The sequence below is a fragment of the Cavia porcellus genome, unplaced genomic scaffold, assembly GCF_034190915.1.
Source record: "Cavia porcellus strain 051 isolate PalLab524CR breed Dunkin Hartley unplaced genomic scaffold, mCavPor4.1 scaffold_32, whole genome shotgun sequence".
NCBI lineage: Eukaryota > Metazoa > Chordata > Mammalia > Rodentia > Caviidae > Cavia > Cavia porcellus.
In genome coordinates this window covers 22,949,349-23,008,284 of record NW_026947515.1, presented here as the reverse complement: position 1 = coordinate 23,008,284, position 58,936 = coordinate 22,949,349, and the positions used below count along the sequence as shown (strand labels likewise).

The 58,936-nt window shown below is 43.5% G+C and overlaps 2 protein-coding genes across 5 annotated transcripts; one reads left to right on the top strand and one right to left on the bottom strand.

Moving 5' to 3' along the window:
- Positions 1–7,129: 7,129 nt before the first annotated feature.
- On the bottom strand, positions 7,130–29,459 carry Acox1 (acyl-CoA oxidase 1; the record flags this gene model as incomplete). Its single annotated transcript, NM_001172906.1, is given in 14 exon segments — positions 7,130–7,342; positions 8,502–8,708; positions 8,818–8,961; positions 9,067–9,172; positions 9,289–9,468; positions 9,685–9,875; positions 10,683–10,845; positions 13,057–13,226; positions 13,617–13,732; positions 13,878–13,997; positions 16,192–16,299; positions 25,593–25,753; positions 28,886–29,045; positions 29,312–29,459. Coding segments are annotated over 14 exon segments (1,986 nt in total). The 5' UTR covers positions 29,421–29,459.
- Positions 29,460–29,561: 102 nt separating this feature from the next.
- Positions 29,562–58,472, top strand: Ten1 (TEN1 subunit of CST complex). Of its 4 annotated transcripts, none has more exons than XM_013152203.3 (5): positions 29,569–29,695; positions 36,827–36,937; positions 37,033–37,166; positions 43,235–43,392; positions 57,921–58,472. In XM_013152203.3, exons 3-5 carry the CDS (start codon positions 37,078–37,080, stop codon positions 58,040–58,042), a joined length of 369 nt encoding a protein of 122 aa, XP_013007657.1. In that variant the 5' UTR covers positions 29,569–29,695; positions 36,827–36,937; positions 37,033–37,077; the 3' UTR covers positions 58,043–58,472. The 4 variants fall into 4 exon arrangements, with proteins under 4 accessions (XP_003461476.1, XP_013007657.1, XP_063098294.1 ...); XM_063242224.1 differs by having other exon boundaries at positions 29,592–29,695; positions 36,855–36,937; XM_003461428.5 differs by lacking the exon at positions 36,827–36,937 and having other exon boundaries at positions 29,562–29,695.
- Positions 58,473–58,936: the final 464 nt, after the last annotated feature.

Below are 58,936 nucleotides of genomic sequence, written 5' to 3'. Positions count from 1 at the left end.
TGAACTTTATTTTAAACCAAGGATGGCAACACTGAGCCCTTAGTTTACTAAGGCGATGGGCTTAGCCTATTTCATCCAGGGGACAGGGATTCAGTTGGTGATATTACAGTTATTGAGTGGAGAGGATGTGAGCTTGGGTACCAGGTGTCCCCAGCATACTTTTTTTTTTTTGTCTTTTTGAGGCAGGGTCTCACTATGCAGTTCAGGCTGGCCTTCAGCTCACTTTGCTGGTCGAACTCACAACGATCCTCCTGCCTCAGCCTCCCAAGTGCTGGGATTACAGGCGTGAGCCACCATGCCCGGCTGCCAGCATACTTTCTGACTTTGCTCCCACCGCTCTGTGTCCTTAAGCAGGTAACTAACACCCCAGGGGCACTGGTGGCTGCAGAATAGGCAGCAAGCGATGCAGTACACACTCAGCAGAGCAAAAGGGAGGGTGGGGCTTTGGGCTGGGTGAGCTGAGCGGTTAGACAACACCAGGCGGGGGCACACGCACCTTTCTGGGACAAGGGGATCCCCGACAGATTCTCGATGCTGTGGGGGAAGAGCTGATCTGGAAGCCCAGGCTGTCTGAGGGCGGGGCCTGGAGGGGTTGGGAAGACTGCTCCCTAACTCTTGGGTGTCCACCCCCAGCAGCAGGACTTGTATGGCCAGTGGGTGCCTGGAGTTCACCCTCTGGGTCAGTGGCTGCCAACCAGGATGGGAGGTGGGATGGGCACAGAGGAGCTCTTTGATGGCCAGGCCCAGGGTGTGACCTTAGATGCAAGCTGAGCTTTACTGACGATGGCAGAGGAGGATGGATGGCTGTTGACCAGGCTGGTGGCACTGAGGTCCGCCCTCCCAGAGGAGAAGCTGTTGGTGAGAAGGAAGAAAGAACTCCCTCTGCGGCATATCCAAGGTATCCCCCCCCCACGAGAATGTCAGAGGATCACCAGGATCAAAAACAGAGGCAAAATGTGGGGAGGGAAGTCAGCTGTGGTAGGCACACAGCAAAAAGGGACCAAAAGGGGTGTGTGGGGTGTAGGGGAGGGGAGGGCAGTGACAGGGTCTTTGCCGGCAAAGTTCTGGATTCATTCAATCCCCAGATCAGAGGGGGTAAGGGGAGGGAGACAGAGAGACAGAGAGAAAGAGAGAAACAGACAGAGAAACAATTCAGCTGGGTGTATAACTTCTAGATCTGTAATCCTAGGATCAATTCCATAGCAAGACTGCTTCAAAAAACAAAATGAAACAAAAGAGAGAGAAAAGCCAAATAGAAAACACTCCCATGGGTACATTGAGAAATTGTACTTTTTTTTTTTTTTTGTCTTTTTCATTTTTATCAGTACCAGGCATCAAACTCACGACTGCCTGCTTGCAAGGCAGGCACTTATGCCGCTGAGCTAAATCCCCAGCCCTGAGAAATTGTACTTCTTTTTAAGGAACTGTAAGACAACACTGGTTTGTCGTCCAGGATCTGAGAAGAGAACGCCACAAATTATAGGAATAAGGAATTCTCCCATTGTCACCATATATGGGAAGAGTGAGTGAGTGATTAATGTGACTTGAGAGCATGAGGGAGATATTTGGTACCTGGAATCCAACTCAGGACCTTGCGCTTGGCGGGCAGGTGCTTGTAGTGCTGACTACCTCCCCAGCCCCAAACTTTTTGTCATATTGTTACAATTCTGTATTGTCAATGTAAAGCAGTAGTTACCACTCAAATTAAAATACTGCTAAAAAAATAAAAAATATAAAATACTGCTAATGCCCAAGGAAAAAAGTGGCCATCAGCTTTGTATCCTGGCAACCGCAACAAGTGAGGTGTCTCAGCCCCCGCTGGGCCATCGCCTGCTTCCCAACACTGGTGCAGGCTGTGCACTCTCGGTCTCCTGGCTGGCTGCTTTCCTCGTGGCTCTCTTTTCAGATCCCTTCTCAGTCTCGCCCCTGCTCCTATGTATCTTCACCTCTCTTCATGGCCGTGCCAACCCATCAGAGTACCTCGCCAGGGGTGGCCGGAGCAAGGGATGGTGATGGTTGGGCCTTGAACTCAGGGATCCCTCTGCTTCAGCTTCCTGAGTGCTAGGATTACTGGTTTGTGCTGCCATGCCTGGCTGAGATGCACACATTTGGCTGACATCTGCTATAGGACAGCTCAGCCAGTTGTTTTGTTGGGAACAGAAAACCCATAATTGGAGCAATGCCACTGGAGATTCAGGGTGGGTTCCTACTCAAGGCTGTAGTCACACTGTTATGGTGGTAGAGGCTGAGCATTAAATCCAGGCCTCTCAGTACTATGATTCAAACTCAGGACTTCATGTTTGCCAGGAATGTACTGTGCCACTGAGCTAAATCCCTGGCCCTGTAAATCACACTATTGTATTAAAAGATACTAACTTGTTTGCTACTGACTGGAGGACAAGAGCTGAAATAACACGGGGAGACCCAGAGTACCCAGTGACTCTGTGGTTGCCTTGGGTAGGGTGGATAAGACGATGTCCGTTAGGATTCCCATGGGTCTAAGAGTGCCGAGTTAAAACTATAGATCAACCAGCTAACCTTTCAGTCTGACACACTCATGGACCAGATCAGTTTTTCACTGGTATGATCATCTGGCTGCCATCTTTATTCCCCATGCCTTCAGCCAGCCTAGCAGCTCTGCCCACGGGTCCATGCCAGCAGTGCCAGGTCCTGGGGCGCAGCAAGGATCCTCTGATGGGCCTCTCAGAGGTGCTGCCTCCCCACACGGCCTGGGAGGATCCCAGTGTTTGAGGCTGAGCTGAGAAGTACGGTGCACAGGAAATGCCTCTGAGGCCAGGATGGCGGTGCTGTCCTGGGGGTGCATGGCCCTGAGATCCTCTGCACACGTGGGTGCGTAGTGTTGGGCTCCATGATTTAAGAACCAGGGTCAGAGCATCCATAGCTTGATAAATGCTAGTGCTGCCACAGAATGGACCTGGCAGCAGCTGCATCCAAATGGGCATGGGTAATGGCAGGGACAGGGCTGTCTTCATGGGACACATAGACAGCACACCCAGAGGACCCTTCTTGGTGGGGGTGGTTCTTTCCATAGAGGTGCAAATGTCAGTGACAAGAGTGGGCAGATGAGGCAGACACTTCTGAGCCAGCTTGGGTGGAGGAAGATGTTATCAGCTGTAGGACGGAGCCAGGAATGGTGGTACACACCTGTAATGCCAGTACTCGGGAGGCTGAGGCAGGAGGATCCCTGCAAGTTGGAGGCCAGGCTGCACTACATAGTAAGTTCTAGACCAGTCTGAATTGTACAGTGTGTATTTGTCTCAAAAAGTTAAAACAATAGCTGGGTATGGTGACACAGGCCTGTAATCCCAGGACTTAGGAGGCCGAGGCAGGAGGATTACTAAGAATTCAAGAGCAACCTGAGCTACACAGAGTTCAAGACCAGCCTTAACTACACAACCAGACCTTGACTCAAGAAGCGAAGCGAAGCGAAACAAAACAAAACAAGGTGCAAGCTTCTGTAAGACTGTGCTGGTGGAAGCCACCAGCAAGGCCGGCTCCTGGTCATCACACCTACAGTTCCCACCAGAGCACCAAGGAGGTTGGCAACTTCCTGGTGCACGCAGACCTGCAGCGGCGCAACTCAAGAGTAACTGGTGGAGAACGTGCGGCATCTACATCTCGTCAACCACACCCTCATCCAGACGCCCGAGTAGATCGGGATAGAAAGACTGGCCTAGGAGGTGCCAACGTCTGGGAAGGATGAGGCATGTGTGCAGGGATGGCTGGGGCTGGAGCTCATGTCAAAGACAAGCTGAATGCAACTTCCTTGGTCCTCGGAGGAGAACCTGTCTGAAGAACTACGGATCTCAGAGAACTCCAGGATAAAGGAGCTGCACATCTCCAGCCAAACTCTACAGTGAAGGAAACCCAAGGAAGACTATGACCTACCATGGTAGTCTGGGGAGCTGTTAAGATGCCTCTAGGAATGTGTTACAAGAAACCATGTGAACAGTTACTGCCGCAATGAAGCGAGCACTCTAAAGACAAGCAAGAACACCAAGGACCCTCTGGTGCTGGAACAAACTGTTTTAAAGTCACTAAGTCCAAACACTCAAATATAGCTGACTACATAACTGGTCGTGCATGAAAGAAGACTAAACTTTTGTCCATTATACACTTGACCTTAGCCAAGGTTCAAAGCTCAAACTCAGAATAGTGTACACTACTCACAGCATGTTTTTGAAAGGGCTCAGTATTATCTTACAGAAAGGTTTCCTTTTTAAAAAAATTTAAACCTAATAAAACATTAAAATTTTTATTAATGAAGTTTACCTACATGTGTATATTTCCTGTGTGGTGTTGCTCCGTGTACCTCACACTTCCTTCCTTCCTTCATCCCATCCCTCCCCTTCTTCCCTGGTCCATCTGGCGGGCATTGGTGGTGCACACCTGTAACCTCAGCACTTGGGAGGATTGCTATGAGTCCAAGTTCAGCCTAGGCTACATAATGAGTTCGAGGCCAGCATGAACTGCACAGCAAGACTCAACAAAACCAAACACAAACCAAACAAGGGCATGCACATATCATTATAAGTATGTCATCTTTCTTTTGGGAAAGATGCGTAAAGAGGAATAGCTTGGTTGAATGGAATTTCTAGTTTTAGGTTTCTGTTGTCTTTTTCCTTTTTATCGGTACCAGGGATGAAACTCACGACTCCCTGCTTGCAAGGCAGGCACTTATGCCACTGAGCTAAATCCCCAGCCCCTAGTTTTAGGTTTTTGAGGAATCTCTATGATTCCCATAGTTAAACCTCTATTTTAAATTCCTTCATGACTTAAATTTATGTTTAATCATGTGACATCTTTTAAAAGTACAAATCAGTATGCTTTATTTTATCTTTATTCTCTGGTTACAATGAACAAAGTTCAAGAGTAAACATTCCACTGTTAATAAAAATACTAGTATCAAATGTCAGATTTAGTTTTTAAATAAATCTCACGGTGCTGGATCGCATGTGGCTCTGTAGTGTCTACAACCTCTTCAAACCTGCTACAACAGATTCCAGACCTCTGTACCTCATCAGGTGACTCAGTTCAGACACCATGAGATTCTGCCCACAAATATTCATCTCTAAGTACAATATCTAAACACTAATTTTGAAATAATTTCACATTTAACAGATCAATCAATATTAAGTCATTGATTTGAATTATTTTTTTCAGACTCTGAACTACTACTATATACAAGCAGTGACAATCTTCAAACTTAATGCCATCAACAGTTCTCCAAGGGGAAAGACTAAGCCTGTCTGAGCACAGAGCACTTCCGTTGTGATCTCAAAGTCTCACGTTACCAACATCCCTGGGATAGATTTTATGTGAGTGCTAAACAGAAACTGTCTTCACTGAATTGTACTACATTTTCAGGGCTGATTCCAGTGCAATGGGCTTCATGATGATGCAGATGTCACAGATACAAGTAGTTAACAGGTCAAAAAAAAAAAAAAAATCAAGTGACAAGTCTGGCATTGATTTTAAGAAAAAAAATTCATGCCAGGGGTTTAGCTCAGTAGCCCAAGCATTTGCACAAGTATGGTTCAATCCCTGGCACAAAAAATAAAAAAAATAAATCATTAAGTGGTACGTGTTTTAGTCCTTTTATTTGGTACTGGGGATTAAACTCACAACCTTACACATGCCATGCATGTGCTTGTGCCACTGAACTAAATCTTCAGCCCTTACTCTTTAAAAATAGAAATGACTGTGTATGTGAGATCTCAACTGAAAGGACAATTTAGCCGTGCTGGTAAAACTCATGGAACCATACAAAGCCAGACATTAAATAAGAAACAATCTATGGAACTTCCATTTATCTTTTAGCTACAGTATTAACAGTACAATTTACAGTATTAAGACTGTATTTTCTGAACCACAAACTAGAACACATACTTCTGTGTGTTAAAGGTGGTTTTTTTTTTTAAGTTTTCAGGTCAAATACTTTGTAACCTCCAAACATTTTAATGGCTTATAACAAACTGATAAAAATATTTGAAATCTGACTTATCCTAGGAAATCTAGCTAATAAAGTTGACAAAACTGCAGCAATGCCACAGCTGAGGGCCCGCCTTTTAATTACTGTATTTATAAGAAGGAATGATTTTTTTCCTCCTCTGTTCATTATTTGTATCAGAAAAAGGCAAAAGAAAAAGGAAATCAAACATCACAACTTGAGGCCCCAGAGAAATAAAGTTGCTACCCAAGTAGAGGACAAAGGAGTTATAGTGTCATTACAGTGACAAACCGGAGATCTCTCAGAGGGATGAGTAATTCTTAAATTTTTTGTTTTTAAGGTAGGGTCTTGAATTTGCTTATGCAGCCCAGGCTGGCCTCAAACTCACAGTGGTCCTCCTGCCTCAGCCTCTCGCCTGAATGAGTAATTCTACTAAACAAAACAATGGTCCTGTGGGCCTGTGCTGCAGAAATTCTCTTGTTGGAAAACTCCACTATGACAGCCAGATAGGAGGGAAGCAGGCTGCAAATGTGGACACACACACACAGAGTTTTCTATTAGTTCTTCCAGTCCCCTGTTCAGTGTTGTTTTAGCTAGGCCCCATGGAATGAGTGGTAGGTTATTTTGTAGGAAATCATAGAAGGGTTCTGCCCTCCTCAAAAAAATCCTTTGTTTGAGCAAGGGATGATGGCCCATAGCTATAATCCCTAAAGCTGAGGCAGGAGAATCCCTGTGAGTTCAAGGCCAGCCTGGACTACACTGGGAGAACATATCTCAATCCCTTTTCCCCAAAATCCTTTACTTAAAAAGGCTTATACAGGCCAGAGATTTAGCTCAGTGCTGTAAGTGCCTGCTTGACAAGCACAAGGTTGTGAGTTTAATCCCCGATACCAACCCCCCACCCCGCAAAAACCCAATAAAACAAAAACACAAATGCTTATACAGCCAGTGATTAGCAATTAAAATGTAAAAATAATTTAAGTACTCAGAAAAAAAAATTAAGCACTGAGTTAGTTAAATTCCACTAATTATCAAAAGTCATGGCCTACCAGGATTGGCAGCCTTAATATGTCACTCTGTTTCCTAAACTTTTTCTGAATGTTTTACAATGGTTCCAGTATTAATTGCACTTAAAACATATCCTTTTTTCAATTAATCTATGAAATCTGCTTTTTTTTTTTTTTAATAAAAGAGAACAAGGTGAATTTATCATTTGCTCTGCGCTATATGAATCTGCTAGCATCCGTGCAGGTTTGCACATCAGGCAGCAGGAGCCACATACGGCTACTCCTTGCAGGTTAGACTTGGCCTTATGGCACTTCAGAGCTTGGACTGCAGGGGCTTCAGGTACTTGTGGTAAGATTCGTGGACCTGCAGGAAGGGAGAGGAAATACTGGTAAGCAGCTGGCCGTGTAAAAGAGCGTACTTGTTTTTTTGGAGACAGGTTCTTGCTGTACAGCCCAGACTGGCCTTGAATTTGCAATCCTTCTGCCTCAACCTCCTGAATGCTGAGGTAGCAGGCTGCAGTTGTTTTTAGTAAGTCTGTTATGTCCCCTAAAAGTCTCATGTGTTTGGAGGGTCACTGGTCCTGGGGTGCCTATGATGCTTATGATCATCAATGGATTCATCGTTGATGAGTTTAGTAGCTGGATGAACTGTCAGGAGACAGGGCTTGGGGAGAAAAGCCAAGTCACTGTAGGTGTGACCTGGAAGCCCCTGGCTCCTTTCTCTGCTTCTTGTCTATGACCTCTGCCATGATGTACTGCCACACAGTGACTAGCCACTAAACACACCCACTAAAACTGAGCCAAAATAAATTCCTGCTCCTTTAAATTGCAGCTGTTGGGTATTTTGCCCCAGTGATGGGAAAGCTGATTAATAGACTTCTTTGCTGAGTACGGTGATAGATGCCTGTAATTTCAGCACTGAGCCCAGTTGTAGTGAGAACCTGTCTCAAAAAAGAGTCTTTTAAAAAAGGGCTGGGGACGTAGTTCAGTGGAAATGCTCTGGGATCAACCCACAGTCAAAAAAAAAAAAAAAAATCAAGGAAATGAAAATCTCGCTTACTGTAGAATGACCCAGCTTCCTTTTTTGAACTGTTGCTTCAATTAAGTGGCCACAGAGCTTCTGGGGCTTTTACAGAAGAACTGCTTTCTGGAGGCCTTTTCTGTCTCACTGAAATGAAGAACTAAGGTGGGCTAGGGGCATGGTCAGTGGTAGACAGCTCCCCTGACGCGTGTGGGGCTCTGGGACTGGATGCCTAGCAGTGCAAGAGTAAATGAAGGCTTGAGAAGGTGAAAGAGGTAGTGGTGGGTGGCCCACACCTGTAACCAGCACTTGGGAGGCTGATCCAGGAAAGTTGCCAAGAATTTGAGGCCAGCTTGGGCTACAGAGTTCAAAAACAGCCTGAACCGTGTAGTGAAGCCCTGACTCAAAAACAAAACAGAACAAAACAAATCAAAAGGAAATGAAATGGAACACTGCCCCCCCACTAAAAAAAAAAAAAGAAAATGGAAAGATTATTATTCACCTCTGTTTTGTTCAGTGGGGATTTCTTGGCCCATTCAAACAAGTTTTCATATACATTCCCATCATAACGGCCAAGAACAGAGCCAAGTGTTATATCCTTATAATCAAATGCATCCACCAAAGCAACAGCATTAGGGCGGATTACAGCAAGCAACTCCAATACACGCTGGTTTACTTGAGTAATCTGCGACCCTGTCATAATGTTTCCCTAAAAAAAGGAACAAAAACAAGTAAATAAAAATACATATGCAGACAGGTATTAATATACATAAGACTATAAAATAATGGCAATTAATTTTCTTTAAAAAAATACTGACCTGTAGAAAATCTCCTGCCTTCTGACTAATTCCATACAAAGAATACAAGAGAAACAAATTCCTTAAGACGGCTTGGATGGTTTTATCTTGAATTTTTAGGAGTTTATCGGCAAAGAGCTTAACTACTACATAGTGGCAATGTGCCTAGATAAAAAAGAACAGCAGTGAGGAGCCCTGGGGACAGATCTGACACGCTGACCAAGAAATAACAAGGGCAAGGGCAGGAATAGGGGAGAGAACCCCACTGACATCAGTTGCTCGAACCAGGCCAACAGAAGTGAGGTTCCATGCTACTTCCTTGCTCTTTCTGTGACTCATTTCACCCTGAAGGCTTTTAGCAGCAATGTCTATTAACCTGTTAAGAAGAGAAGGAAAAGTAAACATGTGACAAAATGATCCACAGTGGCACCCTCCTCATCTACCCAGCCATCCCCCCAAGGCTGCTGCTCCTAGCATCGAGGGCAAACTCGCCTGGCTGCACGAAGCTTGTATATTTCTGTCAGGCTGTCAGGGTTGTTGATGTCCACCACGGTTGGCCAGACCGCCACTTGCTGTGGTTGGATGCGCTGACTGGGCAGGTCATTCAAGTAGGACACCAGGCCATGCACCAGCTTCCCTGATTGCACTTGGTCATAGACTTTCATCAGGAACCTAAAAATCACCAGGTACATGCTTTTTGTAACTCTACTCTGAAATGACTATAGGCCATGTGACAGGTATGTCATACTTGCTAATTTGACAAAATCAAATCAGTGAGTCTTGATGAAAACAGGACCTGATGAACTATGCTTTTCAAGGACAGACAGACATCTATTCAGTAAGGAAGCACGGCAATGGGACTCTGAGAAAGCACAACTTGATTCTCACCTGGCTGTCTGTAGCATCATGACAGTGTTTTCTCCTTCAAAAGTACAAGCTGGTGTGAAAGTGACATAAATGTTTGGAATACCACTGCAGTGAGAGTAGCCGTGCCCACCGCAAGCCAGTCGACACTCTTCAATACCAGCATTTGCAGTCCAGGTGGTGAAAGCCTTAAGACCGGCAGTGAGGGCATGCAGCTGAGGAGACACGCACAGGTTATGAGCACAACTGTGCTGCTTGGGGTCCAAGTCCCTGTGAGAAAGAATACATCTTCTCCCGACAGCACTGGTCCTTCCCACTGGCTGCTGCACATGACACTGCTGCCACAGGCCTGTAACTGCCCTGAATCAGCAACATGCCCACACTCCTTGCAAAGCTGTTTTGCTTGGCAAAGAGTCACCATTTTTTATGTTACCCTGACTGACAAATGAACCATATGTTTCAATACTTTTGTTTTTTTTAAAATCCACAGTTAAAAATCCTGTCTTGCGAGGCTGGGGATTTAGGTCAGCGGCATAAGCGCCTGCCTTGTAAAGTAGGCAGTCGTGAGTTCGATCCCCGGTACGGATAAAAAGGAAAAAGACAAAAAAAAAATCCTGTCTTGCCAGGTATGGTGGTACAAGCACATAATCCCAGCACTCAGGAGGCTGACACCGACGCAAGAGGACTGCCGTAAGTTCAAGCCCAGGTTGAACTACTTAGTGAGACCCTGCCTCAAAAAATGAAACAAAGGGGCTGGGGATTTAGCTCAGCGGCATAAGTGCCTGCCTTGTAAGCGGGCAGTCGTGAGTTCGATCCCTGGTACCGATAAAAAGGAAAAAGACCAAAAAAAAAAAAAAAGAAGAAACAAAACAAATCCAATCTTCACACCTGATCCACTTTCAATCAGGACATTCTAACAATATCTAATTCTTTGAAAGAAATCTTAGCATGCAGTTTCCTCTGGGTGTTGTACATGCATGAAGCAGAAGGACGCCCCCAAGGAAATGAGACTGAACACATACCTCAGGCAGTTCACTCAGGTCCCCCTGGCCAATGCTCTCATTAATCCGGTGGTAGGTATCCTTCATATAACTGCCTACAAATTGGAAGGCGTAGGCGGTAGCCAGGATTGGAAAGAGCTTATACTGCTGTGTTTGAAAATCCAAAACCTGTGGTTCTGGTTCACTAAATCATATAGGAAAAGACACAATAAGTAAACGCTTACACAAAACTTGTTATATGCCAAGTTTTAGTCTAAGCCCTTTGAAATATTAACTTAATTCTCATAGAGATAACTATGTTAGGTAACTATTATTATCCTTGTTTTATAAATGGGGAGACTAAGAGGATAAGAACCTGTCTGAATGGGGTACGGTTGGGCACATCTATAATCCTAGCACTTGGGAAGCTCAGGCAGGTGGATCACAAGTTCAAAACCAGACAGGACTGCACATTAAAACCCTCTTTCTCTCTCTTGTGTATCAGAAATCAAACTCAGAACCTCACACTTGCCAGGCAGGCACTGCGCTGCTGAGCTAAATCCCCTACCCACATAGTTAAACTGAGCTAGGTGACACATGCCTGTAACCCTAGCACTTGGGAGGCTATAGCAGGAGGATCACAGAGAATTCAAAGCCAGCCTGGGCTACACAATAAATTGAAGGCCAGCCTGAATTACATAGTGAGACCCTGTCTAAAAGAAACAAACAAAACAAAACCCAAAAACACATACACACACAAAAAAAACCAAAAAGCCAATTAAAGCTATTTAACCTTAGAAAAATGCTACAGTAAAAAGTAGCACACCACAGGACTGAATAAAATGGACTTTGACCACAAGCTCAGAGAAAACCCAATGTTTAATCTGTGTGTGTAGAAGGGGACTGAGGATTTAACACAGGGCTTCTATATTTAGCTATACCCTGAGGCCTTCATTACTTTGTCTTTTTTTTTTGGTACCAGGGATTGAACTCACAAGACTGCATGCTTGCAAGGCAGGCACTTATGCGGCTGAGCTAAATCCCTGGCCCTGCCTTCATTACTTTAAGAACTCACTAAATCACTAAGTTGCTCAGAGTGGGCCTGAATTTGGGATTCTCTTGTCTCTGCCTTTCAGAGTGCTGGGATTACCAGATGGGTATCACCACACCTGGCTCATTTTTTTTTAAAGAGTCTCACTGTGTAATCCAGGCTGTCCTTGAATTTGCAGCGATCCTCCTGCCTAAATCTCCCAAAACTGGGATTACAAATGGGTGCCACCACACCCAGCTAGTGATAAATATTTTTAGAAATAAGAATTAACAAATATTGGGGCTGGAGATTTAGCTCAACAGCATAAGTGCCTGCTTGGCAAGTGCGAGGTTGTGAGTTTGATCCCTGGTACCAAAAAAAGAAAAAGAAAAAAAGAAATTAACCAGGGGCTGGGGATTTAGCTCAGTGGCATAAGCACCTGCCTTGCAAGCAGGTGGTCGTGAGTTCGATCCCCAGTACCGATAAAAAAAAAAAAAAAAAAAAAAAAAAAAACCAACAGGGATGGGGATTTAGCTCAGTAGTGCAGCCCCTTCCCAGAATGCATAAGGTCCTGAGTTCCATTTCAGGTCCCAAACAAACATACCAAATAATTTACCAAAAAAGAAAAAAAAGAATTAACAGTGTGGTGGTGCATGCCTGTAATCTCAGTAATCTCAGCATTTAGGAGGCTGAGGCAGTATGACTGCTGTGAGTTTAAATCCAGCCTGAATTGTACAGTGAAACTGTCTAAAAAAAAAAAAAAAAGATTTTCAAAAGTTTGCTTTGAACTTTTCCTTTTTTTTTTGCTGTGTTGATCAAACTCCCATGTGTGTTAGGCAAGCACTTAACCACCGCGCTACAACTCTACCTGCATTTTCTTGACTCCTTAAGGGAATCAAGTTTAACATCAATTTCATCATACACTATAGTAGTAGTTATTATTATTATTTTTAGAGGGTTACACTGGAAGATTGAAAGCAGAGCATTCACACCAAGCTACACCTCAATTCTTCCTTTTATGTCTTAATTTTGAGGCAGTGGATCACTATATCATGAAGTTGCCTAGACTGGGTTTAAATTTTTGATCCTTCTGCCTTAGCCTCCCAGAGTGCTGGGGTTACAGTATACACATGAGTCCACATGCCTGGCTCTTTTTCTTAGGTTAAAAATAGGCTAATTGTAGCTCAGTGCTTACCTGGCAGGCCTGAGGAAGAGATCAGGTTATTATTCCCATCTTTTCTCTTAAATAAAGGAAGCCCCTTCAGTAGCACCCAAGCTCACTTTGAACAGCAATGGGTCTTCTCTACCCATGCTTGAGAGTATGGATATGTGAATGAGGTCAACACCAATCTCAGGCACTGAGCCCCCCTCAGGCCCTACGCTCACCCTGGCTTGATTTCAGACTGGTGCCTCACGGCGCTGTATCGGATGGCAATGGTGCATGCCTTGGAGAGAGACTGAGCTGCTGCTCCCACAAGGAAGGACCTCACAAACACCATGGTCCCGTAAGTCAGCTTGTTACTCACAGGTTTCACATATGTGCCATCAGGCTTCACCTGCAAGAACAAGACAGCACTGATGTCTCCTGATGTAAGCATAGTGTCAGTTTAGCAGTTCTCCAAGCGTGGCCCCTGGGATGGCAGCATCAGCATGACACAGCCGACTGTCTTGACATGCTGACTCTCAGTCCCTACTCCGACCTACTGGTCAGAAACCCTGGGTTCTCACTGCCCAGTCCCGAGGCAGTAAAAGCTTGAGAATACAGGTGGATCCAGGTCATGTTTTTTACCCTGACAACTGCTTCTGATTTTAATATGGCAATAAAAGAAGTCCCAGAAGTAAAAACACTGTCACCTAAAAAACACACACTGTTCCAGCCCCATGGCTATTCCAACTACCACAACCCCATTCCAGGTATCCTGCTTCTGTTCCCTGTCTAAATATACCTGGGCATATTTCATGAGCATGTTTTCTCTGGGAATACGATAGTTGTCCATCTTCAGGTAGCCATTATCCATCTCTTCATAGCCAAATTTAGGACCAATGTCTCCCACAGTAATACCTATCAGAGATGACAGAAAAGACATGAGATACTTATGCTCTTGAATTTTGGCCTTCCCTCCTCCTATGCAGTATAACACCTTACACTTTTTGCAGAGAAAATACTTAGTTTAATTTTTAACAAAGTATCAGATGACAATCCTTACCTGGCAAGGGCTTGTGGGTCCCTATTTCACGAATAGGTACAATGAAGGCATGTAACCCATAGCACTTCCCCTGAGTAATGAGCTGGGCAAGAACTATTGCATGATTTGACGTTTTCCCAACTGCAACATCAAACACAACAGGATAAAGAGGTGAGCAGATGTTTCTCCATTTTTAACAGGAAGAAAAAGAAGAGTGGACAAAAGCATGTTGCTATGACCAGAGAGATAGCTCAGTGGCACAGTGCCTACCCGGCAAGCACAAGGTCGTGAGTTTGAGTCCAAAAAAAAAAAAAAAGTAGGCACATTGCTAGAGCAATATAGTATGGGCAAGACTTTTTAAGAAAAAAAAATTTTTTTTGGTCTTTTTTGAGACAGGGTCTTGCTATGCAGTTCAGGCTGGCCTTGAGCTCACTTTGTAGCCCACGTTGGTCTCAAACTCACAGCGATCCTCCCACCTCAGCCTCCCGAGTGCTGCGATTACAGGCGTGAGCCACCATGCCCAGCGGGAAAGACTTTTCTAAGACAAGTCTTTCTCTAGCTCCTAGAAACAAGTCACTTAAGCACATAGTTACTGAAGTTTATTGAATCTTGGCAAAGTGATTTTTAAAAAGCTAGCTGTAGTGTTTGTTCTACCACTTAAAGAAAAATTTTGGGTAATGATAAGAACACTAACTTATGAAGCTGGGCATGGTGGCACAAACTGCTAATCCAAACACTTGGAAGGCTGAGGCAGGGAGACTGCAGTTCAGTCCAGTCTGAACTACATAGTAAGACCAAAGAAACCAATACTGGGGCTGGGCATAAGCACCTGCTTTGCAAGTAGTTATAAGTTCGATCCCCGGCACCAAACAAACAAATAAACAAACAAAAGAAACCAATACTGAAAGCAATGACAAAAAAACTCCACTCATTTAAATTTACTGTCTTTTTGTCCCTTAAGCCAGTGCTGTCCAAAACCACAGCCAATACCCACGTGTGGTGTTTAGATTTAAATTGTGACTAAATACTGTAAAAGGTTCAGTTCTCCAGTCAAGCAGGAATATTTCACCTATTCAACAGCTATACCTGTCTAGTGTCAACCACACAATAAAGCAAAAATAGAAAATACTTCCATCATTGCAGAAAGTTCTACAGTACAGGATAGCTTTTTGGTTAGCATATGCAGTTACTTTTTTTTTTTTTTGGTACTGGAGATCAAACTCACGACCTCATACTTGCCAGGCAGGTACGCCACTGAGCTAAATCCCCAGGCTGCACTTAATCATTTTTTGTATGCTAGTTTTTTTCTTATCAATGTTGCATTTCTTATTAATGTTGCATTAATAAAAATATACAATAGGGGCTGGGGATTTAGCTCAGCGGCATAAGCGCCTGCCTTATAAGCAGGGAGTCATGAGTTCGATCCCCGGTACCGATAAAAAGGAAAAAGACAAAAAAAAAAAAAAAAAAAAAAAAAAAATATATATATATATATATATATATATATATACACAATAAAATCACTTTAATTACTAACTCCATCTGAAATATATATGACAATAACCTGATGAAAGAAGATTTTAAAAATAAATAAATAATTTAAAAAAGGGAAGATTCCAAAAATTTTCATGTCAGAATGATTTTTTTTTATTTTTATTTTTGGTCTTTTTCATTTTTTATTAGTACCGGGGATCGAACTCACGACTGCCTGGTTGCAAGGCAGGTGCTTATGCCGCTGAGCTAAATCACCAGCCCCCAGAATGATTTATAATAAAAAAACTATTCAAATGTTTGGCAACATGAAAATGATGAATAGGAAACTTTTTTTTTTTTTTTTGGCACCAAGAATCAAACTCACAACCTTGCACTTGGCAGGCAGGTGCTGTGCCACTGAGTTAAATCCTTGGCTCAATATTGTTATTGCATTTCATTTTTTTTTTTGTTTTTTGTCTTTTTCCTTTTTATCGGTACCAGGGATCGAACTCAAGACTGCCTGCTTGCAAGGCAGATGCTTATGCCGCTGAGCTAAACCTCCAGCCCCAATACTGTTATTTTAAATGAGGTCTGTGAAAGGAATGGTAATAATGGGAATATCTGATGAAAATTTGAGAAAAGAAGCATAAAATATCCACCATTTCTATGCTATCAGTTAAATAAATAAATAAATAAAAACACACACACATACACATATGTAACATGTACCAGAACAGGTGAAATAGCTTAAAACAGTTTAAGTCTCCAGTATTTCTATTTCAAAATGATGCACTTTACATGTAAATACAATTTCTTACTTGTGAAACATCCAACACCAACAAATGTTACCAAATCTACTTACGCCCACCAGGCCACCACTTAATGGAGGTAACCGTAGGACTGTTGATAATGAATTCTTGGGTTTTGGGATCATATGTGGCAGTGGTTTCCAAGCCTCGAAGATGAGTTCCTAAGGAAATAAATTATATTTTTCTTAGATATAACATGGAGAAAAAAATACATGCAAAGTAAAAATGTCCTGCCCAGTCCCTTAAGCTCTAGTATCTCAGAGAAAAACAGAATCTAACAATACATTTGTATATGAGCTGTGAATGGCTGGCAACAAAGACACTTTTTTTTGTGTGCCAGGGATTGAACTCAAAACCTTGCACTTGCCAGGAAGGCACCTATGCCACTGAGCTAAATCCCAGGCCCCAATACTTTAATTTTTTATAGTAGCAAATAGTTTCCCAATAGGTTGAAAATGTGCCATATACATTTTATTCCTATATTTGACTGAATTTTAACAGGTTACTTTTTTTGAGGGGGATACTGGGGATTGAACTCACGACCTTGTGCTTGCTAAGCAATCGCTTATGCCATTGAGTTAAATCCCTGGTTTTTATTCCTATATTTGATTCCTAGATTTTGTAACATTTATTTAGATCAAAGGAAAATATAAAGGCAGCCTAGAATCATATTTTCCTAAAATCACAACGTATTAACCCAACAGGGATGTTTATTGTTCTTTTATGCTTAGATTATCTCTAAATTTCAAGTGTATCAATTTGAAGTCACATGAACTATATTTACTACACCAACTCAACACCCCACAGTTCTGTACTACTGAGAATAACATCATGTATGGGGCTGGGGATTTAGCTCATCGGCATAAGCGCCTGCCTTACAAGCAGGCAGTCATGAGTTCAATCCCCGGTACCGATAAAGAGGAAAAAGACAAAAAAAAAAGAATAACATCATGTATAGGAAAGACTTTAGTTAAGACGTCCGTAAATGAGAATTTCTTCAGAATGATTGCTGGAGAGCAAAATTAAAACTTATAAAGGTGTATTCATTGTAAGAGAAAACATAGAAAAGTAACTTTTTATAATTCTTCTAACGATTTTACCCCACAAATTTCTAACGCCAGGTCCTAATTTAGTCCTAGCTGGCTTGTGAATGTGATGAGGAAAAATGCCTGGTTTCATGAGTCCACTGGTGCTAAAAGGGGACTTTTGCTTTAAATCCTTGTATTAATATGCAAAAATTCTTTAGTCTTAAAGGAAGTGATGTTGGTGCTACTCTCTGATAATGTTATACTGATGGGGAACTTTTACCAAACTACTTGGATAATGTTAGACATCACTGAGAACTTTCAAACTTCAGAAACTTCCAAGTTGAGAGACAGAAATGGCTAATTTCTCCAGAGTAGAAATAAAAAAAAAGACACTTAAGATTCCTTACACCAAAGAAGCTTTTACAGAAAAAGATAAGACATTCAACAGGTCAGATAAAGGCAAAGTGTTTTCAAACGCACAACTGAACTGATTAGTACTGTGAAAACCCTAGATACTACTCAGCATGGCCTAAGAAGCAGTTGTATGGCACTAAAGAGCAAGAGGCAAAAGGAATACACACTAGATTTTCTGAAACCTCAAAGCAGAAAAAAAGGCGGAAGTGATGATTGACAAACAGAGAACACCAATTTGGGAACTAATGACTAAGAGCTATAGCTACCACCTACAACCTTTCTAGATTCATGAAGAAAAGCAGACAGAAAGTGGCAAGAGGTGCTAGGTATAAAGACTTTAAAGCCAAATGCCTGAAAATATAGTTTGTTTATTTATTTATTTGGTATTGGGGATCAAACTCATGATCTTGTGCTTGCCAGGCAAGCTTACCTTAATCTTTCTAATCTCTGGCCAAGCCACCTTCAGGACTGTCCTGAGGACTTGGGTATAGCTCAATTAGGAAAATACTTGCCTAGCGTGCATGAGGCTTGGGGTTTGATGCCCAGCACCAGGACAAAAATTTTAAAAAACTTAAGGAAAGAAACTTTTGTGAATTTAATCAAGATACAAACAGGCACAAGATGTTACACATTTTGTCTATAATATGCTACTTGTTGCCTTAAGTAAGTCACAGTATCAAGAGTAATCAGGAATGAAGAAAATAGATGGGTTCAAATCTATGTGTACAGAAGCTATACAACTCGTGTCAGTGCAAAACTCATTTGGTACTTATGGCCTAACTTATCATTCTTGACCTTCTGAATGAGAACCATGAAAAAAATAATCAGCAAAACACTGTGATAACAACCTTGAATTTCCACCACCTGAACTAGCATCCATGCTCCCAGCTCATCTCAACAGATCACAGTACACCGGTGTGCCACTTGCACATGGTGAGCACTACATACTTGCCCAGCTGGTAGGTGCCCGCCCACCTAGAAGGTAAGACTAAATGCACCGTACCATGACCCATCTCTGTCTGGGCATAAGTGCCAGTGATCTCCAAATTCCAGGCAGGCATGAAGAAGCGCTCCTGCTGCTCCGCGGTGGCCTGTTGAAGCAAGGTGGGCAGGAACATGCCCAAGTGAAGATCCAAAGGCTCAGGCTGCCCTCGGTGCACAAAACTTCGGAGAAATATCAAGGACGGGCATGGGAGAGAAGCATCACCAGGTGTGAGAAAATCAGCAATTTGAGAAGACAGAGCAAAGGGAAGGAGAAAAAAACCTGTAAGTATGAGGTATTCATGTGCACTTTATCATGGATGGAGCACTGTCCCTTTCTGTATTACTTTATAACTCTCTGCATTTCCAGCTTAACTTGGTGCGAGGAGACCAGGGTCAGCTGCTGATCCCAAAGCCGATGCAGACAAAGGCTGCATGAATAAGGGAGGGCTTTAGCCTAGCAATTAAATGAAAGAAATAGAAAATTCAAACAGGCTGTATGCAAGAGGATTTAAGTGGAACGAGTATTTATGGGAAGGAGACTGTGGAATACAGCAGTTCTCTCAGGATGACAGTATGATCCCTCAGACTAAGGTTAATCCTAGATATAATTCTGCAACGCTTCCAATTTGGGATATTTTTTCTTTGCCCACAAAACAACAAGCACAGATCTACACAGATACATATTTCTTATGTAACTGATCATTTTATTCAGATACATCATGTAAAATATTAAGCCATGCAATACTGAAACAAATTAATACAAAAATTGACAGTGCTCTTCATCCTAGTAATTTTAGAAATTAAGACACATTTCTAGCAAAGATCACAATTATAAATCATATTCATGCATAAGAAGCTCTCTGTTATGTATTAGTAATGAGGATAAATTATCTTATCATTTTAAGATGGGGTCTCATTATGAACTGCTGGGATTACAAGCACGCATGATCTTGTCTGATTGTTCTGCTCTTAAATCCACTTTCTGGGGTGTGTGTGTGTGAGAAACACTGAGGACCTTCACACTGAGCTACCTCCTCAGCCTCTGCTTTGAGACAAGGTCTCACTAAGTCACTAGGTTGCCAAAGCTGGGCAGGATCTTGCAGTCCTCTTGCTTCGGCCTTTCAGAATGCTGGCAGTGCAGGCCTTAGCTACCATGCCCAGGCTTTTGTAGTTTTTGTTTCCAGACTCACTGAATCGCCCTACCTGGCCACAAACTGGAGATCCTCCCACCGCAGCCTCCTGACTAACTAGGATTCCAGGTGTGTGCCACTGCAGTGAATCCCTCATTTTACAAAGGATTACAGCTGCGATGTCTTAAGTACCTTTGTAATAAAGTGGTAATGGTAAAACAAGGACAAAAATCTCATCATTTAATCCTGTCATCTAAACTTTGTGCAAGTGCACCATGGGCTAAGGACATGCCAAAAACCCAGCACTATTTAGGAAGCATCAAAATATATATCCTGGGCTGGGAATTTAGCTCAGTGGCTCAAGTGCTTGCCTGGTAAGCACAAGGTCGTGAGTTTGAGTCCCACCTTCACCAAAAAAATTACAAAGTACATATCCTTCTTTTTTTTGAGACAGGGTCTTGCTATGTAGCCCAGGTTGACCTTAAACTCACCACATAGCCCAGGCTGGCCCCAAATTCATAGCAATCCTCCTGCCTCAGCTTCCTGAGTGCTGAGATTATAAGGTGAGTGTCATCATGACAAGCAGAGGTATGTGTTCTGCAAGCTGTTTCCCCTGTGGAAACCAGGTGAAGGGTTCACAGTACCTCTTGATACTATTTTTGCAAATTGCCAAAAATCTAAAATCATTTTAAAATAAAAAAATTTAAAAACCCATTCATGGGATAAGAGAGTGACTTTTTTCACTCACGAAGAGGAATGCTAGCTGTCCCCAGCTTTTAGAAGACCAGTGCTGAAACCAGAGGTGCACACCTTAGTATTTGGAAGGCTAAGGAACAAAGATTTCAAATTCTAGGCCAGCCTGGGCTACCTAGAGAGCTCAAAACCAGCCTGGATTACATGGCAGAAACCCATTTCAGAAAACAAAAGAACAGCAAAATGCTGTGCTGGGAGCATAGCTCAGTGATACAACATTGACCTAACATTTTTGAGACCCTGAGTTGTACTCCCAGCACCATAAAAACAAACAAACAAACAACAAAAAAACCCAGTTTTGACTTCAAAACCAAAATACGTAAATGTATTTTTAAAAAAACACTAGTATTGGTTTAGAGGTGTAGCTCAATGGTAGAATGCCTACTTAGCATATATGAAGCCCTAGTTCAGTTACTACTTATCCACAAAAATAAATATATGCCCAAGATCTGAAAGGAAAACCTTTTGTGCTAGCACCAAAACCTGGGATATGGGAGCTTTTGTGTGGGGCTATTCCATCACAGGTTAATTCACCTCACTGGTGAACAAAAGGCCTCTTGGGATCCCTGGTCAGCCCCAGCAGGGTTTCGGTCTGTGTGGTATGCTTGAAGAAACACTAAAGGTCACCACAAAGTACACTTGGCAGGACAAGGGAAAACTACTCTAATCAGAAACTATTTTTGAGAGTGAAGAGTGTTTTGGGGAGAAAAATGTCTGTTGTGACTAAGGTAAGGATTATTCAGGAGTGGATAAAATTTAGAAATATTGTAAGGAGAAAGTGATAGACTTTCTTTACTTAAACCAAGTATTTGTTATAAAAAGTTGAATATCTATAATTACATATTACTTTTTAATAATGTATTGTAAAATTACAAAGCACTAACATTATAACTGTGTAAAGCACTAAGAGTCAATTTCTTTTTAAGTGCTAACATCAAAAGGCCTTTCCAGTCTACCCTTCTACAAGCTACAAGGCTAGAAAGGTTAGTGACTAACAACAAAGGAAAATGATTAGATAAATAATACATCAGAAATAAAAAAACAAGAATAGCATCTTTGTGTATAGCATGATCACAATCCTAGGAAATCAACGCAAAACAACAGTCACAGTAAATGAACTGAGAAAAGCTGCAGGTTGTAAGGGGGAAAAAATCGACTGAGTTCCCATTACCATGGTCATTAATGTGGAAATTCCAGTAAAGAGAAAGGTAAATTTACAAAACTAGCAAAACATTTGAAACGTGTTAAAAGTCAGCTCAGGATATTAACGAATTATGAAACATACAAATACTGAATAGAGGATGACTAAAAGATGTAACAGGAAAGACACATCTAATCCTTTATTGACAGCACTAAATAAAGATAACACACACCTGGAGGAGGCAGAGGTGGGATGCTTCAAAGTTCAAGTATTACCTGGGCAACTTAGTGAGACCCTGTCTCAAAATAAAAAAGGGCCGCGGATGTAGCTCAGTGGTAGAGTACCCTGAGTGCAATTCTTTGTACTATACACAAAAAGTAAAATGAAACAAGACAAAACTTCTCAGGAAAAAGAGAAAAGGCTTTAATATATCACTGATTAAAAATTCCTGCAGTTTTTGGAACTTGGCAAACTGAAATCAGAACTCACCTACAAAAATAAGCAGGCAAAATAAGCAGAATTCACCTACAAAAATACGTATCTTGATATAACGCTATCAGGTTTAAAAATACATTGAACAGGAAAAAAGTCACTAGTTAGTGACCACTAAAAATCTAAAAACCACATAGGAGTCATTTTCATTCCATTTCATATGCAAGTCAAAGAATTAAACACATAACAAACAGAAGAAAACAAAAAAATTATACAAGTTGTGAGAGGAAGAAAATTTGTACCTACTCAGAAGACGTGCTGAATATGTAAGGCTACAATGTTTAACAAAGAAAAAAGTAACAGAAACTGTATTAAAATAATATAATTATATAAAGCCAATTCCTATTATATTTAATCAGGACTCAAAGGAGAAAAGCTCATTTTTATACACAGAAAATGTAAACAGTAAATCACCAGGCTTATAAACAATGGAGAATTAAAACCACAATTCTTAGGTATCTAACCCTGACTCTCTCAGGTATGTACAGTATTAAAGTGGCAAAAATAAAAGTGATCATGTTGATGAGGCTATGGAAACACAAGTACATTAAGAACTTGCCAACTACATTCTTCAACTATGCAAAATACACAGTATAAATGCCCTTCATTGTAATAATTCATTTCTGAAAAAGCTACTCCAAACATATAACCTGCATATGTATTTGGTGGGGGGTACTGAGGCTCAAACCAGGGCCCAGTGCATGTTAGGCAAGTGCTTCATCACTGAGCGTCACTCTGAGTAAAAGAATACAGTTCTCAGCCAGGTGTGGTGGTTCATGCCTGTAATCCCAGCAATAGGGAGGTGAGGCAAGAGAATCATTGTGAGTTCGAGACCAGCCTAGGCTACAAAGTGAGCTCTTGGCCAACCTGAACTGCAGAGAGACTCTGTCTCAAACAGACCAAAAAACAAAACAAAATAAAACAGTTCTCAGTTTGATCCCCGGTACCCACTATCCGCCCCCAAAGAAAGAATACAGGTCTTGTGAAGAAGTTTGTATTATCAGTAATGGTGAGAAAAATGGACAATCTAAATACCAAGAAGCAAGTCTCAGGGGAGTCCAACAGGAAGGGAACCACTGAAAAGACAACAAGAGTACCTGACATGGAAACACAGGACCGTGAAACAGCAGGAAGAGAAAAACTTAGGACTAGGGGCTGGAGATTTAGCTCAGTGGCATAAGTGCCTGCCTTGCAAGTGTGTGGTCATGAGTTCAATCCCTGGTACCGATAAAAAAGAAAAAAGACCAAAAAAAAAAAAAAGAGAAAAACTAAGGACTTATAAAACTGAGTTCTTGGTACCAGTAAAAATACAAAAAAAAAAAAAAAAAAAAAAAACGAAAAGAAAATTGAGTTCACTACCTACACATTTTTCAAGTTTCAAAGAAGGAGAGGTAGTTTGTTTCATGTATTAGTGATGAGGATTGGCAAAGATCCTGCACCATCTTCTAGTCACGGTAACAGAAAACAAGAAGAATCCCTACCAAATGGCCAGATCTTGAAATGCTCAATACCTATGAAATACAAACATACTTCTGCTTTGTAATCTAAAGAAATTTGTGGTCAGAATGATGACACTGGATCAATTTCCAGAGGCTGCTTCTCAACCCTAGAGTACCAGGAAGGAGAGCCCTCTTGTACCCACTGAGCAGGTGTCAGGGTCTCTTGGTCTCTATAGAAGGGAATCCATCTAGAGGGCAGAGATAAAATTGGTGACTGAGACTTTCTGCAGGTGACTGAACTGCCATGCCCCAATGCAGGACTTTCTGACTAGTCTTCATAAGGTAGTACAAATTGGGGCTGGGGCTTTAGCTCAGCGGCATAAGCACCTGCCTTGCAAGCAGGCGGTCGTGAGTTCAATCCCCGGTACCGATAAAAATGAAAATGAAGAAGGTAGTACAAATTAATCACTTGAATAACTGGCTTATATGGAAAAGAAGTCCACAAAGAACACCGATACAAATGAACAAAATTCCAGCAAGAAACAAAACTTAACCATACAACATTGTTCTTTAAAGTAAATTATGGAGATTAAGACAAAATGAGTTCAAATAAGAAAATATCCCAAATGATTAACACAATATGAACAAATATGACTATGGTTAAATCAATACCTGATCTCAGTCCCACTTCCGTTTTCCAACTAAATTACAAATTTTCATGCCTTCTCATCACTGAAATTAACCTCAGACAATAAAAAATTTATGTAGAATAGATCCATTAGCTGCAGGATATTTCATATCTTGTGACTCCTATGAGGGCTGTATGACTAATCAAATAAAATCTACAATGATAAGTCCTAAAACAAAGTAAGAGTTCTATACCACAAAGCCATCAAGATTACAAAACACACAAGCACACAAGGACCTTCCCCTGCTTCCACACAATATATACACATTCTAAGAGACAAGACTGTATAAAGAGTGTTATCTTTCTTCCCTTAGGAAACTAGGTTTGTAATTTTAGTACTGGCAACCTGACACTTAGGTCTTGGGTATTTGTAATGTTAAGACCATAAAAAGAATCTGCAGTCCCCATGGAGGTTATAACAAAGAACATCTTCTCTTCAACCAATTAATAAGTCAAAAGTACCCAAGTAAACACAAAATTTTCCTGATTCTTGCAACTCTTTCTTCTTTCTTTCTTTTTTTTAATTCCTCTTATTTTGGTAAAAATAAGGCCAAGAAGCTCTAATTCAAAGAAAACCTACCAATGGAAACAAAACAAAACCTATTTCACATTAAGAACAGCAAAGCTTACTGAAAAGTAGATGGGCATTTTGAAATAATTTAACCAAGATTTAGAGTATACAAATGTGTGCAAAAAAAAAAAAAATGTATCAAACTGGGTGTGGGGGCACATGCCTGCAATTCCAGCACTCAGGAGGCTGAGGCAGGAGGATTGCAGTAAGTCTGAGGCCAGCTTGGGCTACAAAGTGGGTTCAAGGCCAGCCTGAACCACATAGCAAAACCTTGTCTCAAAAAAAAGGGTACGAAAAGATTGGAGTCAGATGAAAAGAAATGTTAGATTTTTCCTAAACTGTAAACTAAAGGGCAATGAAAAGAATATGACATTTACTTACCACCATCCTGTCTCCACTAAAGTCCACCCTTTTAACTTCAATAAAGCACAGAGGCATTTCCAGAGATTGCTAAGGTATTAACTCTGAAAATTTCCAACAAGATCTTTACTAATTAGACAAAACAACATAATGGGGTGCTTTGATACCTTTAAATCCCATTTCTCTGAACTGCTTAGTACTTGTTAAAAGGGGTATATGTGATGATCATAAATTACTTTAAGAATTAACCTTGAAAGATGTTAGAGGCCACAGTCCAGGACTGACTTATGGAGCTATGACCCAGAAGAAAAGATAAACTCAATTTTGATGTAACAATTTAAAGATAAAATCCCAAACATGTAGCAGCAGTAGGAAAAAAAAATCAAACAGCAGGAGTCACTTTTGCCTGAAGTCCTGAGGTGGGTAACCCACAGACCCTCAGATGTGGACTAACCGTGGCCCATTTCCGTCTGGGCATAGGTGCCAATTATCTGAAGTCCAGTGGATGGGTGCAGCCATTTCTCTTGCTGAGCAGTGGTGCCCTGATTCAGCAAAGTGGGAATAAACATGGAGTAATTGAGGCCCACAGGTTCCACAAAATTGCCCAAAAGTAGTCTAAAGGAAAGAAAAGAAAAGGGTCTCAGCCTTACTCTAGAAACCTATTACCTGTTGCTGCCTCACAGCACTGGGGATGGTTAGGAAAATGGAAACTGCCTTCTGGTAAAAAACCATTTACTACATAAAAACCAGCAGCAGGACTTGCTACCTCCTCTCTCTAATCATTTCCAGCCCAGACTTTATTTTTTTCTGGTGCAGGGGACTGAACCCAGGGGCTTACACATGTTAAACACAGGTTCTACCACTCAGCCTTGCCCCAGTCTCCAGAATTCCTTTTAAAAGTCTATGCTCAAAGCCAGGTGTGGTAGCACATACCTGTAATCCCAACACTTGGGAGGCTGAGGCAGGAGTCCCATGAGTTTGAGGTCAGTCTAGAATACATACTAAGTCTAAGGCCAGCCTGAATTATATAGTGAGACCTTGTCTCATAAATATATGAATAAATAAGTAAGCCAAGCATGGTAGTGTACACCTGTAATCCCAGTACTCAGAAGGCTGAAGCAGGAGGATCACTGCGAGTTTGAGACCAGCCTAGGTTACAAAGTGATTTCAAAGGCCAGCTTAAACTACACAGCAAGACCCTGTCTCAAAAAAAAAAAAAAAAATTTTTTTTTACTTAAAATTCTACGCCCAATCTAAAGCAACTGGTTTTGTTGATACTGTTTGTTTTACTGGCTGGATATTTTGTTTATTCATTTGTTTGATGGTCTAGGATCTCAAGCATGCTAACCCTGTGCTTTACTCACTGAGCTGCCCACTATTCCCAAAGAACAGCTTTAAAAACCTAAAAAAGATAATCAAGCATGATGACTGACCCTCATGACAATTTCAAAGCACTGTTAAGAACATTTACAGTTTCGTATCAAACAGTATAGTTAAAAGGCAAAATTACCACAAAGTTTAGGAAAACTTTTATATTCCATAACCCGCAAGGTCTCACTCTGTTACAGGCTGAAGAGACTAGTTCTTTACTATCCAATTTAAGAACTTTAGGATATGTGCTGCTGAAGCTAGCACCAATTTAAGAACTGTAAAAGTATTTTACTAACATTGAATTCACTTCAAAATAGGCTTGTATTATTTTAGGATAGGAGAAATGAATGAAAAAGAGAATAAATGCTCTAAATCCTTAGAAATATCACTGTATTTCATCAATTCTAGCACTCTTCTCCCAATTTTAGCATTCAAGAAATCCAACTCATCTCATGATTAATACTTTTTTCTTAGTGGTAAACAAAACATTGATGTGAGTTACAATCAATAAGTTTACAGTTTTAATGGGATAATATGCTTGAGGCTGATTTGGTGGCTTGCAGTACTTACAAAGATTTTTAGTCTCCTCTAATGGAGCTCCCTGTCACATCCTAAGGGCATTTGGAAGGGTGTCAAAGGGTATATTAAAGTTTGCACTTTAATATTTCAAGCGAAAAATGGTACACAAAACAACTGGCTGGCAGGACCTGACAGCACATACCTGTAATTCCAGCACTCCCAGTACTTGGGAGGGTGAGGCAGAATAGTGAGTACAAGGCTTTTGTGAGCTACAGTGAATTCAAGGCTAGCCTGGACTATAAACAACAATAGTAAAAAGTAACAAACAACAAATCCATAACTGTGTTGAAGTCCACAGACCTTTAGTTTACATAACGAGCTCTGTTCTAGTGAAGTCTGGTTGCGTTCTTTGAATTACCACAGGTTAAGAAATCATCTAAATTAACTTGGAAATAAGATGCCTTACCCACTAAAAATCCCCCCAAAATATCCACCTCCCTATTCTTTGACTTCACTTGAAGCAGCTATATACTCTTACTAATTTTTACAAGTTTACAAACCTAACTCAGGTCATTTGGTAACACAAATCTAGTAAGATTTACTCTATCTCAATGTCCCTAGTCACAGTTACATACTTTAGCGGAAAAAAAATGAACATTGGAAGTTGCTGAGTACTCTGATTTGGGCCACTAAAAATAAGTATTTTTGATAATCGAAGTGGATGGAACACTGAGCAAAGTTTTAAGGTCAGAGTACACCATTTCACCTTTGCAGTAATAACCAAGTTAAGCTGAAAACAGATAAAGTAGATGCAGTAAGGAAGGAATAACCATTAATACACAGAGGCAGAATTTCTAACATGTTTCATTTACCTTGGTTCTTTAAAGTACTCCTTTCATAAAATTTAGTATGTTTTTTATAGCACTTGGGAATGAACCCACAGCCTCGTGCTTGCTAGGCAAGTGCTTTACCACTGAGCCACACACCTCTGCCTCAATTTTTGTTGACAAAAATATTGGGAGTTCCTCTGAAATGCAGAAACACAATAGAGGAAATACCCAGAAATAAAAGAAGGGTAACATGAAAACATGTAAACGACTACAGGCCAAAACAAACAAACAAAAAAAGCTTAAAGTAGTATAATTAAAAACCAAAACAACAAAAATAGGTGTGCTGAAAAGAATGACATAGAATTAGGACCAATACAGGTTTTTATGAATAAAATAGACATTTACACAGATATTATATCCAACAGAGCTGGATTCTTAAGAGAATTTCACATGCACTCTTAAGTTTGATTTCAGTTTTATCCATCCTCCTATTTTTTTTTTCCCATACCGGGGATCGAACTCACGACAGCCTGCTTGCAAGGCAGGCGCTTATGCCGCTGAGCTAAATCCCCAGCCCCGAGAATAATTTTTAAGTAAGATCCCTGAGACTGACTTTTGGAGAATGAGAATGAATACACCAGCATCTCCAATCATAATTAGTATTCTACAAATACATCATCCCACTTAAAACGCTTAGATACGAAAGTAATCAAACTGCCTGGTAAGTCCAAAGTCCTGAGTTCGATTCCCAGTACCATAAAAAAAACCTCATCGCATTATTTTCCACATACAACACTTTCAAGGGGTACACCTGTTGTAATCCGGGTACACGAGAGGCTGAAGCAGAAGGACGGTGCGTTCAAAGTCAGGCTGGACTACATAGATTGTCTCAAAACGCCAAGAACAAAACAAACAAAAGCCAAACTTTCTAGTGGGATGAAAACAAGATGACAAAAGGCCTTCACAGATCGTAGGTTCAGATGCAAAATCTGGGCATAAAGTACTTGTTGTGTTAAGCCATACTTACCTTTTAAACCACATGATTTCATCAGGGTCCGCAATGCCAAATTCCCTCATCTTCTTCACCATGACAGCGCTCTTCTTGATAGCCGCCTCATAACGCTCACTGCGCGTGAGGAAGTTGTGATTCTCATGCTGGAAGTCTGGGTCACTAAGAATCTTGTTTTCTGAAAAGGAGTTTAAAAAACAACAAAAACAAAAAAACATTAAGAAGCCACACAGTCACCTTGCCTGGCTCACAGCACGTTTCAATCAGAGTCGCCTCTCGGGCAAGGCGATACCCCACCCCTGCCTGCCTCTGGAAGTGGGGGTCCTGGTTCCCCTAATGCTGGGCGAGAAGACGCGGCCTTAAGTCGCAGGGAGACCACAAGTCCCCATCGGGGAGACCTCAGGCCCTGCTTGGGAGCGGAGAGAAGCGGACCGCCGCCCTCACCGATCTCTCGGCGGCGCCGGGTCTTCTCAGGGCTGCCGTCCAGAAGGTGCGTGATCAGCTCCGGGTTGAACGTGGCAGCGGCCCGCTCCCTACGCAGGTCGGGGTTCATGGCGTCGGCTCGGGTGGGCGACGCCGAGGGAAGCGGCAGCGGTGACAGAGCAAGTCTGCAGGTCCAGCGCGGTCGGGGCTCCGAAAAGCAGTCCCAGGACACCGCGAGGCCCCGCCCCGTCCCCCTTCGCCCAGTCCCGCCCCTTCGCCTTCGGGCTTCCTCGGCGCGTGATTGACCGCCGCCCCGGCCGGCCCGGAGGAGACGGGGGAGGCGGAGGAGGCGCCCGCCGGAGCCGCCCAACGGGCGGACGAATCCCCTGCTGCCTGGGAAACCAGGTAGAAGGTCAAGAAATTGTCCTGGGAGGGAGGGGGAGATTTTTGGTATCCCGCCTCTCTCACGCCACGAGATCACGCGTGGAAACTGAGTGGGAATTGAGGCCCCGTCGACGCCCAGAACAGGTTGGCGGGCGGGTGGGGATGAGGAAGCGCAGTGAGGCTGAGGCGGGGCTGCGCCTGCGCTGTGCGGTTCGCGTGTCCCGAGGCTTCCCGGTCCGTGCGCTAGACCCTCCCCGGAAACCGGAGAGGGTGGAATTCGAAGGTCAAGTTCTGAGGGTCCCGTGTTTTTTGGGTAACTAGGAGGACGTCATAGGGTCTCCCAGAACCTTCCCAAATCGGAGAAAAAGGGTCTGGGACTGCGGTCGCTGGGAGTGGAGCGTCCATTATTTAGTGTTAAGATTGTGGCGTCCTGGGATATGGCTCCGAGGTGCGATCGCCTCCCTGGCAAGTGCAAGGTCCTGGGTTCGATTTCTGGTAGCAAAAACCAACAAAACCGAAAAAAAGGGAGCTGGGGATTTAGCTCTGCGGCACAGTATCTGCATCCCCGATACCGAAAAGGGGGAAAAAAAATAAAGACTAGGACGTCCGTGTGGCCCAAGGTATAGACAGCGGGGACGGGCGGAACTGCAGAAATTTTTCGGGTTTGTGGGATGGGATGGATTTAATTTGACAGAGCTAGCTGTGCTTTTCTGAGCCTTCTGTCCCTGGAATCCAGACTTCCTCTTTTTTTTTTTTTCCTCCTAAACTGGAAGGAAAAGTTTTGGAATCCAAACTTTTTTTAGGTGCTATTATGGTCATCATCAAAGCGATAATTGTATACATTCCAAAAAATCCTAGTATGGCAATGGCACCAGGTTAGGTCTGTGAGGTCCCCGAGGCTGGAAATAAAGAATTTATCTCACCTTTTAAAAATAAGTTTATGGATTTGCTGGCTGGCGGAAAAGAATTTTCAAAGATCGGAGTGCAGATGGCACATTTAAAAGGGATGTTTTCAAAGTAGATGGTCTAAGAATGCATTTTAACTGGTAGGTTACTGTTACCGTACAGGTTGTCCATATGCCTTTTAAGTCGAGATGCACTGTTGAGATATGCTATCAACCAACGCAGCTGCTTCCTGGGCCAGAGGGAAAGGCAATTTTGACTGTTCTAGTGCTGTTGTAAAAGGCTCTTTGGAATTTAACACTGTATTTTGTAAAGAAGGAAGGGTGGCTTGCAAGCTACGTAGCCTCTAGAAGCAAGTGAAAAAAGTTCACCTCGAAGCTGAGTGTTTCTTAAAAGTACAGTTTTAAAATCTCCACTCCCTCGTCTCCTTTCTTTCCTACTTTTTATTTCTTCTGGCCTGTCTCAGGAAGACGATAAATGTTCTCCAGCGTTGGAGGCAGCAACTTTTTGCAGATTGGGTGTATGTGTGTGTGTGTGTGTGTGTGGTACTGGGTATTGAACAGAGGGCCTTGTGCATGCTAGGCAAGCACTCCTACCACTGAGCTGCATCCCTAACCCTTTTTTAAAGTTCTTATTCCTAAAAAATTCTAAATAAAATACTTATCCCATTTATTTATTTTAGTTGCCTTTTGACTTCATGCCATAACAAAGATACAGCAGGTCGCATGTCAGTCTTTTCTTTACTGTTTCCTAAATGGCCTTTATAAATCCTAACAGCATACCTAGTTCCTTTTTGCAGTATCTGTACTGCGAAGAGGGCAAAATGAACAAGGCATTTCCATAGGACACATTTTTTTTTTCAGCCAGAGATCAAACTAACTCATGACCTTGCGCTTGTGCTGCCTAAGCTCTGGCTCTCAGATACAAAATTTAAGGGAGCTAAAAAAAATACTCAAGATTTATAATATTGGGGCTGGGGATTTAGCTCAGCGGCATAAGTGCCTGCTTGGCAAACGTGAGGTCATGAGTTGGATCCCTGGTACCAAAGAAAAAAAAGATTAATAATATTTAAATGCAAGCTTGTTTTTATGATGCTGAGGGTGGCACCTGAGGCCTCCAGCATGCTAGACAAGTGTTGTACCACTGAGCGACATCCTATTTTTTCTAAATGCAAAAAATAAAAAAAAATTTAAAAATCACGGATGAACAAAATAACAGAATTAAAAAAAAAAACCCAAAATAACAGAATTGTAGTGTACGTGCTGCCGAAGCGAGCACTTTAACAAAATTTTAAATAAAATAAGATCATTATTGGTTTTTCTTTTGTCTCAGGCTCTAATATATCTGGGCATGGAAGTCTTATTGTGGGTATTTTTAATGTCCTCAAGCAATAAAGCATTATTTAATTGCTTTCCTGTGGATTTTATTTCTCCTGTCTTTTAAAAGCTGGCACTCTATATTTAATCTTAGCCAGAAGGCTGAGAAGCAATGAAAAAGAGGTAGCACTCCATGCTGGGTGTGTTGACTCATGACGGTAATCCCAGAACTGTGATTGAGGCAAGAAGATTGCAAATTCAAACCCATCCGGGACAATTTAGTGACTTATGAGACCCTGTCTCAAAAGAGCTGAAAAAATAAATAAATTAAAAGGGCTGAAGCGATAGTTCAGTGCTAAGGTTCTAGGTTTAACCTAGGTACCACACACATACACTGACACTCAAAATACAAATGACACAAGCTATTGATAACATAAAGCCAGTAAACTGCTTATCGGACAAAGGGGAAATACTAAGCTTTGGTGATGTCTTGGAATGGAGGTGAACCGTCACAATTTATTGAGAATTGGAAGTTGGTCTTTTGATTCTGAATTTTGATCACGAACAGGGAAGTATTAGTGGGCAGACTAGGTGTTGATGCCCAAATCATTTTGCCTGAGTGGATAGTCCAAGGAGAGCTAAGAAATGATAATGAAGGTGGAATTCTGGCGGCATCCACATGGGCAATGAAGTGTGGTTTTGGATCTGAGGGTCCAAGCTAAGTGTGAAGGTAGGTGCTTTGGGGTTCACATTCTTCTTTGTGTACCTCCGCTGCCATTTAATAAATATGTAGCAGGTGTAGTGGCACATGCCTATAATTCCAGTACTCAGGAGGCTGAGGCAGGAGTATTGCTGCAAGTCTGAGGTCAGCCTGTAGTACATAGTGAGTTCAAGACTAGCCTAGACTACATAGCAAGACCCTGTCTCAAAAATGCATAAATAAATAGATAAATATTCAATAATATCCCAAACACTTTTAGGCTCAGAGAACACAGTAGGGAGTGAGACAGACGCCCTGCCCTCATGGAGCTGACAGTCTAGTGGACAACATAGACTTTAAACAAATCCAGTTAACTGGTGTTAAATATTTAATAAACTGCAGTGACAAAAATAAATCAGCTGGATCTAGTGCTGTGCACCTGCAATCCCAGCACTTGGGAGGTTGAGCAGGATTAAGAGTTGGAGGCCAGCCTGAGACTCTGTCTCAACAAAAGTGAACCCAAGTAGGGCATATACCCATCATCCCAGCACTTGGGAGGTTGGCTGAGGCCAACCTGGGTTCATAGCCAGACCCTGTCTCAAAAAAAATTAAAAATGAAATATTAACTTTTTTTTTTTTTGTCTTTTTCCTTTTTATCGGTACCAGGGATCGAACTCATGACTGCCTGCTTGCAAGGCGGCGCTTATGCCGCTGAGCTAAATCCCCAGCCCTGAATCTTTTTATTTTATTTACTTATTTATTTTTGAGACAGGGTCTCACTTTATAGCCCAGGCTGACCTCAAACTCACAGTGGTCCTCCTGTCTCAACTACTCAAGTGCTATGATTATAGATACACATTCACCCCTACCTGATTTAGGAAGGAGTTGTTTTAGACCAGGCTTCTGTGTAGGAGCTCAACAGACCAGACTAAAGATCAAAATGCTAACACCTCAGGTCACCAAAGATTTACTAAATTGTTATCTGACCATCTAAGAAATCAGGAGAGAGAAAGGTAACAGCCGGATTTCCTACACAGGCCAATCCATTGTCCAGATGAAATCCTCAGCTTCAGTCCCTCATTCTTGGTCCATTTATCTTTAGAAGTAGTAACCTAAAGTTTACCAATAGCTTCTTTTTCTATTGTGTGTCTCCTCGTTTCCACCTTACATGGAAACTAACTTGGAAGTGACTGATTACTTCTTATGCATCGTTTCTGCTTTTTTGGACACATTTGTGTCTATAAAACCAGCATTGTCAGATGTGATGGAGTCTCCTGTAATCCTAGCACTCAGTAGGCTGAGGCAGGAGGAGCAGTGCAAGTTTGAGACCAGCCTGACCTATATAGTGAGGCCCTGTCTCAAAAAGACAAAAAACCAAAACCAAACAACCCAGCCTCTTCTGCCCAACGCATGCCACACTTATTCTGTGTTAAGGAATACAATATTGCCTGGTTCTAGAATCAATAATAAAACCTACTGATATCTTTAGGAGGAACTGTCATTATCTTGGCCTGTGCCACCATGGATGTCATGATGATAGTGAGTGTGCCCAGCCTTAAACAGAAGAGGTTTAGAGGTGCTTTCTACTCACACATTTGCGGATAGCAGTGCCCACAGCAGGATCAACATACCTTTCACCTGGATTCACCAGTTCCTATTACTTATCTGCTTTGTCTTCAGCTCTGTGTTCTTTTCTTTCCTTTTTTTTTTTTTTTTTTTGTGTGTGTGTGTGTGTGTGTGTCAGGAATTGAACTTAGGACCTTGCACTTGCAAGGCAGGAGCTGTGTTGCTGAGCTATGTCCCTGGCCCACTTTCTGGACCATGTGAAAAAACATTCCAGAAGCCCTGCTCTTTGACTTGTTAAAGGCTTCAGTGTATTTCCAAATAATAAGGGGCACTTACAGGACAGCCACCAATCAACACTGTCCCAACATTGTTATCTATGTCCTTATGGTATCGTTTTTTGTTTTCTTTGAAAAAAACTTTTTGGAGACAGCTGTTATAGTGTAGGCTGGCCTCAAACTCACAGCAATCCTCCTTCTCAGCCAGCCTCTTCTCATGGTTTTTACAATTGTCCTGTAAGCTCCTTTATCCTTTACTATAATTTTTTCTCCTCGTCTAAGACCCCCTCCAGTTGTATTAGTTTCCTAGATCTGTTGTAACAAAATGTTACAGTCAAGTAGCTTAAATAGCAGGCTTCATCTCAGTTCAGAGGCTGGAAGTTTGAGATCAGAGTGCCCTTTTGACACGGCCCAGTCTCCCTCCTAGCTTCCAGTAGTTTGTGACCACTCCTTGGTTTTGTATTTATTTATTGTTAATCATTTATTCATTTTTTGAATACTGGGGTCAAAGCCAGGACTCATGTATGCTAGGCAAGCGTTCTACTATTAACATGTCCCTGCTCTGTGAAAATGTTATTTTGATATAACTGCTTGCTAAATGGTCTTGGTCTTGGACTTGCCATAGTTCTGCCTCAGCTTCCCGAGCAGGTGGAATTACAGGCATTTACCACACCCAGCTCTTTGGAATCCTTCACTTGTGTTCACACCATGCGGTCTCTGCTTTCATCTTCATGTGGCCTCCTTCCTGTGTCTTGTCCTGTGTCTTCTCCCATTTTAATGTATTGTTTGAAGATTGATTGACTTTTGTGGTGCTAGACATAGAATCAGGATTCTACAGGCTAGGTGATGCTCTGCCACAAAGCTACCCTGCTGTAACCTCTTCACCTTTTTAAAACCAGGAACTTGAGATTCTCCTGTTGGATTTGTATCCTAAGGACCTCAAACTAACTTGATTACCTCTGCAAAGATCTGACTTAGGAGGCTGAGGCGGGAGGATCACAAATTCAAGGCCTAGCTGGGTAATTAACTGAGACCCTGTCTCATAATAAAAAATAAAAAGAGGCTTGGGGTGTAGCTCAGGGGTAGAACACCTCTGGGTTTGATCCCTAGTACTGTAAAGAAAAAAACAAATACCTTGATTGATGTGTGAAATTTCGGGTTTTTTTCCCTCTCTTTGAAATAATATGGATTTGAAAAAAATAGTTTAAGGTTATCACCTTCAGGGCTCTTCTGTCACTGAATAATTAATGACTCCGAATCCCCACTTCTGAACATCTTTCTCTTCTCGCTCTCTCCTTGTGGTACTGGGAATCGAACCAACGACTTTTTCTTTTCTTTTGAAACAGCATCTCCCTATGTAGCCCAGGCTGGCCTTGAACTGGCAGCAGTTCTTCTGCCTCAGCCTCATATATGCTAAGAGTACAGGCAACTTTAACATTTTAAAGAAAACCTAATACAGGAAAAATTGTGGATAAGTAAGGGATGACTGTGGGACAGTAAAAAGGGGAGAGGGGTTGGGGATTTAGCTCAGTGGTGGAGCACTTGCCTAGCAAGTGCAAGGTCCTGAGTTTGACCCTTGGTGCCCCCCCAAAATGAATAAATTGTTTAAAAAAGAAAAAAGGGGGGGCATTATTTTTGAGTGTCTCTTACACAGGTGCTTCCCTGGATGGCTTATTTTACGCTTTGCGTTGACCATGCTGGGTCGCCCAGGGTCTTAATATTGCCGTGCTTCTTGGTAGATGGCTGCTCAGTGAAAACTGCTGGGAAATAGTTCCTTCATTTCTTCCTCAAGGCTCGGCCCCAGGCTCCATTCGCTGAGCAGCAGTGTGTTTTCCTGTCTGTGACTCCACAGGCCCTGCCTTCTGCCTCTTCTCTTCGGTCATGAAGCATGTCCCACCAAACAGCAGAGAGACAGTCTGGCCTGGGACGTACCTGCCGGGCCAGCAGCCTTTCTTTTCTAGGCCTCCTGAGCCCATAGTGGGTTTTTGGTTTTGACTTTTTTTTTTATGATATTAAACATTGAACCCAGGGCATTCACTCTGAGCTACATTGTCAGCAAATTTTTATTTTCTGTTTTGGCACAAGTTCTCATGAGGTTGCTATATCACCCAGGCTGGGCTTGAATTTGCAACTGTCCTGCCTCAGCTTCCCAAGTAGCTGGAATTACAGGCATCTGATGTCCAACTGAGTCTGTCAGTTCTAGAGTGAGCAGTGCTCACCCCAAATGGGCTCCTGGTCACTTCCCCCACCCCTTTGCTCTGCAGAAATGGCCTTATGAAGGGTTCACACTCACACATGCATGCTTGACCTATATATGGACTTGTTCCTTGCTTTTTGTCCTCTCATATATATGTGTGCTGTATAAATGTATATCTTCCTTTCCTTTGTCCAGTGATTGGGATGAGACTCTCGTTTTATAGGTCAGGCTGGCCTTGAATTCACTGTGTAGCCCAGGCTGGATCAAACTCACAGCAACTCTCCTGCCTCAGTGCTAGGACGACAGGTGTGTGCCCACCACACGAAGCTGGAACTAGTTTTCTACCCGTAACTGGTCTTGTGCATCTACTGACCTATCTTGTGGTCTGCTTGGTTTATCAGGAATCTTCGAAACCCATCTCAATTCTATGGTTACAAAATCCAACAATGCTTCCATGCCCTGGGATCTATTACCTCCCCTGGGAGGTTGCCACTGGTCATGTTCCCGAGGGAGGCGCGCTGCGCACATTTGGCAGGTAAGAGTGGGTGTCTTTGCAGTATTGGGGGCTGAACCCAGAGCCTTTATGATGAGCTACATCCCCAGGCTATTTCTGTACTTTGGGACAGGCTCTAAGTTGCTAAATGGCCCAATTGAGGTTAAGCTTCTGATTCTCCTGCCTCAGCCACACCTGGCTTAAAATAGTTTTATAATTTTAATTATGAAAAATTCTAAAAATTAATATGTATGCAGTGTAGAAAAAAAGTAGATGATTCACAAAGGAATAAAGAAAACAAAAAATCTCCAGTAATCCAATTATTTAGACCAGCTCTGCTCCTTTTTCAGTTACCTTTGTGTAATTTTTTATACGTGTATGTAGATGTGTGTCTAACTAGGTGAGTGTGCACATGCTTGATATGTGTACATATGTGTACTGTGTGAATTATATATGGCAGTGTGGCAAGCTGACCCAAATATGTGCCTCCCAGTGACAGCAAGTATGTGTGTGTATGTCTTGCAGTGTGGGTCGGCTTTGCTGGGTGAGTTTGGCTCAGGGTGGCTCATGAGGTCAGAAATATCATCCAGCTTATTCCTTCAGTTACTTGACTGAGACCAGATGATCCACTTGCAGAGTAGTTATGAGGCCAGCCTGGGCTCCATAGTGAGTTCAAGGCCAGCCTGAACTACATCGTGAGACCAAATCTAAAAAAAAAAATCAGCTCAGCCTCAGGCAATATGGTTTCTCCACAGGGCTGCCTGAGTCCTGTACCCCAGCAGCTTGTCCCAGAGACAGAGCACTGTAGAAGACACAGTGCATATTATGTCCTGGCTTCAGAAGTCATCTCTGTCATTTCCGTAGGCTCCTCCTGATTATGGAGGTCAGCCTCATTCTGCATAGTGGGCGCTGTCCAAGTGAACCTCTGGAAGAAGGAATCACCAGGACCACCTTGGAGAAACACAGAGGGACCTGTTCTAATCTATGTGAAATTCTATTGTATTACTGGGCGGCATTTTCCTTTTTGTGGGCTGAGGATCAAACCCTCATGCCAGGGGCTGGGGATTTAGCTCAGCGGCATAAGCGCCTGGCTTGCAAGCAGGCAGTTGTGAGTTCGATCCCCAGTACGATAAAAAGGAAAAAGACAAAAAAAAAAAAAAAAAAAAAAAAAAAAAAAAAAGAAAAGAAAAAAGAAAACCCTCATGCCAGCCAAGCATTCTACCACGGAGTTTACCCCAGCTCTATCCTGTACCATTTCTATTCTCTTTTGGTGTTGTTTATTTGTTTAATTTGTTTCTGAGACACAATTTTGCTGTGTAGTTCAGGCTGGCCTAGAATTCCCAGCAAACCATCCATCTGCCTGTGCCTCCCTATTTTGAGTTCTAGGTTCCCGGTGTGTACCGCCATGCCCAGCAAAGACCCAACTATTTTCTTAGTTAATTGTGAATGGTAGACCCCCTTCCATGCCAAATGTGTAGGTCCGTGTCCTCATTTTTATTTATTTATTTTTTACGTCCTCATTTTAAAAATTTTTTTTATTTTAAAGAGGATAAAATTAAACATAACAAAACAGAATGAAACAGATCATAAGGAAACAATTTTAAGAAACATGAATTTCGAAGCAAGTTCACTGGAGATCTTCACTGTCTATCTTATTTTCTTCCAAATAGTTGTCCCCATCTTCACATACATTGAATATATACTGAACATTATAGAACTAATCTAATCATAACAGGATGATGAAGGCTTTTTAGGTCTTCAAGACCTGACATTGGGGAAGTCAATAATGACTACCATAATGTCTCTCATTCTATTGGTAGTACCTGTCCTTATCTTTATGTATGCTGAAATTGAACATAAGGGGCTAGACTAATATCACTCTCGACAGTGAATGATAGTGTTGGTAGATTTTATATCATAATGCTACAGAATTAGCACTGGGTATCTTAGTGTCTCTTCTTCTTCAGAGTATCTGTTCCTTACATCATGCATTATATAGTCTGTTCCCATAAACCGTTTAGAAATTCACCCCATGTGTGAATCTCTACATGTGTATCTGTCCTTTCTGTATTATAGGGAAAAACAGATCAAAACAAGACAACAAAACAAATTCCTAGAAAAACATGAAATGAAAAAGACATATAAAACCACTATATTAGGTGATCTACAGTAGTTATTATGCTTTCTCTTGTTATTTTCAATAGAATTGTCCACATCATCAAACATAATATAATAGAACATAGCATTACATAGCTATTTTAATAAAAAAACAACTTTAGAGACATTGTAGGACTTCAAAAACAGTTAATAATCAAATCATAATGAGTATCTTATTACATCTTGTCATCTTCAAAGTAGGTGCCTCTACTCTTAGACTTGATACTATCAAGCATATCAAATTCAAATGAAATCAGTCAAGGCAAAACAGCGGTCAAACTAGCTTCAAGATCAAGGTCTAACAAACTAGCTTCAAGATCAGTCATAGTAAGACAATGTAAGTAATACAGGGCTTCACTTTAATTTAATAGGAAATTAAGGATAGTTACTGTCATATAGCCTGCTATTTTTTTTTTTATCGGTACCAGGGATTGAACTCACAACCACACGCTTGCAACGCAGGTGTTTATGCCACCTGAGCTAAATCCCCAACCCCTAGCCTGCTATTTTTGGGATAGCTGTCTGTGCCCTCAAATCTAGTATGAGTAGACAGACCGGAGCAAAATAAAATCAAACTAAACAGAGCAATAAGACTAATTCTAAATCCTGATACACTATTAACAATGCCCCTGCCCGCTTTTTTTAGGCAATTCCTCACCTTTCCCTTTCTTAGGATGCTTTGTATATTTTGGGTCTCTCTAGCTCCTTTAAGTTTTTAAATTAGGGGGTCAAACCGTTATCTATCTGAGTGGTGCTGAACCTTTTTACCCCCGAGCTTGATCTTGAGCTGTACTCCTTTACTTACTAAAGCCACAAGGTTTTCCTTCCTTATAGCTGCGTAGTTCTCCACTGCACAAAAGTGTAATGACTCTCCAGCCTATCTGCCGCTGCTGGACGAGTTGTCCCTATTTCTCTCTGGTTCCCTGTCACATACAGCATCGTTTTCTCATATTTGACTTTCAGTTTATTAACCCTCTTTGAGGTTGAGTATATTTCCTATTCAGAGCATCTCGATGGGTCCTGCCTCCTAATCTACTCTGCCTGTGTTTCTTTTTGTTAGTGTATCAGGGCTACCTATATTAGAGATTATAGCCCACCTTCTCTGACTCATCTGTGCTATTCTATTTTTCGGCTATTATTTGTCCACTTTTCTCCTTCATTCCACTGTCTGCCCTGTTCGTTGAGGCGTCTCTGCCACTGTTGCTGGAATCCTGGTATTTTTTTTCTCTCTCTCTCTAGAATGTCCTTCAGTATTTTTTGTAGGGTTAGATTGGTGGCCATGAACTCCCACAGTTCCTCCTTGTCTTGGAAATATCTCATTTCTCCATAATTTTGAGAGAGAGTTTTTCATGGTACATCAATCTGGGTTGGAGGTTATTTTCTTTCAGGGCTTGGACTATTGCCCCCCAGGCTCTTCTTGACTTGATAATTTGTGTTGATAAGTCTGTCGTTATTTTGATGATTTTTCCTTTGTAGGTGATCTGCTTCTTTTCTCTGACCACTTTTAATATTCTGTTCTTGTGGTGGACTTCTGGGATCTTGATTATTATGTGTAGGTATAGATCTGTTTAGGTTCTAGCTGGTTGGAGTTCTGTATGCCTCATTTATCTGGATATAATTTCTTTTTCCTATGCTTGGGAAGTTTTCCTTAATTATTTCTGTGAATAGTCTTTGTAATTCATTTGTGGTTACTCCTGCTTCTTTGCTCACATTTTTTATTCTTAAGTTATAGATCCTCTTGTTGTCTTCTAGCCTTTGAATTGTTACTTCCTGGTTCCTTGTTATTTTTAAAAGGTCTTTTCTTTCATGATCACACATTGCAAATCTATCTTCAAGTTTTGAAAGACTAACTTTAGTTTCTGTCAAGGCATTTTGCCAGCTTTCAATGGAGTTTTTAATTTCCTGGTAATCTCTTTGGATCTGTTTCATGTATTCTAAATTTTGTTTATATTCTTCACCAAAGGTTTCTCTTCCTTTTCTGGGTTCCTCCATTCTTCCATCTGTGTCTTCCTGAGAGGGGCTTAGCATTTCTTTTATTAATCTTTTTATATCTTGCCTCACTTGGATTAGGATTTCAGTTTTAAGTTCGTCTATGAGGTCACGAAAGTATTTCTTTCTGTCCGCTGATGTTGTGGCCAATATTGCATGATTGCTGTATGGGTTCTCTTCTGTATTTACCTCTCCTGGGCTTATTTTCCCAAGGTCAGCGGCTGGAGGTTTTTTTTTGTTTTTGTTTTGTTTTTTTCTCTTGTCATGTTTCTGGTTTCTTTCAGACAGGTGTGTGGTGGAGGTCTCAGGCCCTCTCTGTATTACTTACGGTTTTTCTGAAGTGTGCTGGCTGGGGGCTTGCTGCCCTCTCCAGTTTGCTGTTATCTGAGGTGCATGCAGGGACTGTGGGCTAACCGCTCTTCTCTGAGCCAGTCAACCGGCAAGTGCTTTCAGCAACTTAGCCTTTGCTTTGCGGACGTCACAGGGTTGGGACAGTTTCATCTCTGGCTATTGGGTCCCGAACAGGGGTGTGACTTAGCCCAAGCTGATCCCACTAGTCCTCTCTGGGCCACTGCAGCACCGGTACATCCTCATTTTTAATAGGTCCACTTTATTTCACTGTGTAGCTGTGCAGTCGTGTACACATGCCATTTTGGTCAGTGATGCAGCACATCTGTGGTAGTGATCCTGTAAGACTGTAATGGAGTTGAGAATGTCCTGTCACCTAGTTTTTACTGGACTTTTTCTATATCTGGATCTGTTTAGATACCCAAATTCTTTGTATTGTACTACAACAACTGCCTGCGGTATTCAGTCTATTGACATGAAGTGTAGCATTGGGTCCTGTAAACCATGGGCCCACCACATAAATATACAATAGGTGGCCACTTAGATTTCCCTAGGTGTACTGCACAGTGTTTGCAGTGATGAGGCCACCTGGGGATTTCATTTTGTAGAACATGTCGCTGTCATTAAGTGACTCGTGACTGTACCATAATGTAATTGGCAATCAGTAGAGAAAGAATAGTCATTTCAGCAGGTGGTGTTGGGGCTACTGGGTGTTGTCTTAGGCAGCAAAACACCCTGTTCCTGCCTTACTATGTATTACAGATATGTAAGATAAAATATTACATTTTTAAGTATAAACAGGAGCACATCTTCATGATATTCTTGTAATCTGCAAAGGTCTTTTAGCTGAGATACAGAAAGCAAACACTCTGAAAGAAAGAAAAAGCCAGGGATGGTGGTGCATACTTATTGCCCCGTAGCACTCTTGAAGGCTTTGGCAAGAGGATCACAACTTCACACCCCATCCGGGAAGTCTAGCAAATGTGTAAGACTGTGTCTCAAAAAAAAAAAGTCTAAGAATGTAGCTCAGTGTGAAGTTCTTAGGTTCAATCCCCAGTACAGCCAGGAGTGGTGACCCACGCCTGTAATCTAGGCATTTGGGAGGCAGGAAACTGCAAGTTCGAGGCCAACCTGAGCTATAAAGTGAGTTCAAGGCCAACCTGAACCATGTAGTGAAACCCTGTCTCAAAAAAAAGCCAAAGGAAAAAATCCCAAAAAACAAACAAACAAAACAACCCAATACAGGGAAAGAAAGAAGGAAGGGAAGGAGGAGACGAAGGAGAGAGAGAGGGAGGGAAGGAGATGTGTCGGAGGACTTGGACCTCAACAAAGTTAAGTACTTCTGGCTCTGTATGGTGGCACATGCCACCATGACACAAAACAAACAAGAGACCAGTAAGAGAATTAAAAGCAAGGGGAAGAAAGTTAACAGACAATTATCTCAGCTCCCAGTGTAGACTGAAAGCATTTGTTCTGATTTGTTGCTTCTACTTTTATTTCTCAGATTGGGTTGAGGGTTATCGTGATTTCCATGGATTTATTGTTCTCCTCAAACCTCTTGAGCTTTGTGGTGGCTCTTGCTGTGTGCAGAGATGACCACGTCTCCTCTGCCTCAGGTTGCACCTATACGACGTGACGCAGTCCCGGGTGACCCTCACGGCTCAGCACGGATCTGACCAGCACCAGGTTCTTGTGTCTACTGAGTTGGTGGAACCCTTCCAGGCCCAGGTGGGCTCCCTGTACATGGTCCTTGGTGATCTCGAGCATCAGGATGGTAAGTGTGGCCCACACTCCCTGCGCCGCCTGGTCTGGGGCCCAGTCTTCCAGGTGCTCAGGAGCTGGGGGCCAGCCTGGCTTCTGATCTCTGGGGGCCTCAGGGGTTCACAAACGTGCCACACCAGCCCCCTGGGCAAGCACGCTTGGGAAGCAGGCTGATAGATTCCCAAAGTCCCTGCCCTGTGGTACCACATGAAAAAGAGGGACAGTGAAGAGGGTCACTACGGGAACGTGAGAAAAAGGAAAGAGAAGCCTCTCATTTCTGAAGGCTGACACATACCTAAGCCTGGAGTGAGCAGTTGATCTTTTACTCTGCCCACTGGCCCTGGATCTGAGCCTTAATTAATGTTTCACAGACACCTAATCCAAGGCCCTGAGTGCTGGAATAACAAATTACGAAGTCAGGGGAAAGGACGTAGAATGCACAGGAAGGAAGAAAAGTGGTCCAGAAAGCCTGGGCGTGCTGGTGCGTGTGTACACTCCCAGCACTCGGAAGGCTGAGCCAGGAGCATCACTCTGAGTTCAAGGCTAGCCTGAACTAGACCCTGTCTCAAAACAAAACAACAACAACAACAAAAAAGTTGTCTGGGAAATTCTGTCTTGCTTTAAGAGTTGAAGGCATTGGCCACCTGGAGTGTCATTGGGTGCTGCCATAACTTGCTTAGCACTCATGAGGCCCTGGGCTGAAGCCCTGTACTGCACTAGGGGGGAAAAAAGAGTTAAAGGCAGGGTCTCCAGCCTGGCTGAGCAAGCGTAGGTACTGCCCCTAGTTTTGCGTGCACACACAAAATACTGAGAAATTCCATTCTTTGCCTCTCTGGCTGTCGCTACTGGCTGGGCCTTGATGTCAGGCAGGTGCCATAGAGTAACAGCTTTTCTCTGCTCAAGTAGGGCCTGTCATGGTTTGTGTGCATGCCAGGCTGTTTTCTCTCATTCTGTAAACTTCCTGTGGGAGGCCAGGTAGGAAGATTAAGGCCTAACTGACCTCTTTGAGCACCGGGAAAGAAGGTAGCATGCACCTGTGCTGAGGCTCAAGGGAAAAGGCAAAGCAGAGAGCTCCTGTTGTTTACCTGGACACAAAACATGGATGGTAGGAGGCAGACGGCTGCTGTGAAACTCTAATTGCTTTTACCTGTCTCCAAGGGAATAAAGCCATGTATGCTAGTCATCCAGGGTTCTTCATCAAAGGGAGACAAGAGACCTCTGACTCTCCCCATTTTACCCTAATTCTGTGTCTCTGCTTTTCATCTTCATCGCCCATTGGTCAGGCACAAGCTTATAAGCCAGCTTGTACACTTCCCCCACCCTGTTGTCAAGGAAACATGCTCATTGCAGAGAATTTAAAGAATGTGAGAACCCCCCCCAAAAAAGCCACCTGTAATGCTACCCAGCAACAACTTTATGACTCTAATTTGGCATATTGCCTCCATAAGTTTTTGTTCCCTTGGTAGTTGAGGCTGGCTTTGATCACACTATGTAACCCGAGCTGGCCTCAAATTCACAGCAATCCTCCTGTCTCAGCCTCTCAAGTGCTAGGATCACACGTGTGCTACCATACTTGGTTTGTATATAGATTTAATGGCTATAGGATTAATGTATCAGTTAAAGAAAATATGCTACATTGAGTCAGTAGAGTATTATGCAGGCATTAAAAGTGGTGTTGTGGCCAGGTGTGGTGGCCCATGCCTGTAATCCTGGTACTCTGGGAGGCAAAAGCAGGAGGTTTGCCCAGATAACTCAGTGACCCTGTCTCAAAAAATAAAAAGGGATTGGGAGTATAACTCAGTGCAGAGTTCCTGAGTTTAATCAGTATTCAATGCAAAAATAAAGAACAAAAGTTGGAAAGATTATTTTAAGTTTATAGTCGTTTTTTCTGGGTAGTAGAATTGTGAGATTCTTTATCTTTTCTTAGCATTTTGTAATGAAGATGTATTACTGTTACAGTTAGAGGGAACAACTCTCTGAACAAACAAATGCTACTGATAACATTTGGTTGCACTAATCTTTCCCTTTCTTCTGATCATTTCTTCAGTGTAGTTTACTGAAGTAGAATTGCTAGATTAAAGGAAACCAACATTTGTGTTTCAGCTGGGCAACAGGGCACATGCTTGTAATCCTAGCAGTTGGGGGCTGAGGCAGAAGGATTGCTGCAAGTTTGAGGCCAGTCTGAGGCTATGAAGTGAGTTCAAGGCCAACTGGGCTATATAGTAAGTTCAAGTCCAATGTAAACTGCATAGTGAGATGCTGTCTCAAAAAAAGTATTTCCTCATTTTTTTTTTCTTTTTTTGTACCAGAGATTGAAGTCACAACCTTATACTTGGCAAGCAGGCGCTTGTGCCACTGAGCTAACCCCCCAGCCACCTCATCTATTCTTTCTAAAACTCAGTGTTTTATTTATTTATTTTTTTTGAGGTGGGGCCTCACTAAGCCTGGTTGAACTTGCAGTGATCTTCCTGCCTCAGCTTCCCAGTGCTCGAATCACATGTGGTGCATGCCACCACACCCGGGAAGTCACTGTTCTTTTTTCTACTTTTTAAAAAAAATCTGGATGAAATACACCAGGGGGCTGAGGATTTAACTCAGTGGCACAGGTGCCTTCCTGGCAAGTGCAAGGTCATGAGTTGGATCCTTGGTATCAACAAACACACACCAGGGGAACATTAATTAGATTTGCTGTAATAAAAGTTAAGTTTTGTTGAGGTCTAAGCCGCAAAGCTCACAGAACTGATTTGGAAGCGGAGGGTGGAGGGACTAACTCCACACAGAACCTAGAATCACTGACTTCCACTTGGACTATCCTCCAAGCCCCCAGAAAACCCTCACTCTGGTAGTGAGGTCCTGGGAGTGCTGGGGACCCCTATGCTGGCTGACCAGGATAGCAGCAGAGTTTGGAGTAAACAGCAGGATTATTGATGGGAAGAAAATTGGGGGTAAAACTTTTTTGTGGTAGTGACAAGGTTTTAATATAATACCCAACTCTAGCATTACAACAGATAAATATTGCTCTGCCCCAATCAATAAGCGTTTTCTTCTTTCTATGCAAATATTCATTCAGCCTGTGCCTCCCCCAAACCTCCTTTCTTCCCCCAACCCCATCTCATGTGATCCCATCCAGCAGTGGTGAAGGGCACTTAGAGTGCCATGAGGTGAAACAGTCACAGGGGTTCCTCACCCACTGGGTAGAGAGTGCTCTCTGCTTTGCCCCGACAGTGGACTCTTTGGTGCAGCCCAAGAGAAGTTAGAGGGACTGGGGCCTTGCAAAGGTCACAGCATGGTGCCCACGGGCAGAAGGAGAGGACTGCAGTGGCAAGACCTACTGGCTGAGTGGCTGGCCTGGGGTCACAGGTGGCATTTGGGAGGGCAGGTATAGAGGCAAGGGTACCATGCCTGCTGGCAGTCCTTGGCAAAGGTCAGCCAGTCCTCTGCTCCAGGAACCAGAAAGCACCTCGGGCAGTGAGTTGTACAGCAGCAGGAGAGGTGTGGATGAAACTGCTAAATTGCTAAGTGGTCCAAACTGGGCTCACACTTGCCATCCTCCTGCCGCACTTTCCTGAGGACTGGGATTATAGTGCCACACAACTCCCCCCCCCCCTTTTAAAATAAAAGAAGGAAGATTGCCAGGTACACTGGCACATCCTGTAATGTCACACTCTGGGAGGATGAAGCAGGAAGAGCATAAGTTTGAACCCAATCTGAGTAATTTAATGACACCCTGTCTCAAAATAAAAAGTCAGCTGGGTGCGGTGCACGCCTGTAACCTCAGTGCTTGGAAGGCTGAGGCAGGATGATTGACACAAGTTTGGGGCCAGCCTGGGCTACATAGTGAGTTCAAGGCCAGCTTGAACTACCCTGTCTCAATCAATAAACAAACATAAAAACAAGAAGGGCTGCGGATGTAGCTCATCGCATCCTGACCTAGATCCCCATCTCCCAAACGAATGTACAGAGAGAGAAGACTTAACTAAATGAGACAAGTGGTATGATTTTAGGGCTCCAGGAGGATCAAAACCCTTTAACGACTTCGAAACTCTGGGGCTAAGATAAATACTTCTCCTAGGGGCTGGGGATTTAGCTCAGTGGCATAAGCGCCTGCCTTGCAAGCCTGTGGTCTGAGTTCGATCTCTGGTACCGGTAAAAATACAAAAAAAAAAAAAAAAAAAAAGATAAAGACGCCTCTGGACCTCCCATATTTATTAGGTCTAAACAAAGAGTGGGGAAACTGAGGAAAGCGTAGGAATTGAGCAGGACCTTAGGCTCACTTCAAAGACTTCTCCAAATAGTAAATTAAGCCAGTTTAAGAGAACCAACTTATCTCCATGAGGACATTTATGGTGGGCGTGAGACTGCAGGAGTGAGATGCCTACAACTGCAGTCTCTACTTAATTAGTGTTAATTAAGGTTACCTTAGGAGCCAAGGTAACCTTATCAGCCAAGGTAACCAGCTGTAACCTTATCTTGCCCTTTGAGGTATCTCTGGTTTTACAGACCACCACAGGCCTCAGCCAGGACCAGTGATCATGGAGGTTGACTCAGAAAACCAGTTAGTTAATTTTAAATCCTGCTCAGAGCTGCTTGTAAGGGCCTCTGACAATAGTTCACTATGAGGCCCTGAGTTTGATTCTTAGTTTTTTTTGTTGTTGTTTGTTTGTTTTTTTGTTTTGGGTACTGGGGATCAAACTCATGACCTCTTGCTTGCTAGGTAGGCACTTATGAAACTGAGCTAAATCCCTAGCCTTTAATTCCCAATATTGCAAATAAATAATAAGTTAATTAATAAGGTTGGTATTCTACTTAGAAGTTTTTCCTCAGATGTGCTCCCCTTCCTTGCAGCGCCAAGCCATTTCTGACCACTGGGCTGCAGGCATGTGAGCAGCCTCAGTGGCCCTGAAGCATGTAGGGTGCCATGTGCCAAGGGGTCTGTGTTCCTGCCAGCTGCCCTGTGGTGCTCCACAGCGTCATACACCTTGACCCAGACCTGCCACACCTGGTGAGCTCCACCCCTGGTGAGCTCCACCCCTGGTGAGCTCCACACCTGGTGAGCTCCACCCCTGGTGAGCTCCACCCCTGGTGAGCTCCACCCCTGGTGAGCTCCACCCCTGGTGAGCTCCACCCCTGGTGAGCTCCACCCCTGGTGAGCTCCACACCTGGTGAGCTCCACACCTGGTGAGCTCCACCCCTGGTGAGCTCCACCCCTGGTGAGCTCCACCCCTGGTGAGCTCCACCCCTGGTGAGCTCCACACCTGGTGAGCTCCACACCTGGTGAGCTCCACACAGGAGGCTTGGCAAGGCACTGGTCAAGAGTCTTCTACTCGGTCGCCTTGCACAAGGTGTAGCTGCAGCACGGTACTGACGAGGAGCAGGGCTGGCTCAGAGGTCTTGCCACGTTGCCTGGGTCTGCTTGAGCTCATCATCTTTCTGCCTCAGCCTCCTCAGGAGCTGGGACTACAGGGTGAGAATGAGTTGGTCATGAATCTCTGGAAACTTGCAAGGTGTGGACCACAAAGGCAGGGAATCTGGGAAGCTGGTGGAGCACCTGGTGCTTACCTTCCAGAACGGTGACCTTTTCCCGTGTCACCTTGTGTGCTTAGAGCCTTCACCAGCACCCAGCAGCTACCAGACCTGCTCTTCAAAAGATAGGGCTCACCCCTGTCCCTATTTCAGTGAGGATAGCGGATCCCAGGACCAACTCAAAAATGCCGTTCCTCCATCCTGGGCACCTGGCCAGACCAGTACTCGGAGGGTTTCGGTCAACCTTTAGACTTTCCCTGCCTCATGCAGCTGTTGGCTTATTATGCCGGTTCCGACACTGACTGCAATAACAGCACCAACATCAGGCCCAGGGCTGGAGCAGGTGCTGATTCCTCTGCTGTAAAGCAAGAGCCAGCTCTGGGGCGAGCTCTAGAGCTCCAGCCCGGCTGCCGTGTCCGCTGTGGAGCTGGAGCTGGCTCTGTCACAGACTCGAGAGCTAGAACCAGTCCCAGGACCCCAGGCCATCGTTTTTGAATTTCTTTTCCCTTTAGATCTTTTCCCCCATGGTTATGAGCATAACATTCATACCTAGCCAAAAAAATTACAGGACCAAGATTGCAGGGTACCAACAGGACCAACATGCAGGCTGTGAGGGGCACGTGTGCCGTGTCCTGTCCTCTGGCTGCAGGTCGCTGTGTGATTGCTTTCGGCTCCCTGAGCCAGGTTCTGAATCCTATGGGGCACAGTCAATTAGTGCCCTTCATTTCCTGGTCTGTGTCCAGCTTGATAGTTCTGAGACAAAGGGGAGGCTACTAAAGTCACCTTTCCCGACAGTTTAGCATCTAAAATAGGCTAAGAGACTAATAAGGTGAATCCGTGCTAACTATATGCTAAGTGCCTTGCATCTGACCTCCTCTGTTGGCTTCACTCCAGAGGGTTTCCTGTCCAGGAGTGAGGGGTCAGGGCACGCGTTTCTCTAATCTAGAGGTTTTTTCCTCTTCCTCCCTCTTCCCACTTCCTTTTTTTTTTTTTTTCTCCTTCTTCTTGGTCTGCCTCCTCCTTTTTCAAGTTTTTTTTTTTTTTTTTTTTTTTTTTTTAATTTTGCTAGACAGCTAAGCATACCTATATCCTAGCACTCTGGGAGGCTGAGGCAGGAGGATTGAAAGTTTGAGCCCAGGATGGGCAAACTAATTCAGTGAGGCCATGTCTGTAAATAATAATTAACTCAGGAGTGGTGGTGCACACCTGTAATCCTAACACATGGGAGGCTGAAGCAGGAAGATTGCTATTGAGTTCAGAGCCAGCCGGAGATACACAGTGAGTTCAGGCCAGTCCAAGTTATAAAGCAACATGTTGTCTCTAAATACAGCTATCCATACATACACACCGGGGATGTAGGTCAATGGGAAAGCCCTAGATTCCATCCTCAACCCTCAAAATGTATGCATGGTAATTGTTCATTTTCATGGGGTGCAGTATGACATCCCAAACAAATATAGTGCATGATGTGTGGTCAGCGCAGAATAACTTTTTTTTTTTTTTTTTTTTTTTTTTTTTTGTCTTTTTCATTTTTATCGGTACCGGGGATCGAACTCACGACCGCCTGCTTGCAAGGCAGGTGCTTATGCCGCTGAGCTAAACCCCCAGCCCCCGCAGAATAACTTTTAAATCTAACAGCTCTAGGCCCTGGTGTCTTTATGTCAGGAGCAGTCACTGTTCTGTTTCCTAGCTGTTCTGAAATAGACCTGGCTTTTCCCCGGCCCGTCAGTCCCGCCATGCAGGCTTGTCTTGATTCTCGGTGCTGCACACCTTGCAAAGCCCAGGGTTGGCCTGGATCTGACTGCTCTTCAGGTCTGTGGTGCCCCACACCCCTCTTCTTGTGCCTGCTGCCAGCTGGTTACACCACCATTCACTTTTGCCTCACTTTTCCCCTGCACCCTCTGTACCTTGGACCGACCTGGTTCTGCCTCCACTGCCAATGGTTTGCTCTTGACTTTTCCCCGCCCTCTCACTTGCTTCCTCCACGTGTTCTTTAGCCTATCCAGCCCTGTGGACTTGGGACCCCTGGATGAGTGCCCAGCACCTCTCTCCCGCCTGCTGGGCCTCAGCCCTCACCTCCTATCATTCCTGACCAGGGAAACCCAGCCACACCTTCTTGGGTCCCAGGACTGCTGAGTGCAGAAAGATCACAATGCCCAGTGGACTCAGACTATCATGATTGTAGGGTCTCTTAGCTCACTGGGCCCCTCCACACTACAGAGAATATCAGTGTCCGTGCTGCTGAAGCTAGCACTCTACATGGCCTGAAAACCCTTCTGCATCAGCTCCCTCCCCAGCTCTGTGACAGCCTCTGGGACATTCATTTGGCGCATAAAACTCCCTACGTCCAGGCTGGGAATTTAGCTCAGCAGGCATAAGCACCTGCCTTGAAGTGTGCGGTCATGAGTTCGATCCCTGGTACCCATAAAAAACGAAAAAGACAAAAAACAAAGAAAACTCCCTACTTCCTCACCTCCCTGTCCTTCGCAGATGACCTTGCTTCTTACAGTGCTGTTGAACTTGATACTGCCTGGAGTAGTCCCCGCTTCTAAAACTACCTACAGCCACAGTCACTCTCTGCTTCCCTCCAGCCCAAGAGCAATCCCTCTTTCCTAGGGGCACCGTTAGGCTGTGGCACAGGCCTGCCCTAAAACTGCCATCTAGCCAGCCTGGTGGCACATGCCTGTGATACCAGCACTCTGGGGGACTGAGACAAGAGGATTCCAAGTTTGAAGCCAGTCTAGGCAATTTAGCAAGACTTTGTCTCAGGGGCTGGGGATTTAGCTCAGCGGCATAAGCACCTGCCTTGCAAGCAGGCGGTTGTGAGTTCGATCCCCGGTACTGATAAAAATGAAAAAGACCAAAATAAATAATAAAAAGACTTTGTCTCAATATAAAACAATAAACAGGGATGAGGATGTAGCTCAGTGTGAAGGCCCTAGATTCAATCCTTAGTATCTGGGAAGAAAAAAAGTCACTCATCCTATGGAAGGCTTGTTTTTTGAGACAGAGTCTTACTATGTGGTTCAAGCTGGTCTTAAACTCATGGCAGTCCTCCTGCCTCACCCTCCCGAGTGCTGGGATTACAGGTGTGCACTGCCTTGTCTGGCTTTTTAAAAAAAATTTTTTTGTACTGGGGATCAAACTGACGACTGCCCGCTTGCAAAGCATCACAGATACTTATGCCACTGAGCTAAATCCCCAGCCCCTAAAAATTTTTTTAAAGTTTTTTTTTTAAAGTCGAAACCGACCATGGTGGTGCACGCTTATAATCTCAGCAGTCTTGAGAGACTGAGGGAGAAGGATCACAAGTTAAGGTCAGCCTGAGCAGCTTAGTGACTTAGAGAGCCCCCTTCTCAAAATAAAAAGGGCTGGCATGTAGCTCAGTGATCCTGGGTTTAACCCCCAGTACTGGAAAAAAAAAAAAAGTCATTTATGTCACATCTACTCAACCAGGGCGTTTCACAAACATGCTAGCCAAGACATGTGTTTCCTGTGTCACAGTTTCAAGTCTCCTTCTCTTGCCTCTGCATTGTGATTGTATTTTGCAACTCAGCCTGTTCCCCCACTCCGGGGTTCCGTATCTTTGTAGAAAGAAATTCCCCTAAGTGACCATGGTTCCGTCTGTCTGTGTCACACACTCCCCATTCCTCAAGTGCTTCTTCATGTGCTGGGTTTGCTCTCATCCGACCCACACAGGGCTTCTGCAGAGAGGCAGCCGTGCTTGTTTTGTTCCTTGTTCCTGTCATAGCTCCAAAGCTTACTTCCCTACTTGATAACTTTCTCATACACAGGGAAAAGCTACATATTCGGCAGTTTAAGTCTAGGTTTCTTTCCCTAGGCTACAGTGAGGGAAAAAATGCTGGTCATACTTTAAAGAAATTTCTGCAAAATTTAAGGAAATTCCTAAGAAAATCTTTGCATAGGAAGTTTAGAAATATTTTTTTTCATGTGTTTATCTCATAGTTTAGAAACATTTGCCTGGGGTCCTATTTTGAGATTTCACTTGTTCAGCAATGAAGATGGAACCCAAGACCTCACAAATGCTAGGCCAGTAAGTGCTCTGCCACTGAGCTATACCCATAGCTCCCATGTGGAGGGGTTTGGTGTTTTTTTTCGTTGCCGCTTTTGGTTTTGTGATGCTGGGGATGGAACACAGGGCTCTTGCAGTGAGCTACATCCCCATGTCTTTTTTGTTTTGGGGCAAGGCCTTGCTAAATTGTTAAATTGGAGTTGGGAGTGGTGGCACACACCTGTGGGAGGCTGAGGCAGGGAGATCTCCTTGAGTTCCAGGCCAGCCTAGGCTCCATAGTAAGTTCAAGGCCAGCGTTAACTACATAGTGAGAATCTGTCTCAAAAGGGAGATCCAAAAAGAAAAAAAAGAAAAGAAAAAAGAAAATCAAACCCGACTCATAGTAACACAAAAAATCGGTCTTCCTGTCCCATTAATTATTGCTCACATTGAATGAATTATCTTCATGACCAGACTTTAAAACAGTAATGAAAGGGATTTTGGCCCAGGCTGGACATTGTAGCTGGAAAAGCCTTGGAGGCAGAACCAAGGGGCTCCATCTCCCCCACCCCTAGGAATTTACCTGTGGCTCTATCTTCCCCACCCCTAGAAATTTGCCCCTGGTACCAAATGAGTGCCAGTAAGATACCTGTGCATCTCTAATGCCGCGAGGGCACCAGCTTAAACCTAGGCTACTTACATGCCCCCACTCCACGCGATGGCAGAAAGAAAGCCAGACTTCCGTGGTCGGGGGTTTTTTTGTTTTCTCTCTCCGCATTCTCAGAATAAAGGCCTCTTTTGTTTTATACTTCTTATCTTTTGGACGTGCTACAATCTTATCATTTGGTGTGATGACTCGTCTGGTTCCGCCTGAGGCTTTACCAGCTACAGTGTCTGGTCTGGGTCAAAAGCCTTTCAAGTAAAACTGCTGTGTTTAAGATTTCCTGCCCCAACCAACCTCCCAGAGTTCTGGGATTACAGAGTGCTGCACCACTGTGCCTGGCTGTCAGTTTTCATTTTTAGTATGTTGCCATAGATGCGATAATGTTGACCTGAGATGTCAGCCTGCTTGGGGGGCAAGGGGCCCAAGGGATATTTTCTTGGGTCAGGACCTCAGGTTAAAGAACACACATATGCAAATACCAGCAACAGCAGCAGGCAGCATGGAGAGGAACAGAGAGCCAGAGTGAGAGCGAAGAGAGCCGCCTGCATCTTTAGTGTATAATTCTTACCCAGGGTGTTGTCTCATGTTTACATGACGCTGTAACCGGTGCGTGTGTTTACCTGTCATGGTTAGTACCCGTATCCCACTGTGCACCTGTGCTAGACAGTGAAGTCACGTCCTCAGGTGTCCCTAGATGCCCCTGAGCTTTGAAGTAGTCTGAGTGGTTCCATACAATAGAACAAAGAAAGTCAAGATAAACAAGTTAGCTCCTGTCTCAGACCTATTTGATGAATTTGTCAGCTTGACAAAGTCATATAATTCCCCTGGATTTCACCTCACTGCATTGCTAGTATTATTTTGAGGAAGACGACATGGTTTTAGAATTCTTACGCCTAACAAGCCAGCTAAATATGGGATAAGGTTTCAGATTTTTTTTTGTCTTTTTGGGACAGGGACTTGCTGTGCAGTTTGGGCTTACCTTGAGCTTACTTTGTAGCCCAGGCTGGCCTCAACTCACAATGATCCACATGCCTCCGCCTCCCAAGTGCTGGGATTACAGGCGTGAGCCACTCATGCAAGATATTGCCATGGGATCCAGGCACTCGGCTGGATTTTCTAGGTCTTTAGTGTGTGGACAGATTTCCTGCACTTTCTTTGTATTTGACTCTTTGGGTAAAAAGTGTGGAGAGAGAGAACATCAGGAAGGTGCAGGGCCTCACGTTCCTGTGTGGTGCCGACTCTTGTGAGGGCTGCAGGCGTCTATGCAGCACATGCACAAGTCCACTGGGTGCTGCATGCACCTGTAGCTCAAGCCCAGGCCTGGGTGACCAAGGAGTTGGAAAAGTTCCAGGACACATTGCAATGACAGAACCAAAGATTCGAAGGATACAGGCACTGAGAAGCTTTGGAGAAACTAGACAGATGCGGGGCAGCTGTGTGCCCAGGTGTGTGGATAACCACATGCAACCCCTTCCAGTATGACCAAAAAAAAAAAAAAAAAAAAAAAGATGAGGGAGCCTTTCATCCATTGGGAAATGAAAACCTTTGCCAGTGACCACTAGGGCTGAGGACAAAAATCAATAAAAAGAAGAATGGGAAGGGTTTTTTTCTTTAAGCAGATTCTTTTGGTACATTTCAGATATACATAATGATCACATTCATCACAGAGAATTTGTACCTGCACGTGACATAACTTGATTCTTTCTTTCCCCATCCCCCTACCCTCCTTTCAACTCCTCCTCCCCTCCCCATTTACAAAAGTTTGTTTTCATTTCCATGGGAATTTTAGTCTTTTAAGTAAAATTTAGGAATGAAGGAACTAAGATGACAGCAAGTTGAAGATACTTCACCAGCCCCTAGAGCCTGGTTCCTCTGTGTTTGGATGCTAGAAAGTGAAATGGAGAAAACCCCCCAAAAAACCCGTGTGAAAGTTTGAGTTAAAGATAGCCATGGGTGTTTTAGGGCCTAAGTTGCATGTGGCAAGATCTTATCCTGGCAGTAGAGATCTCTTTCCCACCCTCCAAGCCATCAAGAACTTGAAGAGACTGGTTTACATAGAACAGAATGGACTAACAGCCTAAACTGGGCATGGCTTACTTTGCCTCCTGAATTAACAGTGCCTTGGGGCTGGGGGTTTAGCTCAGCGGCATAAGTGCCTGCCTTGAAAGCAGGCAGTCGTGAGTTCGATCCCCGGTACCGATAAAAAGGAAAAAGACAAAAAAAAAAGAAAAAAAAAATTAACAGTGCCTTACTGAGATAATCTCCTGGCAACAGGAAGGTCAGAGTACACACCTGGGACCTTTGTATCATACAGTGTTCCTTGTGCATCTTATCCTTTGGATGAGAGCTGTGTTAACAGCTTATTTCATTGAAATGATAACACAGCCTGTCTGCTGTGATATATTTTCCTAGTAGTTTGGTCTCAAAATAAAGTTTCATTGTCTTTCCCCACCCCAAACCCAAAAAGAAACTAAAATGAGTCAGTAGTAGTGGGGGATAAAAACTCTTCAGGGCATCTGTTTCCCAGAGGCCTCTCGGGACAAAGTATAGATTAGGCAAAAATTACCATTCAATTGATCGGTATAGATAGCAACTGTCCAGAAGAGGCCTGAGGGATAACAGTTGACAATCTACGGTAAGTAGTAGGTCCAGATGTTCTCACATGCTCCCTGCTCTCTAAACCATGCCACCTCTAACATTTTGATGCTCCGAATGCTACTTCAGGCTATGTTTAATTGCTAAATGGCCTAGACTAACAGGAAGCCATTATCTTAACCAGAGAACCTCTGTCCCAAAACTGCTTAGCAAGGTAACAGGACAGTGTTCCTTGGGCATTGGGTATATTCATTGAAATGCCAGAAAACGTACGAGTAGGGGGAAAAATCTTTCCTGTTTTCTATTGCAAACACCAGATATTTTTCCTGGTTGGGTTATTTTTTTTTTTTTTTTTTTTTTTTTTTGTCTTTGAAACAGGGTCTAGTTATGCAGTTCAGGCTGGCCTTGAACTTACTTTGTAACTCAGGCTAGCCTCAAACTCTCAATGATCCTCCTGCCTCCGACTCTGAAATGCTGGGATGATAGGCATGCACCATTGTACCCAAATAGATCTTTCCTGTTTTCTGTTCCCTGGAGGTTGACATTTTAAATAAGGTCATCACTCTATCTGCTAGAACTCCACCAAACCCCTCACCAAGGGTGGGGTGATTATCCCTACAAAGGGAAATTTGCTTGGAGCTCAGCACTTTGGATTTAGCAGATATCAGAGCCAGGGATGACTGAACCAGGTTCCCCAGCATGCCTGTAATCTCAGCACTCCAAAGGCTGAGACAAGAGGATTCTCACAAGTTTGAGCCCAACCTGAGCGACATAATGAATTGAAATCCAGACTGAACTACAAGTGAGACCCTATCTTTGTTGCAGTTTTTTTTGTTTGTTTGTTTGTTTGTTTTTGGTGCCAGGGATGGACCTCATGGCCTTTTGCTTGGCAAGCAGGTGCTTATACCACTGAGCTAAACCCCTGGCCCCATGAGACCCTGTCTTTTTTTTTTTTTTTTTTTTTTGTCTTTTTCCATTTTTTATTGGTACCAAGGATCGAACTCACGACTGCCTGCTTGCAAGGCAGGTGCTTATGCCGCTGAGCTAAATCCCCAGCCCCCGGGACCCTATCTTAATAAAGGTTCCTTGGGGGCAGGGATTTAGCTCAGTGGCATAAGTGCCTGCCTTGCAAGTGCTTGGTCATGAGTTCGATCCCCAGTACTGATTAAAAAACAAATAAAAAAAATAAAGGTTCCTCATTGCCCCGATTTCCAATGTCAGTGGTCCTAAGAAAGTCCTTCCCTTGGAATGCACAGAGAACTAGGATGGTGATGAGACCCCTCCTCAACCCTGCACTTGGGACTGAGGGGACAAAGGAATGAAGGTGGTAAAGACAGGAAGTAGAGAGCCCCTCCCTGGAGAAGTGGGATTTTCAGGCTGCCCTCCACCTTCCCAATATGTGCTGCCATGGGGGAAGGTCCAGAGTCACCATTCTGAGGCCTAAGAAGACGGACTGCCAGTGTCATGTCTTCCTTGGCTCTGCTGCTAGCTGTCAAAGCGCAACCCTGAAACCCTCAGGGAAATAGCCAGAGCATCAGTAGAGTATACTGCTAGCATTCCTGTGGCTCTGTTACTGCTAGTGCAGTGCTGTCTGTGTCTTTCAGTGTTTTTATTGTTTTGTTTTGTTTTTTGAGATGGGGTATGTATGTATGTAGCCCAGGCTGGCCTCGCTAGCTCACAGTGCTTCCCAGTGCTGGGATGGCAGGTGCTCCACCATGCACAAAGGCCTGGTGTTTGTGTTTTTCAGATGGAGGCTCTGTGGTGAAGGCCCGTGTGCTGACCTGTGTGGAGGGGATGAGTCTGCATATGTTGGAACAAGCCATCCAGAAACAGAGGCTGTACCAGCACGAGCAGGGGAGCAGCCAGTAGGAAACAGCAGCACCAGGCACCCCACACACACCCCCGCTCCGGAAGCCGAACCTCCAGAACTGCTGACCGGCCGCCGCCGAGTGTGGCCACTTCCCCGAGTGACAGCCACTCATCTGAAACCAAAGAGAGGGCTGATAGTTAATAAAGCCCTGCCTCAGGGTGGAGGTTTAGCTCAGTGGCATAAGTGTCTGCCTTGCAAGCAGGCAGTCGTGAGTTCGATCCCCGGTACCAATAAAAAGGAAAAAGACAGGAAAAAAAAAAAAAAGCCCTGCGCCTAATTTGGATTGTACCAGAAATGAGAGCCTGGAGAGCCAGTGTCACACCCCACACAGGTGGCTACAGGTAGCTGAGCTCCAGACCCCAGGGCTGTGCTTCTGGGGCATCATGGAAGGTTCCAGAAGGTCCTCATGAATAAAGGTCTGTGGCTGACTCTGCCTTGCCTTGTGTGGTGCAGCGCCGTCAGGACCCAGGAGGGGGAGCTGTAAGGCAGGCAGCCGGCCTGGCAGAGAGGCTGCGTATAGCCCAGCGTTTCTGGTGAAACCTGGGCTGGGAGATTGAGGAGAGGGTGCTGGATACCTAGGGGCTTAGTGGGAGGCCCAGAACTCAGGGTTGCTGCCCTGCTGAGGCTCTGTCTTCAGAAAAGGCTGAGGATTGCCAGAGTAAGTCCAGGTCCTGGGCCTTGACTATGTGGTGTGCGGTAGGACTGTGGCTCTCAAAGCCCTTCCTGACCCCTGACCTCTACTCTCTGCTCTCGGTCAGTCATGGGCAGCCCTTCTGGGAAGGCTTCTACGCCCAGCACACGAACTTGGCTGGGCTGAGGCCAGAGTTTGGCAGAAGTTTGGGTTCTCCTACACTCCGTAGCCAAGCACTGGACAAGAGGCCTAGGGCCAGGTA

Coding starts and splice junctions, on each gene's coding strand:
- Ten1 (XM_003461428.5), top strand. CDS start 37,078: ATGCTTCCATGCCCTGGGATCTATTACCTCCCCTGGGAGGTTGCCACT. Junction 37,167..43,234: donor GCGCTGCGCACATTTGGCAG/GTAAGAGTGGGT, acceptor CCTCTGCCTCAG/GTTGCACCTATACGACGTGA. Junction 43,393..57,920: donor TGATCTCGAGCATCAGGATG/GTAAGTGTGGCC, acceptor TGTGTTTTTCAG/ATGGAGGCTCTGTGGTGAAG.